This window comes from Coregonus clupeaformis, chromosome 25, assembly GCF_020615455.1.
Source record: "Coregonus clupeaformis isolate EN_2021a chromosome 25, ASM2061545v1, whole genome shotgun sequence".
NCBI classification, from domain to species: Eukaryota; Metazoa; Chordata; class Actinopteri; order Salmoniformes; family Salmonidae; genus Coregonus; species Coregonus clupeaformis.
This window is the reverse complement of record NC_059216.1, coordinates 20,199,360-20,271,448: the sequence shown is the minus strand read 5'-3', so window position 1 is coordinate 20,271,448 and position 72,089 is coordinate 20,199,360. Positions and strand designations below refer to the sequence as shown.

Below are 72,089 nucleotides of genomic sequence, written 5' to 3'. Positions count from 1 at the left end.
GGAGGGGGAGGGGGAGGGGGGGGGGAGGGGGAGGGGGAGAGAGAGGGAGAGAGACAAGGACATGGGTTAGACAGATAGGAGGAAAAACCCTGGAAGTAGAGTGGTCAGGGAGCAGCACTACAGATCTCTTTAGTGGGATGGAGGGTATTTTAGTGGGATGGAGGGTATTTCAGTGGGATGGAGGGTATTTTAGTGGGATGGAGGGTATTTTAGTGGGATGGAGGGTATTTTTAGTGCGGATGGAGGGTATTTTAGTGGGATGGAGGGTATTTTAGTGACGGAGGGTATTCAGTGGGACGGAGGTATCTTAGTGGGACGGAGGGTATTTTAGTGGATGGATGGTATTTCAGTGGGAGGATGGGTATTTTAGTGGGATGGAGGGTATTTTAGTGGGATGGAGGGTATTTTAGTGGGATGGAGGGTATTTTAGTGGGATGGAGGGTATTTTAGTGGGATGGAGGGTATTTTAGTGGGATGGAGGGTATTTTAGTGGGATGGAGGGTATTTTACAGTAAACACCCATGAAAGGGTAGAAAATGATCTAGATGTAAATATTGTATGATTGTATGTGAGATATTCTCAGCACTGATGGACAAGAGCATGGGTAGAAAAAGAAACCATGAACCCTAGATAGATAGATAGATAGATAGATAGATAGATAGATAGATAGATAGATAGATAGATAGATAGATAGATAGATAGATAGATAGATAGATAGATAGATAGATAGATAGATAGATAGATAGATAGATAGATAGATAGATAGATAGATAGATACTAGATAGATACTAGACCTAGGGGGAAAGATAGATACTAGACCTAGGGGGAAAGATAGATACTAGATAGATACTAGACCTAGGGAGAAAGATAGATACTAGATAGATACTAGACCTAGGGGGAAAGATAGATACTAGACCTAGGGGGAAAGATAGATACTAGATAGATACTAGACCTAGGGGGAAAGATAGATACTAGACCTAGGGGGAAAGATAGATACTAGACCTAGGGGGAAAGATAGATACTAGACCTAGGGGGAAAGATAGATACTAGACCTAGGGGGAAAGATAGATACTAGATAGATACTAGACCTAGGGGGACAGATAGATACTAGACCTAGGGGGAAAGATAGATACTAGACCTAGGGGGAAAGATGGATACTAGACCTATGGGGGGAAGATAGATACTAGACCCTAGGGGGAAAGATAGATACTAGACCTAGGGGGAAAGATAGATACTAGATAGATACTAGACCTAGGGGGAAAGATAGATACTAGATAGATACTAGACCTAGGGGGAAAGATGGATACTAGACCTATGGGGGGAAGATAGATACTAGACCTAGGGGGAAAGATGGATACTAGACCTAGGGGAAAGATAGATACTAGACCTATAGGGAAAGATAGATACTAGATAGATACTAAGATACTAGACCTAGGGGGAAAGATAGATACTAAGATACTAGACCTAGGGGGAAATATATATACTAGACCTAGGGGAAAGATAGATACTAGACCCTAGGGGGAAATATATATACTAGACCTAGGGGGAAAGATAGATACTAGACCTAGGGGGAAAGATGGATACTAGACCTAGGGGGAAAGATGGATACTAGACCTAGGGGAAAGATGGATACTAGACCCTAGGGGAAAGATGGATACTAGACCTATAAGGAAAGATAGATACTAGATAGATACTAGACCTAGGGGGAAAGATAGATACTAGACCTAGGGGAAAGATAGATACTAGACCTAGGGGGAAAGATAGATATTAGATAGATACTAGACCTAGGGGAAAGATAGATACTAGACCTAGGGGAAAGATAGATATTAGATAGATACTAGACCTATAGGGAAAGATAGATACTAGATAGATACTAGACCTAGGGGAAAGATAGATACTAGACCTCTAGGGAAAGATAGATACTAGATAGATACTAGACCTAGGGGGAAAGATAGATACTAGACCTAGGGGGAAAGATGGATACTAGACCTAGGGGGAAAGATAGATACTAGACCTAGGGGGAAAGATAGATACTAGACCCATAGGAAAGATAGATACTAGACCTAGGGGGAAAGATAGATACTAGACCTAGGGGGAAAGATGGATACCTGACCTAGGGAGAAAGATATATACTAGACCTAGGGAGAAAGATAGATACTAGACCTAGGGGGAAAGATAGATACTAGATAGATACTAGACCTAGGGGAAAGATAGATACTAGACCTAGGGGAAAGATAGATACTAGATAGATACTAGACCTAGGGGAAAGATAGATACTAGACCTAGGGGAAAGATAGATACTAGATAGATACTAGACCTAGGGGAAAGATAGATACTAGACCTAGGGGGAAAGATAGATACTAGACCTAGGGGGAAAGATAGATACTAGACCTAGGGGGAAAGATGGATACTAGATAGATACTAGACCTAGGGGGAAAGATAGATACTAGACCTATAGGGAAAGATAGATACTAGACCTATAGGGAAAGATAGATACTAGATAGATACTAGACCTAGGGGGAAAGATAGATACTAGACCTAGGGGGAAAGATATACACTAGACCTAGGGGGAAAGATAGATACTAGACCTAGGGGGAAAGATAAATACTAGACCTAGGGGAAAGATATACACTAGACCTATAGGGAAAGATAGATACTAGACCTAGGGGGAAAGATAGATACTAGACCTAGGGGGGAAAGATAGATACTAGACCTAGGGGGAAAGATAAATACTAGACCTAGGGGAAAGATATACACTAGACCTAGGGGAAAGATAGATACTAGACCTAGGGGGAAAGATAAATACTAGACCTAGGGGAAAGATATACACTAGACCTAGGGGAAAGATAAATACTAGACCTAGGGGAAAGATAAATACTAGACCTAGGGGGAAAGATAGATACTAGACCTAGGGGGAAAGATAGATACTAGACCTAGGGGGAAAGATGGATACTAGACCTAGGGAGAAAGATAGATACTAGACCTAGGGGGAAAGATAGATACTAGACCTAGGGGGAAAGATAGATACTAGATAGATACTAGACCTAGGGGGAAAGATAGATACTAGACCTAGGGGGAAAGATAGATACTAGACCTAGGGGGAAAGATGGATACTAGACCTGGGGGAAAGATAGATACTAGACCTAGGGGAAGATAGATACTAGACCTAGGGGGAAAGATAGATACTAGATAGATACTAGACCTAGGGGGAAAGATAGATACTAGACCTAGGGGGAAGATAGATACTAGACCTAGGGGGAAAGATAGATACTAGATAGATACTAGACCTAGGGGGAAAGATAGATACTAGACCTAGGGGGAAAGATGGATACTAGACCTAGGGAGAAAGATAGATACTAGACCTAGGGGGAAAGATGGATACTAGACCTGGGGGGAAAGATAGATACTAGACCTAGGGGGAAGATAGATACTAGACCTAGGGGGAAAGATAGATACTAGATAGATACTAGACCTAGGGGGAAAGATAGATACTAGACCTAGGGGGAAAGATAGATACTAGACCTATGGGGGGAAGATAGATACTAGACCTAGGGGGAAATATAGATACTAGATAGATACTAGACCTAGGGGGAAAGATAGATACTAGACCTATGGGGGAAAGATAGATACTAGACCTAGGGGGAAAGATGGATACTAGACCTAGGGAGAAAGATAGATACTAGATCTAGGGGAAAAGATGGATACTAGACCTGGGGGGAAAGATAGATACTAGACCTAGGGGGAAAGATGGATACTAGACCTAGGGAGAAAGATAGATACTAGACCTAGGGGGAAAGATGGATACTAGACCTGGGGGGAAAGATAGATACTAGACCTAGGGGGAAGATAGATACTAGACCTAGGGGGAAAGATAGATACTAGATAGATACTAGACCTAGGGGGAAAGATAGATACTAGACCTAGGGGGAAGATAGATACTAGACCTAGGGGGAAAGATAGATACTAGATAGATACTAGACCTAGGGGGAAAGATAGATACTAGACCTAGGGGGAAAGATGGATACTAGACCTAGGGAGAAAGATAGATACTAGACCTAGGGGGAAAGATGGATACTAGACCTGGGGGGAAAGATAGATACTAGACCTAGGGGGAAGATAGATACTAGACCTAGGGGGAAAGATAGATACTAGATAGATACTAGACCTAGGGGGAAAGATAGATACTAGACCTAGGGGGAAGATAGATACTAGACCTAGGGGGAAAGATAGATACTAGATAGATACTAGACCTAGGGGGAAAGATAGATACTAGACCTAGGGGGAAAGATAGATACTAGACCCATGGGGAAGATAGATACTAGACCTAGGGGGAAATATAGATACTAGACCTAGGGGGAAAGATAGATACTAGACCTAGGGGAAAGATAGATACTAGACCTAGGGGGAAAGATAGATACTAGACCTAGGGGGAAAGATAGATACTAGACCTAGGGGGAAAGATAGATACTAGACCTAGGGGGAAAGATAGATACTAGACCTAGGGGGAAAGATAGATACTAGACCTAGGGGGAAAGATAGATACTAGATAGATACTAGACCTAGGGGGACAGATAGATACTAGACCTAGGGGGAAAGATAGATACTAGACCTAGGGGAAAGATAGATACTAGACCCTAGGGGAAAGATAGACACTAGACCCAGGGGAAAGATAGATACTAGATAGATACTAGACCTAGGGGGACAGATAGATACTAGACCTAGGGGGAAAGATAGATACTAGACCTAGGGGGAAAGATGGATACTAGACCTATGGGGGGAAGATAGATACTAGACCTAGGGGGAAAGATAGATACTAGACCTAGGGGGAAAGATAGATACTAGATAGATACTAGACCTAGGGGGAAAGATAGATACTAGATAGATACTAGACCTAGGGGGAAAGATGGATACTAGACCTATGGGGGGAAGATAGATACTAGACCTAGGGGGAAAGATGGATACTAGACCTAGGGGGAAAGATAGATACTAGACCTATAGGGAAAGATAGATACTAGATAGATACTAAGATACTAGACCTAGGGGGAAAGATAGATACTAAGATACTAGACCTAGGGGGAAATATATATACTAGACCTAGGGGGAAAGATAGATACTAGACCTAGGGGGAAATATATATACTAGACCTAGGGGGAAAGATAGATACTAGACCTAGGGGGAAAGATGGATACTAGACCTAGGGGGAAAGATGGATACTAGACCTAGGGGGAAAGATGGATACTAGACCTAGGGGGAAAGATGGATACTAGACCTATAGGGAAAGATAGATACTAGATAGATACTAGACCTAGGGGGAAAGATAGATACTAGACCTAGGGGGAAAGATAGATACTAGACCTAGGGGGAAAGATAGATATTAGATAGATACTAGACCTAGGGGGAAAGATAGATACTAGACCTAGGGGGAAAGATAGATATTAGATAGATACTAGACCTATAGGGAAAGATAGATACTAGATAGATACTAGACCTAGGGGGAAAGATAGATACTAGACCTATAGGGAAAGATAGATACTAGATAGATACTAGACCTAGGGGGAAAGATAGATACTAGACCTAGGGGGAAAGATGGATACTAGACCTAGGGGGAAAGATAGATACTAGACCTAGGGGGAAAGATAGATACTAGACCTATAGGGAAAGATAGATACTAGACCTAGGGGGAAAGATAGATACTAGACCTAGGGGGAAAGATGGATACCTGACCTAGGGAGAAAGATATATACTAGACCTAGGGAGAAAGATAGATACTAGACCTAGGGGGAAAGATAGATACTAGATAGATACTAGACCTAGGGGGAAAGATAGATACTAGACCTAGGGGGAAAGATAGATACTAGATAGATACTAGACCTAGGGGGAAAGATAGATACTAGACCTAGGGGGAAAGATAGATACTAGATAGATACTAGACCTAGGGGGAAAGATAGATACTAGACCTAGGGGGAAAGATAGATACTAGACCTAGGGGGAAAGATAGATACTAGACCTAGGGGGAAAGATGGATACTAGATAGATACTAGACCTAGGGGGAAAGATAGATACTAGACCTATAGGGAAAGATAGATACTAGACCTATAGGGAAAGATAGATACTAGATAGATACTAGACCTAGGGGGAAAGATAGATACTAGACCTAGGGGGAAAGATATACACTAGACCTAGGGGGAAAGATAGATACTAGACCTAGGGGGAAAGATAAATACTAGACCTAGGGGGAAAGATATACACTAGACCTATAGGGAAAGATAGATACTAGACCTAGGGGGAAAGATAGATACTAGACCTAGGGGGAAAGATAGATACTAGACCTAGGGGGAAAGATAAATACTAGACCTAGGGGGAAAGATATACACTAGACCTAGGGGGAAAGATAGATACTAGACCTAGGGGGAAAGATAAATACTAGACCTAGGGGGAAAGATATACACTAGACCTAGGGGGAAAGATAAATACTAGACCTAGGGGGAAAGATAAATACTAGACCTAGGGGGAAAGATAGATACTAGACCTAGGGGGAAAGATAGATACTAGACCTAGGGGGAAAGATGGATACTAGACCTAGGGGGAAAGATAGATACTAGACCTAGGGGGAAAGATAGATACTAGATAGATACTAGACCTAGGGGGAAAGATAAATACTAGACCTAGGGGGAAAGATATACACTAGACCTAGGGGGAAAGATAGATACTAGACCTAGGGGGAAAGATAAATACTAGACCTAGGGGGAAAGATATACACTAGACCTAGGGGGAAAGATAGATACTAGACCTAGGGGGAAAGATAAATACTAGACCTAGGGGGAAAGATATACACTAGACCTAGGGGGAAAGATAAATACTAGACCTAGGGGGAAAGATATACACTAGACCTAGGGGGTATTTGAGAAGCTCTGAAGATCTCCTCAGTGGGGTTTTCTCAGAGCCTTACATGACTGATAACCTAGGAGATTTAGGAAGAGTAGAAGGCATGTGTGAACTGACTTTCACTACTTATTACAGTAGGGTTCCCCAACTGGCAACCCACATGCTTTTAATACAGCAGGTTTCCCCAACTGGCAACCCACATGCTTTTAATACAGCAGGGTTCCCCAACTGGCAACCCACATGCTTTTAATACAGCAGGGATTCCCCAACTGGCAACCCACATGCTTTTAATACAGCAGGGTTCCCCAACTGGCAACCCACATGCTTTTAATACAGCAGGGTTCCCCAACTGGCAACCCACATGCTTTTAATACAGCAGGGTTCCCCAACTGGCAGCCCACATGCTTTTAATACGCAGGTTTCCCCAACTGGCAACCCACATGCTTTTAATACAGCAGGGTTCCCCAACTGGCAACCCACATGCTTTTAATACAGCAGGGTTCCCCAACTGGCAGCCCACATGCTTTTAATACGCAGGTTTCCCCAACTGGCAACCCACATGCTTTTAATACAGCAGGGTTCCCCAACTGGCAGCCCACATGCTTTTAATACGCAGGTTTCCCCAACTGGCAACCCACATGCTTTTAATACAGCAGGGTTCTCCAACTGGCAGCCCACATGCTTTTAATACAGCAGGGTTCTCCAACTGGCAGCCCACATGCTTTTAATACAGCAGGGTTACCCAACTGGCAACCCACATGCTTTTAATACAGCAGGGTTACCCAACTGGCAACCCACATGCTTTTAATACGCAGGTTTCCCCAACTGGCAACCCACATGCTTTTAATACAGCAGGGTTCCCCAACTGGCAACCCACATGCTTTTAATACGCAGGTTTCCCCAACTGGCAGCCCACATGCTTTTAATACAGCAGGGTTCCCCAACTGGCAACCCACATGCTTTTAATACAGCAGGGTTCTCCAACTGGCAGCCCACATGCTTTTAATACGCAGGTTTCCCCAACTGGCAACCCACATGCTTTTAATACGCAGGGTTCCCCAACTGGCAACCCACATGCTTTTAATACAGCAGGGTTTACCAACTGGCAGCCCACATGCTTTTAATACGCAGGTTTCCCCAACTGGCAACCCACATGCTTTTAATACGCAGGGTTCCCCAACTGGCAACCCACATGCTTTTAATACAGCAGGGTTCCCCAACTGGCAACCCACATGCTTTTAATACAGCAGGGTTCCCCAACTGGCATCCCACATGCTTTTAATACAGCAGGGTTCCCCAACTGGCAGCCCACATGCTTTTAATACAGCAGGGTTTCCCAACTGGCAACCCACATGCTTTTAATACAGCAGGGTTCCCCAACTGGCAACCCACATGCTTTTAATACAGCAGGGTTTCCCAACTGGCAGCCCACATGCTTTTAATACAGCAGGGTTTCCCAACTGGCAACCCACATGCTTTTAATACAGCAGGGTTCCCCAACTGGCAACCCACATGCTTTTAATACAGCAGGGTTCCCCAACTGGCAGCCCACATGCTTTTAATACAGCAGGGTTTCCCAACTGGCATCCCACATGCTTTTAATACAGCAGGGTTTCCCAACTGGCAACCCACATGCTTTTAATACAGCAGGGTTCCCCAACTGGCAGCCCACATGCTTTTAATACAGCAGGGTTCCCCAACTGGCAACCCACATGCTTTTAATACAGCAGGGTTACCCAACTGGCAACCCACATGCTTTTAATACAGCAGGGTTCCCCAACTGGCAGCCCACATGCTTTTAATACAGCAGGGTTCCCCAACTGGCAGCCCACATGCTTTTATTTGAGCAAAACATTTTGATTTGATTTATTTTTTTGTGAATTTCTATTGTTGGACATAAAAGACTGTAAAAACAGCAGGAAATCAGCTCCAAGTGATTTACATTTTGGAAATCTGTTCCCAAGTATTCCCACACATAATAGAGAGACTGAAGTCATGGTGAAACTGTAGTCATGGTGAAACTGAAGTCATGGTGAAACTGTAGTCATGGTGAAACTGTAGTCATGGTGAAACTGTAGTCATGGTGAAACTGAAGTCATGGTGAAACTGAAGTCATGGTGAAACTGAAGTCATGGTGAAACTGAAGTTATGGTGAAACTGAAGTTATGGTGAAACTGAAGTCATGGTGAAACTGAAGTTATGGTGAAACTGAAGTTATGGTGAAACTGAAGTTATGGTGAAACTGTAGTCATGGTGAAACTGTAGTCATGGTGAAACTGTAGTCATGGTGAAACTGTAGTCATGGTGAAACTGAAGTCATGGTGAAACTTAAATCATGTTGAAACTGAAGTCATGGTGAAACTTAAATCATGTTGAAACTGAAGTCATGGTGAAACTTAAATCATGTTGAAACTGAAGTTATGATGAAATTGAAGTCATGGTGAAACTGTATTTATGGTGAAACTAAAGTTATGGTGAAACTGAAGTCATAGTGATAATGTCTGTTGATAAATTCCATTCACACTCCCCTTCAATAATCACAATGCACTTCTGTTATTAACCTTAAGTGAAATCCTACCTTACAGACACCGTCCACACAGACACACAGACACACAGACACTAGTGCTGAGCGATTAACCAAAGTGTCGGTTATTTTTCGTTTTTTAAACAACTAATTGACTGACTTCGGTTCAATTATTTGAATTCCATTTAATGTTATTTATTTTCTGTGAGCCCAGTGCGCACTACGCACAGTTTCTCTAGAGATAAGTCAGATCCAGCCTGAACTGTGCGATGTAGTAGGAAGTTCTAAAAAAGTTTAGCGTGTAAAACGTGGTAATTAACTACAATGACGATAATCCATCTACTTGTCCAGTCTGTGTGTCTTTTACGCCTGCTACGGAAGAGAGAAGAATGTGCAATCGTGAGGTGATATAGAGACCAGCTGTAGCGAGGTATCTCTACCTGAAAATACATGATCTAAGTGATTGATAGTTGGTATTCAGCAGTCATTAAAGTATGCCTTATTTACTTTGAAGAACCACTAAAATAGTGATTTAGTCAGACAGCGTAGAAAGCATTAATAGTTTCATTCTGTGTCGTTAAAGCACTCAACCCACATACCACATAGTTAAAAATATTATTAAAAATAATAAATCAAAACCGAAAACCATAATTACTTTGAACCGAAACCTAACCGACCACACACACACACAAAGCCTACCTTACAGACGCCATCCACACACACGTCTTTCCTCCCGGGGTGGCAGGGTGTACCGTCAACCACAGCTGTCTTGTGACGGTAGAAGAAGTTCTCTCCCCTGGGTATACAGTTCAGCTCACAAGGGTTGTCCGCTGGTGGGGGTGAGAGACAGACACACAGGGTGAGAGACAGACACACAGGGTGAGAGACAGACACACAGGGTGAGAGACAGACACACAGGGTGAGAGACAGACACACACAGGGTGAGAGACAGACACACATGGTGAGAGACAGACACACAGGGTGAGAGACAGACACACAGGTTGAGAGACAGACACACACAGGGTGAGAGACAGACACACAGGGTGAGAGACAGACACACACAGGGTGAGAGACAGACAGACACACACAGGGTGAGAGACAGACACACACAGGGTAGAGAGACAGACACACACAGGGTGAGAGACAGACACACAGGGTGAGAGACAGACACACACAGGGTGAGAGACAGACATACACAGGGTGAGAGACAGACACACAGGAGTGAGAGACAGACACACAGGGTGAGAGACAGACACACACAGGGTGAGAGACAGACACACATGGTGAGAGACAGACACACAGGGTGAGAGACAGACACACAGGGTGAGAGACAGACACACACAGGGTGAGAGACAGACACACACAGGGTGAGAGACAGACACACACAGGGTGAGAGACAGACACACAGGGTGAGAGACAGACACACACAGGGTGAGAGACAGACATACACAGGGTGAGAGACAGACACACAGGGTGAGAGACAGACACACAGGGTGAGAGACAGACAGACACAGGGTGAGAGACAGACACACAGGGTGAGAGACAGACACACAGGGTGAGAGACAGACACACACAGGGTGAGAGACAGACACACACAGGGTGAGAGACAGACACACACAGGGTGAGAGACAGACACACAGGGTGAGAGACAGACACACAGGGTGAGAGACAGACACACACAGGGTGAGAGACAGACACACACAGGGTGAGAGACAGACACACACAGGGTGAGAGACAGACACACACAGGGTGAGAGACAGACACACAGGGTGAGAGACAGACACACAGGGTGAGAGACAGACACACAGGGTGAGAGACAGACACACAGGGTGAGAGACAGACACACACAGGGTGAGAGACAGACACACATGGTGAGAGACAGACACACAGGGTGAGAGACAGACACACAGGTTGAGAGACAGACACACACAGGGTGAGAGACAGACACACAGGGTGAGAGACAGACACACACAGGGTGAGAGACAGACACACACAGGGTGAGAGACAGACACACACAGGGTGAGAGACAGACACACACAGGGTGAGAGACAGACACACAGGGTGAGAGACAGACACACACAGGGTGAGAGACAGACATACACAGGGTGAGAGACAGACACACAGGGTGAGAGACAGACACACAGGGTGAGAGACAGACACACACAGGGTGAGAGACAGACACACATGGTGAGAGACAGACACACAGGGTGAGAGACAGACACACAGGTTGAGAGACAGACACACACAGGGTGAGAGACAGACACACAGGGTGAGAGACAGACACACACAGGGTGAGAGACAGACACACACAGGGTGAGAGACAGACACACACAGGGTGAGAGACAGACACACACAGGGTGAGAGACAGACACACAGGGTGAGAGACAGACACACACAGGGTGAGAGACAGACACACACAGGGTGAGAGACAGACACACACAGGGTGAGAGACAGACACACAGGGTGAGAGACAGACACACACAGGGTGAGAGACAGAACACACAGGGTGAGAGACAGACACACAGGGTGAGAGACAGACACACACAGGGTGAGAGACAGACACACACAGGGTGAGAGACAGACACACAGGGTGAGAGACAGACACACACAGGGTGAGAGACAGACACACAGGGTGAGAGACAGACACACACAGGGTGAGAGACAGACACACACAGGGTGAGAGACAGACACACAGGGTGAGAGACAGACACACACAGGGTGAGAGACAGACACACACAGGGTGAGAGACAGACACACAGGGTGAGAGACAGACACACACAGGGTGAGAGACAGACACACACAGGGTGAGAGACAGACACACACAGGGTGAGAGACAGACACACACAGGGTGAGAGACAGACACACACAGGGTGAGAGACAGACACACACAGGGTGAGAGACAGACACACACAGGGTGAGAGACAGACACACAGGGTGAGAGACAGACACACAGGGTGAGAGACAGACACACACAGGGTGAGAGACAGACACACATGGTGAGAGACAGACACACAGGGTGAGAGACAGACACACACAGGTTGAGAGACAGACACACACAGGGTGAGAGACAGACACACAGGGTGAGAGACAGACACACACAGGGTGAGAGACAGACACACACAGGGTGAGAGACAGACACACACAGGGTGAGAGACAGACACACACAGGGTGAGAGACAGACACACAGGGTGAGAGACAGACACACACAGGGTGAGAGACAGACACACACAGGGTGAGAGACAGACACACACAGGGTGAGAGACAGCACACACAGGGTGAGAGACAGACACACACAGGGTGAGAGACAGACACACACAGGGTGAGAGACAGCACACACAGGGTGAGAGAGACAGCACACACAGGGTGAGAGACAGCACACACAGGGTGAGAGACAGACACACACAGGGTGAGAGACAGACACACAGGGTGAGAGACAGACACACAGGGTGAGAGACAGACACACACAGGGTGAGAGACAGACACACAGGGTGAGAGACAGACACACACAGGGTGAGAGACAGACACACACAGGGTGAGAGACAGACACACAGGGTGAGAGACAGACACACAGGGTGAGAGACAGACACACACAGGGTGAGAGACAGACACACACAGGGTGAGAGACAGACACACAGGGTGAGAGACAGACACACACAGGGTGAGAGACAGACACACACAGGGTGAGAGACAGACACACACAGGGTGAGAGACAGACACACACAGGGTGAGAGACAGACACACACAGGGTGAGAGACAGACACACAGGGTGAGAGACAGACACACAGGGTGAGAGACAGACACACACAGGGTGAGAGACAGACACACAGGGTGAGAGACAGACACACACAGGGTGAGAGACAGACACACAGGGTGAGAGACAGACACACACAGGGTGAGAGACAGACACACACAGGGTGAGAGACAGACACACACAGGGTGAGAGACAGACACACAGGGTGAGAGACAGACACACACTGGTTGAGAGACAGACACACACAGGGTGAGAGACAGACACACAGGGTGAGAGACAGACACACACAGGGTGAGAGACAGACACACAGGGTGAGAGACAGACACACACAGGGTGAGAGACAGACACACACAGGGGGAGAGAGAGCACACACAGGGAGAGAGACAGACACACAGGGTGAGAGACAGACACACACAGGGTGAGAGACAGACACACACAGGGTGAGAGACAGACACACACAGGGTGAGAGACAGCACACACAGGGTGAGAGACAGACACACACAGGGTGAGAGACAGACACACACAGGGTGAGAGACAGACACACAGGGTGAGAGACAGACACACACAGGGTGAGAGACAGACACACAGGGTGAGAGACAGACACACAGGGTGAGAGACAGACACACACAGGGTGAGAGACAGACACACAGGGTGAGAGACAGACACACAGGGTGAGAGACAGACACACAGGGTGAGAGACAGACACACACAGGGTGAGAGACAGACACACAGGGTGAGAGACAGACACACAGGGTGAGAGACAGACACACACAGGGTGAGAGACAGACACACACAGGGTGAGAGACAGACACACAGGGTGAGAGACAGACACACACAGGGTGAGAGACAGACACACACAGGGTGAGAGACAGACACACAGGGTGAGAGACAGACACACAGGGTGAGAGACAGACACACACAGGGTGAGAGACAGACACACAGGGTGAGAGACAGACACACAGGGTGAGAGACAGACACACACAGGGTGAGAGACAGACACACAGGGTGAGAGACAGACACACAGGGTGAGAGACAGACACACAGGGTGAGAGACAGACACACACAGGGTGAGAGACAGACACACAGGGTGAGAGACAGACACACAGGGTGAGAGACAGACACACACAGGGTGAGAGACAGACACACACAGGGTGAGAGACAGACACACACAGGGTGAGAGACAGACACACAGGGTGAGAGACAGACACACACAGGGTGAGAGACAGACAGACACAGGGTGAGAGACAGACACACAGGGTGAGAGACAGACACACAGGGTGAGAGACAGACACACAGGGTGAGAGACAGACACACAGGGTGAGAGACAGACACACAGGGTGAGAGACAGACACACAGGGTGAGAGACAGACACATTTCTTTGACCTTTTCTCATCTGTAGTCATTCCTTTACCAGTAATATATTTAAATGGCCCACCTCTTTAAGGAATACCTGGGATAGTATAAAAGTCATCCTTCTACCCCCCCCCCCACAAAAAAATAAATAATATATATATATATATATATATATATATATATATATATATATATATATATATATATATATATAAAACAAATGAAAATAAAAATATACTATAAAATAAAATATATTAAAAAAAATAATTTTAAAGTGGTTGTCCCACTGGCTATCATAAGGTGAATGCACCAATTTGTAAGTCGCTCTGGATAAGAGCGTCTGCTAAATGACGTGAATGTAAATGTAATGTAAATGTCCGCTGAACATTGTTGTTCAGTTCACTGTATTCCAAGTCAACACACTTACAGTATACAGTCATTACCAAACCTTATACCCCTAATTACAGTATACAGTCATTACCAAACCTTCTACCCCTAATTACAGTATACAGTCATTACCAAACCTTATACCCCTAATTAGAGTATACAGTCATTACCAAACCTTATACCCCTAATTAGAGTATACAGTCATTACCAAACCTTATACCCCTAATGACTTGCCCCAATGCAACCTTGCCTCAGGCTCTCCTGTCTTGACTCACCTCCATAGTATGGAAGCCACTTGTAGCGTTTTCCCTGGAAGTCAGATCCATCAAACTGAGAACACTGTTCCTCTCTGAAGTCTCTGGATCCCTCTGGGCAGTCCTGTGTGATACACAATGAGAGGTATGGGGTCAGGGATTAGGGGTCAGAGGTCAGGGATTAGGGGTCAGGGATTAGGGGTCACAGGTCAGGGGTTAGGGGTCACAGGTCAGGGGTTAGGGTCAGGGGCTAGGGGTCAGGGATTAGGGGTCAGGGATTAGGGGTCACAGGTCAGGGGTTAGGGTCAGGGCATGGGCAGAAAGACAGCGCACTATTGTACAACACCTTGTTTTTGTTGGTTCTTTCCCATCAATGTCTTGGTATGAACTGAACATAGAAAATATGGTTGATTCCCAAAGATTAACAACTGATCTGACAGCTGTGAGAGAGTTACACCAACAGTAGGTCTGTGTGATTTAAGACATAAATCAGATATATTATATGTATCAGAGAGGATGACGTAGAGACAGGAGGAACTCCACAGGTGTATAGCTATCATCAATCAAATCAAATCAAATCAAATGTTATTGGCCACATGCGCCGAATACAACAGGTGCAGACATTACAGTGAAATGCTTACTTACAGCCCTTAACCAACAGTGCATTTATTTTTAACAAAAAAAGTAAAAATAAAACAACAACAAAAAAAGAGCAGAAGTAAAATAAAATAACAGTAGGGAGGCTATATATACAGGGGGGTACCGGTGCAGAGTCAATGTGCGGGGGCACCGGCTAGTTGAGGTAGTTGCAGTCACGGTGAGAAGAGGGTTTTATGGGTGAATCACAAGAATTTACCTGACATCAAGATCAAATACTAAAGCAATAAGGCATGAGAACCCGTGGGTTATAGTGGATAACACCATTAAGGGATGTACTTAGGCACGTCACCAAGAATGTTGTTTACCTGGATGTTACATGAGCGGTAGGACTTGTCTGGTCCCACACAGCTGTTCCCTCCATCAGTCCTACCAACCAAGAAACAGAGAAAATAAAGAAGTTATTCATTGATTAACCCAAACAGAAAGATGGGAGGTTTTTTCATGAGAAGCCATTCAATGTAGCCTGGTCCCAGTTCTGTGCTGTCTTGCCACTACATGTTTGGCATGACAATGACCTAGGAGTTGGCAAGACAGCACAAACAGATCTGGGACCAGGCTATATTCAGTGAGCTCCAGGGTGAAGTTCATCCTAGGTACAGATCGAGGACTAGCCTCCTTCTCTTCCTCCTCCTCATCTTCCTCCTCCTCCTCCTCCTCTCCCCCCTCCTCCTCATCTTCCTCCTCCTCCTCATCTTCCTCCTCCCCCCCCCCTCCTCCTCCTCCCCCTCCTCCTCATCTTCCTCCTCCTCCTCTTCCTCTTCCTCCTCCTCCTCATCTTCCTCTTCCTCCTCCTCCTCATCTTCCTCCTCCTCCTTGGGCTTGTCATGCCCAAGGCTCAATACCAGACATGTTCCACCTTTTATGAGTCCATGAGTAAGAGGCTGAAGCAGGAACATGTAAGGGAGGGGAGTGTTATTTCTCCATGATTTAAAGCCTGGAGCTAAGGGAGGGCAATGGGAAAGTAATGTTATTATTGAATGAGTCCATGAGTATATTGGGTAAACGCCTGAAGCTACGGTGTTATTCACTTCATCCAGGCTCAGACTCCTCCTCCTCCTTTTCACACCGTTCTGTTTGAACAACATGGCAACATCTGTGAAGGGAATGGCTGTTTCCCAAATGGCTTCCTATTCCCTTTATAGTGTACTACTATTGACCAGAGCCCTTTACAGAAGAGCACTACATAAGGGAAAAAATAGTGTCATTTGGGACTTATTGACTTATTGTAAAGTGGAGTTGAAGTCAACAGAGTGATGGGGTCTAATAGTGGAAAGCAGGGGTGTGGCTGGTGACTAATGTTCCTGATGAGACACAACACAACACACCAGACAGGAGCCAGGTAGCCATGAGGTTGGGCTGGCTTCCCAGAGCTACTTGCCTCTCATTCATAGTTCACCCCGAGGGCAGGCTGACTGTGTAGGTGGAGCCGTGGCAGCATTAATGATAAAGGTGTTTAACCGTAGCCATGGCGACAGGGCGTGGCTGGAGATAAAGGCACAATAGATCTCTCTCTCTCTCTCTCTCTGTGTCTCTGTGCTCTCTCTCTCTCTCTCTCTCTCTCTCTCTCTCTCTCTCTCTCTCTCTCTCTCTCTCTGTGTCTCTGTGTCTCTCTCTCTCTCTGTGTCTCTCTCTCTCTCTCTCTCTGTGTCTCTGTGTCTCTCTCTCTGTCTCTCTCTCTGTCTCTCCCTCTCTCTCTCTGTGTCTCTCTCTCTGTGTCTCTCTCTCTGTGTGTCACTCTCTCTCTATCTCTCTCTCTCTCTGTGTCTCTCTCTCTGTGTGTCTCTCTCTCTCTCTCTCTCTCTCTCTCTCTCTCTGTGTCTCTCTCTGTGTCTCTCTCTCTGTGTCTCTCTCTGTGTGTGTGTCTCTCTCTCTCTCTCTCTCTCTCTATCTCTGTGTCTCTCTCTGTGTCTCTCTCTCTGTGTCTCTCTCTCTCTCTCTCTCTCTCTCTCTCTCTCTCTCTCTCTCTCTGTGTCTCTCTCTCTCTGTGTCTCTCTCTCTCTGTGTCTCTATCTCTGTCTCTCTCTCTGTCTCTCTCTCTCTCTCTCTCTCTCTCTCTCTCACTCTCTATCTCTGTGTCTCTCTCTGTGTCTCTCTCTGTGTCTCTCTCTCTGTGTGTGTGTCTCTCTCTCTCTCTCTCTCTCTCTCTCTCTCTCTCTCTCTCTCTCTCTCTCTCTCTATCTCTGTGTCTCTCTATGTGTCTCTCTCTCTGTGTGGGTCTCTCTCTCTCTCTCTGTGTCTCTCTCTCTCTGTGTCTCTCTCTCTCTCTGTCTCTCTCTCTCTCTCTCTCTCTCTCTCTGTGTCTCTCTCTCTCTCTCTCTCTCTCTCTCTGTCTCTCCCTCTCTCTCTCTACTATATATATATAAAAGTATGTGAACACCCCTTCAAATTAGTGGATTCGGCTATTTCAGCCACACCCGTTGCTGACAGGTGTATAAAATCGAGCACACAGCCATGCAAACTCAGCACAAGAACTGTTCGTCGGGAGCTTCGTGAAATGGGTTTCCACAGCCAACCAGCTACACTCAAGATCACCATGGACAACGCCAAGCGTCGGCTGGAGTGGTATAAACCTCGCCGCCATTGGACTCTGGAGCAGTGGAAACGCGTTCCGCAGTCCGACGGAAAAATCTGGGTTTGGCGGATGCCAGGAGAACGCTACCTGCCACAATGCATAGTGCCAACTGTAAAGTTTGGCGGAGGAGGAATAATGGTTCGGGCTAGGCCCCTTAGTTCCAGTGAAGGGAAATCTTAATGCTACAGCATGCAATGACATTCTAGACGATTCTGTGCTTCCAGTTTGGGGAAGGCCCGTTCCTGTTTCAGCATGACAATGCCCCTGTGCACAAAGTGAGGTCCATACAGAAATGGTTTGTCGAGATCGGTGTGGAAGAACTTGACTGGCCTGCACAGAGCCCTGACCTCAACCCCATCGAACACCTTTGGGATGAATTGGAACGCCGACTGCGAGCCAGGCCTAATCGCCCAACATCAGTGACCTACCTCACTAATGCTCTTGTGGCTGAATGGAAGCAAGTCCCCCGCAGCAATGTTCCAACATCTAGTGGAAAGCCTTCCCAGAAGAGTGGAGGCTGTTATAGCAGCAAAGGGGGGACCAACTCCATATTAATGCCCATGATTTTGGAATGAGATGTTGGACAAGCAGGTGTCCACATACTTTTGGTCATGTAGTGTATTTTATTACGATATTTCCATGTCCCTTCAACTGACAATCATTTTAATTGATTTGACTCAGAAATAATTTCTGATCCAAAATACAAGAACCTACATGTGAAATGAACCATGACATCAGTGAGCTGTGCTTCGGCACGTCTAGGAAGCTGTCTCTGTTTGAATAAACTCACTGAGATCTACGCATCACCAGCCCTCAGCACAGAGGCCGCAGGCCCAGCCCTGGAAAAGCACTTTCAGCTTAGAGGTTGTTCCTTTAACACAACACTAAATCCTGACTCACCCTTGCCATCACTCTGGTTACGTCCCAAATGGCAGCCTATTCCCTATGTAGCGCACTACTTTTGACCAGGGCCCATAGGGTTGTGGGCTAAAGTAGTACAGTATGTAGTGAATAGGGTTCCATTTGGGACGTAACCCTCAATCAGACAGAGATAGCTGCTGACTAACGACGGTTTTGCGATCCCCATCATAATCCGCTGGTTTATCTTTTGGGCAGCATTGATCACAGCTACAAGAGGAAGAATAGAGTCCCTCATATAATAATAATAATAATAATAATATGCCATTTAGCAGAGGCTTTTATCCAAAGCGACTTACAGTCGTGCGTGCATACATTTTTTGTGTATGGGTGGTCCCGGGGATCGAACCCACTACCCTGGGCGTTACAAGCGCCGTGCTCTACCAGCTGAGCTACAGAGGACCACCATATATACAAGCAAGCACCTCAGGAAGGTGTAGGTGAAGTAACCCCCGGAGGGATGTTTTGGAGAAACAGGGTCTTACTGGGGAACACTGAAAGGTTATAGACTATGAAGAATAAAGTTGAAGTCCCTCATACACCTCTTTAAGGAACACCTGGGATAGGATAAAGTAATCCTTCTACCCCCCCTTACCCCACCCCACCCCCCTAAAAAAATAAAAAAAATACATATTGTAAAGTGGTTATCCCACTGGCTATAAGGTGAATGCACCAATTTGTAAGTCGCTCTGGATAAGAGCGTCTGCTAAATGACGAAAATGTAAATGTAAAATATACAAGCAAGCAGGAAGGGTTTGAGGTGTAGTGACCCCAATGACCCCCTGAGGCTTTTTTTGGGAAGCACATACTGTACTTCACATTCCCCTCTCTCTCCATACAGTACACTAAGATCACATTATAACCAGGTGCAAGAGGGAACATGCAGGCTGGATTCCAGCTATATGATTTATGGACAACGCTGGTACTGTGTACCAAGCTGGCAGAACAGGCTGGATATGACCTCTCTCTCTCTCTCTCTCTCTCTCTCTCTCTCTCTCTCTCTCTCTCTCTCTCTCTCTCTCTCTCTCTCTCTCTCTCTCTCTCTCTCTCTCTCTCTCTCTCTCTCTCTCTCTCTCTCTCTCTCTCTCTCTCTCTCTCTCTCTCTCTCTCTCTCTCTCTCTCTCTCTCTCTCTCTCTCTCTCTCTCTCTCTCTCTCTCTCTCTCTCTCTCTCTCTCTCTTCTCTCCCTCTTCTCTCTCTCTCTCTCTCTCTCTCTCTCGCTCTCTCTCTCTCTCTCTCTCTCTCTCTCTCACAACCACCGTTCCGTGAAAATGGCAGAACTGGCAATAACGTGTTTCTTGCCCTGTCCCAACCGAACACACAGTTAACTAGTTCCCTTCTCATCTTCTGCTGGTTTCACGGCACGCTATCAGTGCAGAAGACAACACCCAACTTAAAGATAGATCCCGTTCAAAGTTAAAGAGCCACTCCCTGTGATCTTGCCTGGACATAGTACAATCATAACCACATCCATAACTCCATGGTGTTTCTTTATAACATGATATCATCATAACCACATCCATAACTCCATGGTGTTTCTTTATAACATGATATCATCATAACCACATCCATAACTCCATGGTGTTTCTTTATAACATGATATCATCATAACCACATCCATAACTCCATGGTGTTTCTTTATAACATGATATCATCATAACCACATCCATAACTCCATGGTGTTTCTTTATAACATGATATCATCATAACCACATTCATAACTCCATGGTGTTTCTTTATAACATGATATCATCATAACCACATCCATAACTCCAGGGTGTTTCTTTATAACATTGGCAATCTCACTATGTGGCTTTGTGTCAACCTAAACATGATGTACCTTGTAAAACACAGCTACACTCTGTTGGAAAGAGTCATGTCACGTCCAACAAAGAAAGAAAGAAAGAAAGAAAGAAAGAAAGAAAGAAAGAAAGAAAGAAAGAAAGAAAGAAAGAAAGAAAGAAAGAAAGAAAGAAAGAAAGAAAGAAAGAAAGAAAGAAGGAAAGAAAGAAAGAAAGAAGGAAAGAAGGAAAGAAAGAAAGAAAGAAGGAAAGAAAGAAAGAAAGAAAGAAAGAAGGAAAGAAAGAAGGAAAGAAAGAAAGAAGGAAAGAAGGAAAGAAGGAAAGAAAGAAAGAAGGAAAGAAGGAAAGAAAGAAAGAAAGAAGGAAAGAAAGAAAGAAAGAAAGAAGGAAAGAAAGAAAGAAGGAAAGAAAGAAAGAAAGAAAGAAGGAAAGAAAGAAAGAAGGAAAGAAGGAAAGAAAGAAAGAAAGAAAGAAAGAAAGAAAGAAAGAAAGAAAGAAGGAAAGAAAGAAAGAAGGAAAGAAGGAAAGAAGGAAAGAAAGAAAGAAAGAAGGAAAGAAAGAAAGAAAGAAAGAAAGAAGGAAAGAAGGAAAGAAAGAAAGAAAGAAAGAAAGAAAGAAAGAAGGAAAGAAGGAAAGAAGGAAAGAAGGAAAGAAGGAAAGAAAGAAAGAAAGAAAGAAAGAAAGAAAGAAAGAAAGAAAGAAAGAAAGAAAGAAAGAAAGAAAGAAAGAAGGAAAGAAAGAAAGAAGTAATCTCTTACCTCTGGGTAAGACATCTCCTGGTTCTCATGGTAACCCCACTCCCACAGCTCCGGCTACATTCACCATAGGGACTCCATTCCTCCCAGTATTCCCCATTGGGCAGCTGGACATATACAACAACACATTATGGTCTCCGTCCCAAATAGCACCCTATTCCCTATGTAGTGCACTACTTTAGACCAGGGTCCACAGGGCTCTATAGGACTAGGTTGCCATGTGCCGCACTCTGGTGTAGTGGTCAAAGCTTCTGACTCCAGACCACATATAATCCCCCCCTATATAACACAGTACTGTAACACATTCACTGCAAGGCCAAAAGTATGTGGACACCTGCTTGTCCAACATCTCATTCCAAAATCATGGACATTAATATGGAGTTGGTCCCCCCCCTTTGCTGCTATAACAGCCTCCACTCTTCTGGGAAGGCTTTCCACTAGATGTTGGAACATTGCTGCGGGGACTTGCTTCCATTCAGCCACAAGAGCATTAGTGAGGTTGGGGACTGATGTTGGGCGATTAGGCCTGGCTCGCAGTCGGCGTTCCAATTCATCCCAAAGGTATTCAATGGGGTTGAGGTCAGGGCTCTGTGCAAGCCAGTCAAGTTCTTCCACATCAATTTCGACAAACAATTTCTGTATGGACCTCACATTGTGCACGGGGGCATTGTCATGCTGAAACAGGAAAGGGCCTTCCCCAAACTGTTGCCACAAAGTTGGAGGCACAGAATCGTCTAGAATGTAATTGTATGCTGTAGCGTTAAGATTTCCTGAGCCCGGACCATGAAAAACAGCCCCAGACCATTATTCCTCCTCCACTAAACTTTACAGTTGGCACTATGCATTGGGGCAGGTAGCATTTTCCTGGCATCCGCCAAACCCAGATTTGTCCGTAGGACTGCCAGATGGTGAAGCGTGATTCATCACTCCAGAGAACGCGTTTCCACTGCTCCAGAGTCCAATGGCGGCAAGCTTTACAACCCTCCAGCCGACGCTTGGCATTGCACATGGTGATCTTAGGCTTGTGTGCGGCTGCTCGGCCATGGAAACCCATTTCATGAAGCTCCAGACGAACAGCTATTGTGCTGACGTTGCTTCCAGAGGCAGTTTGTAACTCGGTAGTGAGTGTTGCAACCGAGGGCAGATTTTTAAGCAGGGCAGAAATTTGACGAACTGACTTGTTGGAAAGGTGGCATCCTATGACGGTGCCACGTTGAAAGTCACTGAGCTCTTCAGTAAAACCATTCTACTGCCAATGTTTGTCTATGGAGATTGCATGGCGGTGTGATCGATTTTATGCACCTGTCAGCAATGGGTGTGGCTGAAATAGCTGAATCCACCAATTTGAAGTGGTGTCCACATACTTTTTTTCCCCCTCGTAACAATTTGTATTCACTGAATACAATAACAATGTAATACAACACTATTGAGATGTACATCATGTCTTCTTACCAGGAGAGCTGGAACCAAGAACAGCTGCAGGACAGCCAGACACCACAGCATCTTCGTTTTTTCACTGGTGGAGACGACCTGGTCTTAACAATGAGATTATAACAACTGGTTTTACTAACATTTACAAATGCGAGAGTAATGATTAATAAACGGTGGGCAAACGGTTTGTAAATGCCTTTTCAAATGGTTTATTACCGAACGTTAAAAGTGTTCGCTTCCAGTTGTTCTACAGTCATTATTATGAAATGATTTTCAAGTTCTACATGTCATGTGAGATGTCTATGGTGAAAATAAAATCAGAAAACAGAAAGAATTAGGATTTTCGTTTACCTACCTTGGCTTTTTCTTGTTCCACAATTCACCAAGACCATTGCATGGAGACCTTATAGTCTGTGAAAAACAGAGAACATGGCTCAAACGTCAACATCAATAGTGATGCTATACTAAGCAGTGTGGGAGCTACCCAGCAAGCACATTTTGTTTTTGGTTTCCCATTGGTTCAACATTCTGAGAACGGAGGTGTTCTGTTCTGTGAACGTACATTTTTAGGTTGCAGGGAGGTTCTGAGAACGTTTTACTATGGTTCCCTGAAAGTTTTCCTGTGAGGTTTTATTAACGTTACGTTTATTAAATTATAGGTTATTTGAAGGTACTCAAAATAACTTTCAGAGAAAAAATTTCAATAAGACTTTTAATAACACTGGTAGCTTAGTTTGGGTTAACTGTTTTGAAGGTGCAAGCACAGATCTAAATGTTTACTTCGAAGCAAGCAACACTGAACCACGAGGGAGAGCACCAGCTGTTCCAGACGACTGTGTGATCTCGCTCTCCGTAGATGATGTGAGTAAGACCCTTAAACAGGTCAACATTCACAAGGCCGCAGGGCCAGACGGATCACAAGGCCGCAGGGCCAGACGGATCACAAGGCCGCAGGGCCAGACGGATTACCAGGACGTGTACTCAGAGCATGCGCTGACCAGATGAAAAGTGTCTTCACTGATATTTTCAACCTCTGCCTGACCCAGTCTGTAATACCTACATGTTTCAAGCAGACCACCATAGTCCCTGTGCCAACGCCAAGGTAACCTGTATAAATGACTATCGCCCCGTAGCAGAGCGAGGCAGAACAGCAGGCAGCGGACCCTCTGGTCTGGAGTGATCTGACTGTCCGTAATTGCCCTCACTTGAAGGTTGTTAATGGAGTCAGCGGCTCTATGAGCCTATTGTTATCAGCTTATTACTGTTACTGTCAGAGTTAGAGGAGTTCAGGGCAGAGACCCAGTCACAGGATTCAACTTTCACTAACACCATCAATAGACTGATCAGCACAAACTCTGCACTCAGAGTCCCATTCCTTGACCACATGCACAAACACACGTGCATCCACATCTACTGTATATACACACTAACACACACTCTACACACACTGTACACACAAACAAATACACACTGTACACACAAACAAATACACACTGTACACACAAACTAACACACACTGTACACACACTGTATACACACTGTGAAGGAATAAGCCGTTCAATAAAGTAATGCATATTTTAATAATAACTTCTTTATTCAATGCTGTGCTAACAGAATAAAGTAAGTACAGTCATGTGTTTCTGTGTGTATCCTCAACATTAACTATTCATTTCATAGAAAATAATAGAAAATAAAATAATCTAATAGAATGGAATGGAATATAATAGAATAACAGGGAATTCTTTGGAGTGAAATAAAGTGACTCTGTCCCCACACTGCCATGCTGCTGTAGTCTCACAACCTCAAACCCTGTTAGGGAAAAAACTACAGGTAGCCTCGGTCTATCGTCAGTTTGCTCTGTGAGGGTAGCCTCGGTCTATCGTCAGTTGGCTCTGTGAGGGTAGCCTCGGTCTATCGTCAGTTGGCTCTGTGAGGGTAGCCTCGGTCTATCGTCAGTTGGCTCTGTGAGGGTAGCCTCGGTCTATCGTCAGTTGGCTCTGTGAGGGTAGCCTCGGTCTATCGTCAGTTGGCTCTGTGAGGGTAGCCTCGGTCTATCGTCAGTTGGCTCTGTGAGGGTAGCCTCGGTACATGGAAGGTGACAGAAGATGGTGTCACTCGGTGATGGAAAAAGTACCCAATTGTCATACTTGAGTAAAAGTAAAGATACCTTAATAGAAAATTACTAAAGTAAAAGTGAAAGTCACCCAGTAAAATACTACTTGAGTAAACGTCTAAAAGTATTTGGTTTTACATATACTTAAGTATCAAAAGTAAAAGTAAAAGTATAAATCATTTCACATTTTTATTAAGCAAACCAGATGCCAGCCACTCCAACACATAGACATTCATTTACAAACCAAGCATTTACGTCCATTATTTTCTTTAGGAATGTAGTGGAGTAGAAGTAAACGATTTCAAAAATATAAATAGTAAAGTACAGATACCCACAAAAACTACTTAAGTAGTACTTTAAAGTATTTTTACTTAAGTACTTTACACCACTGGTGTCACTAGCCTACAACTCCATATGAGCAGCAGCGGCTGATCAGGCAGGACCCACTGGGCACAGACGGCTGATCAGGCAGGACCCACTGGGCACAGACGTCAGTTCAACATCTAGTTTTGATTTACATTTGCTTGAGTTGTCAAGTAACATGAATTCAAGTTGAAATAAAAATGAAAATATTCACAATGTCATTGGATTTAGGTTAAAAATTGGATTTTAAAAAATATGAAATGTCCTTGTTGATCACTTTTTGCAAATCCAATCAGTTTCAACGTAATCACATTGATTTTTTTGTTGTTGTTGAAATTACGTGGGGAAAAGTTGATTTAATACGTTTTTGCCCAGTGGAGATGCGTTATCCTCTCCAACAGGAGAGGGTACGCTGTGTTCTGCTCTGTAAAACACTTAAGACTACTTTGGGAGAAAACATTTAGAATGACTTTTGCTGAACTGAAGGTAGCACACGTTAATGAAAAATAGGAATGAATAGTTTATTAGTAGCTGGTAGCCTGCCTACAGATCAGAAATATGTGAAAAGTAACTCCTTTAAAAGCTTAGTATTGTGCGCAAAAATCTTGCCTCGCGAAGCTATTTTTACTAATACATACAAAATCCCAGAAATCCTAATAAAAGTCGTTAGAACTTACCCGTTGAGCGTTTTCTGGTCCCTTCAACTATCCAAAACACCTGATGAATCCTTGCTGCGCTGTTCTGCTGTGTTGTGGTGCCTCCGCAGACGCCGTTCTAATGTTACCTGCTGCCTCCGTCTCTCTCTGCAGGGGAGTGTTTTAGTTGTGAGCCCTGTGCCCAACTCCTGACGATGTTATCTAGCTGCAAGACCCTTTTCCTTTCTCTTCCCAACAGGACATTGAAAAGAGGAGAAGCAGTCCAGTCGGTGTTAAAACCTCTGTGTGCGTCACTCGGCCTAACCGCATCGTGCCAGGAATCTGCGTGGTGGTGATTACAGTGTGCCAATGTACAGAACTCCCGACTGGGGAGAATTATTGCGAGGCTATAATTTCAGATTGTAAAAATAACTGTTAATGAACGCTTGTAGATTTTAAGATCCTTCTTATCAGAATGAATGTGCAGGATAAACTTTTTTATGAGTTATTCTCGTTTTTACATACCAGTGGCCCTCTAATCTTGGTTACCGAGAACTAAAATTCTTTCGCGCAAATGTGTCATTTCCTGTTGATGAGAATCTGTCCAGGAGAGATTAGTGGCTCACACACAGTACTGTTATTACAGCTTTACAGCATGGGCCATATGAGTTTAGCAGTGTCGGATTATTATAGTGTAATAATGAGTTATGATGTTTAATAACAGCTTCGTTAATACCAGGGTTTTACAAATATATTAATAGACCTATAATAGGGGTGACCACACGTCCCGGATTGATGAGAACTGACATGCCAAGGAACCAGTTGGAGGGGCCTTTGATTTCCATAGGTGGGTATGTTTCTTCAAGGGACCTCCTATGTGTGCACAGGCTTTATGGGTGTTATGGTAAAGACCTTAGATCGCCACGGTGGAGGTGTCATAATACCCATAAAACCTAGCAGTCAAACAGGGAAATGGTTCCAATCGTTTTTCCACCATTCATTTTTCCCATTGGGGATTTTAGAAACACTTACAATAAGGGCTGTCTTTCGTGTAGGCTTACCCTGGCGTGAGGTTTTGATAAGCATGTAAATCTCTCTCGGACAAGGTGACTTTTAGCAATATTTTCAGCCTTATTTACTCTCAGAATCGAAAATGCTAATTAGCATTGTCTTGTATTGATGTGACCTGCCGATATATGACGTTGCCACATCAGGAAAGGAATGTGGAGCTTGTTACACGGACAGTGATGGAGTAAAGACATGTTGAAGTTTACCTCTTGAGTCTGGTTGATTTAATTCAGTATCATATCTTAACTTAGCACAAGTTGTAAGTATAGGATTGAACAAGCATCAAAGTAGACATCATGCAAAACTACAAATCCCTGCAAGCTCCTGCACATCATCTTTTTTATTTTATTTTTTGTCATTTTTTAGCAGACGCTCTTATCCAGAGCGACTTACAGTTAGTGAGTGCATACATGATTGTATCTTCAGATATTTTAGATGCTTTTCCCTGACAGCCGCAACTCAATCAGCTAGGCCTATTGCCACACGTGCTGCCCAAATCGCTTCCTCAATAGGTATATGCCAACACACTTGGGATTTGAAACAATCCACAGCAATTTTTTTTATAAAGAAGCTAATGATCCTCTTTGGCTAAGTCATGTTCTCTGGTGAAGTATTTTGACAGGAGTAATTACAGTGAGGGAAAAAACTATTTGATCCCCTGCTGATTTTGTACGTTTGTCCACTGACAAAGACATGATCAGTCTATAATTTTAATGGTAGGTTTATTTGAACAGTGAGAGACAGAATAACAACAACAAAATCCAGAAAAACGCATGTCAGAAATGTTAGAAATTGATTTGCATTTTAATGAGGGAAATAAGTATTTGACCCCATCTCAATCAGAAATATTTCTGGCTCCCAGGTGTCTTTTATACAGGTAACGAGCTGAGATTAGGAGCACACTCTTAAAGGGAGTGCTCCTAATCTCAGTTTGTTACCTGTATAAAAGACACCTGTCCACAGAAGCAATCAATCAATCAGATTCCAAACTCTCCACCATGGCCAAGACCAAAGAGCTCTCCAAGGATGTCAGGGACAAGATTGTAGAGCTACACAAGGCTGGAATGGGCTACAAGACCATCGCCAAGCAGCTTGGTGAGAAGGTGACAACAGTTGGTGCGATTATTCGCAAATGGAAGAAACACAAAAGACCTGTCAATCTCCCTCGGCCTGGGACTCCATGCAAGATCTCACCTCGTGGAGTTGCAATGATCATGAGAACGGTGAGGAATCAGCCCAGAACTACACGGGAGGATCTTGTCAATGATCTCAAGGCAGCTGGGACCATAGTCACTAAGAAAACAATTGGTAACACACTACGCCGTGAAGGACTGAAATCCTGCAGCGCCTGCAAGGTCCCCCTAATCAAGAAAGCACATATACAGGCCCGTCTGAAGTTTGCCAATGAACATCTGAATGATTCAGAGGAGAACTGGGTGAAAGTGTTGTGGTCAGATGAGACCAAAATCGAGTTCTTTGGCATCAACTCAACTCGCCGTGTTTGGAGGAGGAGGAATGCTGCCTATGACCCCAAGAACACCATCCCCACCGTCAAACATGGAGGTGGAAACATTATGCTTTGGGGGTGTTTTTCTGCTAAGGGGACAGGACAACTTCACCGCATCAAAGGGACGATGGACGGGGCCATGTACTGTCAAATCTTGGGTGAGAACCTCCTTCCCTCAGCCAGGGCATTGAAAACGGGTCGTGGATGGGTATTCCAGCATGACAATGACCCAAAACACACGGCCAAGGCAACAAAGGAGTGGCTCAAGAAGAAGCACATTAAGGTCCTGGAGTCCAGTCTCCAGACCTTAATCCCATAGAAAATCTGTGGAGGGAGCTGAAGGTTCGAGTTGCCAAACGTCAGGCTCGAAACCTTAATGACTTGGAGAAGATCTGCAAAGAGGAGTGGGACAAAATCCCTCCTGAGATGTGTGCAAACCTGGTGGCCAACTACAAGAAACGTCTGACCTCTGTGATTGCCAACAAGGGTTTTGCCACCAAGTACTAAGTCATGTTTTGCAGAGGGGTCAAATACTTATTTCCCTCATTAAAATGCAAATCAATTTAGAACATTTTTGACATTCGTTTTTTCTGGATTTTTTTGTTGTTATTCTGTCTCTCACTGTTCAAATAAACCTACCATTAAGATTATAGACTGATCATGTCTTTGTCAGTGGGCAAACGTACAACATCAGCAGGGGATCAAATACTTTTTTCCCTCACTGTAAATAATTTTGGCAAAACGTAAATTTACTTGACGGGAAGCCAGCATCTGAACAGTGCAATCGCCAACACTCCTTTCCAATTCGCAAGAGGCTGAAACCAGATGATGAGATGCTCATGTCTCCGCCCTGACAATGGGAGTCGTTGTCCCAAAGGAGGGAAGGCAAGCTTAGGTCTGCATAATATTCCCAGATAAACGCTTTGGGCGTATTCTGGACAGATTTTGTCGAGAGTGAGCCGTCTCGCTTCGCTTCTTCCTCTCTGCTAAAACTATTACCGGAGAAAGCAACCGATCGAGCGAAACAGCGCCCCTCTGTCTTACTATGTGTAGCCCATGTATCTGATCCTGTATGGCCAGAAATAGTATGACATGCCATACTCTTTTTGTCCAGACAGTATAAGATAAATGGTCTACACATACTGAGACAGAGGGGGCGCTGTTTCGCTCGATCGGATGCTTTATCTGAGATTGATGCGTCTTTCTGTCGGCGCACGACTCGGTCAAATAAATGATCAATAAATGACCTGATTCCAACGCCGACCCTGATTCCAACGCCGACCCTGATTCCAACGCCGACCCTGATTCCAACCTGTCTCTTTTGCAGTCACGTTGCTCTTATGACAAGATATACAATGCATTCGGAAAGTATTCAGACCCCTTGACTTTTTCCACATTTTGTTACGTTACAGCCATATTCTAAAATTGATTAAATAGTTTTCCCCCCCTCATTCATCTACACACAATACCCCATAATGACGAAGCAAAAACAGGTTTTTAGAAATTTTAGCAAATCTATTACAAATAAAAAACTGAAATGTCACATTTACATGAACGGAGCAATATTTCAATATTTTATTTGAATTGAATTATAATTGGCCACTCCCCACTGGAAGTGGAATTTAATTTCAATTAAATTCAAATGGCAAATTTATTTTACACATCACTATACAAATGTTTATTTTGACATATGGTGACCAATACTGTGTAAAACATATGGTTGAAACATATGCTTTTTACATACTAGTTATCTTTAAACAAATTTTACATAATTATAGTAGTCTGGAAATATTCTAAGATATTTTTGTAGGTTGTCTATAATCATTCATAATTCACTGACATGTTATTAAATATGAAAGAAAATACATTTCTTAGAATGCATCAAACACTCCAGAATGGAATGGAAAAATAAAAAACAAAATGGGTTTATCTTTGACTTGTAATCAAGCTAATATTTGAAATGTTATCTGTATTCTTTGCAGCAACAAATGACTGATGATTTTTGTAAAAACGTTTTTTCAAATGAATGAGACTTTCATGCTTCATGTCTCAGTTGAATTTCTTTGAATTGCTTTGAATTAAATTCTACTTCATTTCATTCCAATTCAATTCACATTCTGCTTCCTGTGGGGTGTGTCCAATTCAAATTCAGATTTCAATTCAAGGCTTAAATTGAATTAAATTCAGAAATTCCTAATTGACCCCAACCCTGCTGAATGGGGTGTCATCAGCCTTAATCACAAATGGCTTCAAGACAGAAGTCATAATCCGAAACACTTGGTTGTGTTTTCTACATTTTGGAGAATTGAATTGAAGGAATGAAAGATACAAATAAAATAAACCAGTAAAGGAACTAAATATAAAACAAATAAAGACCTTATAAATGATTATTTTAGAGGTGTGAGATTGTATAATGTTTTGTTCCTATGGCCATTGATCTCTACCAATGTAAATCTAGCTAAACCTTCACATGAGAACTACAGAGATGATCAGTTAGCAAACAGAGTGGTTATGTTGGGTTTAAAAACAGGGAAACCGCCACAGCTGCACTATGGTTAGGTAACTACCACCATGTGTTTCCAGAACTGGCTCCCCTCCTCCTCCTCCTCCTCCTCCTCCTCCCCACCTCTCCTCCTCCTCCACCTCCCTCCTCCTCCTTCCTCCTCCTCCTCCTCCTCCTCCTCCCCCCTCCTCCTCCTCCCTCCTCCTCCTCCTCCCTCCTCCTCCTCCCCTCCTCCTCCTCCTCCTCCTCCCTCCTCCTCCTCCTCCCTCCCTCCTCCTCCTTCCTCCTCCTCCCTCCTCCTCCTCCCTCCTCCTCCTCCTCCTCCTCCTTCTCCTCCTCCTCCACCTCCCTCCTCCTCCTCCTCCTCCTCCTCCTTCCTCCTCCTCCTCCTCCTCCCCCCTCCTCCTCCTCCTCCCCCCTCCTCCTCTGGGTGGAATCTTGATGATGTGGTCCTCACTCCTTCTAGTCCATCTCTATGGTCCTCACTCTCTCTAGTCCATCTCTATGGTCCTCACTCCCTCTAGTCCATCTCTATGGTACAGGTCCTCACTCTCTCTAGTCCATCTCTATGGTCCTCACTCCCTCTAGTCCATCTCTATGGTCCTCACTCCCTCTAGTCCATCTCTATGGTCCTCACTCCCTCTAGTCCATCTCTATGGTCCTCACTTCCTCTAGTCCATCTCTATGGTCCTCACTTCCTCTAGTCCATCTCTATGGTCCTCACTCCCTCTAGTCCATCTCTATGGTCCTCACTCCTTCTAGTCCATCTCTACGGTCCTCACTCTCTCTAGTCCATCTCTATGGTCCTCACTCCCTCTAGTCCATCTCTATGGTCCTCACTCCCTCTAGTCCATCTCTATGGTCCTCACTCCCTCTAGTCCATCTCTACGGTCCTCACTTCCTCTAGTCCATCTCTATGGTCCTCACTCCCTCTAGTCCATCTCTATGGTCCTCACTCCCTCTAGTCCATCTCTATGGTCCTCACTCCCTCTAGTCCATCTCTATGGTCCTCACTCCCTCTAATCCATCTCTATGGTCCTCACTTCCTCTAGTCCATCTCTATGGTCCTCACTCCCTCTAGTCCATCCCTATGGTCCTCACTCCCTCTAGTCCATCTCTATGGTCCTCACTCCCTCTAGTCCATCTCTATGGTCCTCACTCCCTCTAGTCCATCTCTATGGTCCTCACTTCCTCTAGTCCATCTCTATGGTCCTCACTCCCTCTAGTCCATCTCTATGGTCCTCACTCCCTCTAGTCCATCTCTATGGTCCTCACTCCCTCTAGTCCATCTCTATGGTCCTCACTCCCTCTAGTCCATTCCTTTTAAATGTCTCCATTACAGTACACCCCATATAACCCATACTAGCCATGATGACGTCCCCCAATCTGCTAGAATCCACAGTCCCCACATCCTCCCCTCACAGAAATCCCCAATCTGTTGTCTTGGTCATTACATCTAAATACAGCTTTAAAGTACACACTAAGCCACAGCATTTAAGTTCACATTGGAATTACTTCACTTTACATTAATCCGATCCTCGTTACTGGTTAAAATGTACACACACATACACATACACTCGCACCACTCAGACATAAATAAATACAGTCTATACATTTAGAAAAACAAATCACACCACCTCAGCAACTCAACCCCTGCCCTATTCCCTCTCAACTACTCAACCCCTGCCCTATTCCCTCTCAACTACTCAACCCCTGCCCTATTCCCTCTCAACAACTCAACCCCTGCCCTATTCCCTCTCAACAACTCAACCCCTGCCCTATTCCCTCTCAACAACTCAACCCCTGCCCTATTCCCTCTCAACAACTCAACCCCTGCCCTATTCCCGCTCAACAAAACAGGCCTTTTCTTCCTACATACTGTACATCCAATCCAGCCACCCTTATTTTCCCACCCAGTTCCCTTCTGCTCCTCTTCCTCCTCTTCCTCCTCCTCCCCAGACCCTCAGAGCCCATCCCACTGTGCACAGATATATATCGTTTTGATTTATATTTGATTGAGTTGTCAAATAACATTAATTCAAAGTGAAATAAACAAAAATGTTAACCGCATCACTGGATTTAGTTTCAAAGTTGACTGAAAAAAAGGCCAAAATTCCAGAATTTCCTTTATGTTGATGACTTTATGCAAATCCAATCAGTTTTCCCCACACACATTCATTCAACGTCACCAGGTTGAATATTTTTGTTGAAATGACGTGGAAACAACATTGATTCAACCAGTTTGTGACCAGTGGGTTCTCCCTCAGATCCTGAGCCCGTTTCACCCACTCTCCCTGGATTCCTCTCACAGCTGCTTGCTGAGTTTGCGGGCTTGCCTCTCCTTGGCGTCGAAGGCGTACTTGGTGTCCTGTAGTTGTTCTATGATCTCCTTGGCTTCCTTCATATCTGCAGCCAGCTGGTTGTATTTCTCCAGCAGTTCCTGGTTCTCCCTGCGCAGGTCCACCACCAGCAGGCTGAGCTCCTCGCTCTGCTTCCCACAGTGGAGCTTCAGAGCATCCATCTCAGTCAGGGTCACCTCCATACGCTTCACCAGACCCTCCAGCTTATCCTTCGACGACATCTTGCTCTTAGTCAGGTTGAGCTTCTTGTCGAGCTTCTTTTACCCGTCGACTAACGCTCGTCTTTAGCTAGGTCGAGTTGAGCTTCTTGTCGAGCTTCTTTTACCCGTCGACTAACGCTCGTCTTCAGCTAGGTCGAGTTGAGCTTCTTGTCGAGCTTCTTGTACTCGGTGTGCAGATCGAGATATTTCTACAAGTGGTTGTCTTCCTCACTGTGTGGCTTGGTTTGGATTGTCTGAGAGAAAGATGTCAACGGAAGCTGCTATCCCAGATGGTGTGTTACGCGTCTCGTTTTCCCCTCTCTGATCAGAAAACGTCTGTTGCTTAGTTACCTGTTAGTTGTCCTGTTCCGTGTGACTATTTAAAACCTAATCTCCTAGTCCATGCATGTCTCAAATGGGCCACTCCCTCCTCCTCTAATCCCGTTAGTGGAGAGCTATCTTTCACTCTACTGAGGATGAGCCTGTCACACCCCCATCACACCCATTTACATTTAAGTCATTTAGCAGACGCTCTTATCCAGAGCGACTTACAGGAGCAATTAGGGTTAAGTGCCTTGCTCAAGGGCACATCAACAGATTTTTCACCTAGTCGGCTTGGGGATTAGAACCAGCAACCTTTCGGTTACTGGCGCAACGTTCTTAACCACTAAGCTACCTGCTACACCCCCTCCCACGTCACCCCCCCCCCGTCACATCTCCTCCAACACCCCCGTCACCCCCTCCCACGTCACCCCCCGTCCCCCCCGTCACATCTCCTCCAACACCCCGTCACCCCTCCCACGTCACCCCCCCCCGTCACATCTCCTCCAACACCCCCGTCACCCCCTCTTCTACCTACAGAGGATGAGAGTGAATGACAGCTTGCTTCTCCTTCTAGTGTCCTCCTAAACCAGATGATACCGTTACTAAGGGATGGACGGGGCAGAGGGCGTTACTAAGGGAAGGACGGGGCAGAGGGCGTTACTAAGGGAAGGACGGGGCAGAGGGCGTTACTAAGGGAAGGACGGGGCAGAGGGCGTTACTAAGGGAAGGACGGGGCAGAGGGCGTTACTAAGGGAAGGACGGGGCAGAGGGCGTTACTAAGGGAAGGACGGGGCAGAGGGCGTTACTAAGGGATGGACGGGGCAGAGGGCGTTACTAAGGGATGGGACGGGGCAGAGGGCGTTACTAAGGGATGGACGGGGCAGAGGGCGTTACTAAGGGAAGGACGGGGCAGAGGGCGTTACTAAGGGATGGACGGGGCAGAGGGCGTTACTAAGGGATGGACGGGGCAGAGGGCGTTACTAAGGGATGGACGGGGCAGAGGGCGTTACTAAGGGAAGGACGGGGCAGAGGGCGTTACTAAGGGATGGACGGGGCAGAGGGCGTTACTAAGGGATGGACGGGGCAGAGGGCGTTACTAAGGGATGGACGGGGCAGAGGGCGTTACTAAGGGATGGACGGGGCAGAGGGCGTTACTAAGGGATGGACGGGGCAGAGGGCGTTACTAAGGGATGGACGGGGCAGAGGGCGTTACTAAGGGATGGACGGGGCAGAGGGCGTTACTAAGGGATGGACGGGGCAGAGGGCGTTACTAAGGGATGGACGGGGCAGAGGGCGTTACTAAGGGATGGACGGGGCAGAGGGCGTTACTAAGGGATGGACGGGGCAGAGGGCGTTACTAAGGGATGGACGGGGCAGAGGGCGTTACTAAGGGAAGGACGGGGCAGAGGGCGTTACTAAGGGATGGACGGGGCAGAGGGCGTTACTAAGGGATGGACGGGGCAGAGGGCGTTCGAGTGAGTAAAAAATGAAGCTATGACAGCCAAGTGTAAATCTAAATGTTATAGGAACCCTCCCGTTTAGATCCAGGACGGAGAAAAACCTCAACTAGAAAACACTTTCAGAAATATATTTAGGTTTCAAGTCCCATGTACTACCATCTGTAGAATTGATCTAGAGGTGTCATGAGTACTTCTAGAGGTGTCATGAGTACTTCTAGAGGTGTCATGAGTACATCTAGAGGTGTCATGAGTACTTCTAGAGGTGTCATGAGTACATCTAGAGGTGTCATGAGTACATCTAGGGGTGTCATGAGTACATCTAGGGGTGTCATGAGTACATCTAGAGGTGTCATGAGTACATCTAGGGGTGTCATGAGTACATCTAGGGGTGTCATGAGTACATATAGAGGTATCATGAGTACTTCTAGGGGTGTCATGAGTACATTTAGAGGTGTCATGAGTACATCTAGATGTGTCATAAGTACATCTAGAGGTGTCACAAGTACATCTAGAGGTGTCACGAGTACATATAGAGGTGTCATGAGTACATCTAGAGGTGTCATGAGTACATCTAGGGGTGTCATGAGTACATCTAGGGCATCTAGAGGTGTCATGAGTACATCTAGAGGTGTCATGAGTACATCTAGAGGTGTCATGAGTACATCTAGGGGTGTCATGAGTACATCTAGGGGTGTCATGAGTACATCTAGAGGTGTCATTAGTACATCTAGAGGTGTCATGAGTACATCTAGAGGTGTCATGAGTACATCTAGAGGTGTCATGAGTACATCTAGGGGTGTCATGAGAACATCTAGAGGTGTCATGAGTACATATAGAGGTATCATGAGTACTTCTAGAGGTGTCATGAGTACATCTAGAGGTGTCATGAGTACATCTAGGGGTGTCATGAGTACATCTAGAGGTGTCATGAGTACATCTAGAGGTGTCATGAGTACTTCTAGAGGTGTCATGAGTACATCTAGAGGTGTCATGAGTACATCTAGGGGTGTCATGAGTACATATAGAGGTGTCATGAGTACATCTAGAGGTGTCATGAGTACATCTAGAGGTGTCATGAGTACATCTAGGGGTGTCATGAGTACATCTAGGGGTGTCATGAGTACATCTAGAGGTGTCATGAGTACATCTAGAGGTGTCATGAGTACATCTAGAGGTGTCATGAGTACATCTAGAGGTGTCATGAGTACATCTAGAGGTGTCATGAGTACATCTAGAGGGTGTCATGAGTACATCTAGGGGTGTCATGAGTACATCTAGAGGTGTCATGAGTACATCTAGGGGTGTCATGAGTACATCTAGGGGTGTCATGAGTACATCTAGGGGTGTCATGAGTACATCTAGGGGTGTCATGAGTACATCTAGGGGTGTCATGAGTACATCTAGAGGTGTCATGAGTACATCTAGAGGTGTCATGAGTACATCTAGAGGTGTCATGAGTACATATAGAGGTGTCATGAGTACATCTAGAGGTGTCATGAGTACATCTAGAGGTGTCATGAGTACATCTAGAGGTGTCATGAGTACATCTAGAGGTGTCATGAGTACATCTAGAGGTGTCACAAGTACATCTAGAGGTGTCACGAGTACATATAGAGGTGTCATGAGTACATCTAGAGGTGTCATGAGTACATCTAGAGGTGTCATGAGTACATTTAGAGGTGTCACGAGTACATATAGAGGTGTCATGAGTACATCTAGAGGTGTCATGAGTACATCTAGAGGTGTCATGAGTACATTTAGAGGTGTCATGAGTACATCTAGAGGTGTCATGAGTACATATAGAGGTGTCATGAGTACATGTAGAAATTAGCACTGAAAATCAGCAGGGACATTACCAAATCTGCATGCCCAGATCCACAGGCCCTGTTGGTTAAAGCACAGTGTGAAGCTAAACACTGGCTAAACTGCCACGGCATGGAGAACTGTGCCACTGTCCTGCCCTGTCCTTGCTCGCTATAGGTCAAGCCAAGACGTTCCCATGGTTACAGCTAAGGCCTCCACAGATCCAGGCACGGTGCCAGTCAGGCTGGCAGCCAATTGGCAGGGGGGGATCCACACAGAATGCCAGCGTACCAAATAGGACTTGGAATGCCCACCATGTTCCCACCATTCAGAGAGGTCTGTTGTGTCAAACCAGGGTAGGAATGGGTGGCTGGGGAGGCAGGGGTGGCTGGTGAGGTTGGGGGGGCTGGGGTTGGCAGGGGAGGCTGGTGAGCTCTAGCAGGGCAGAAACTTGACGAACTGACTTGTTGGAAAGGTGCCATCCAATGACAGTGTCGCGTTGAAAGTCACTGAGCTCTTCAGTAAGGCCATTCTACTGCCAATGTTTTTTTCTATGGAGATTGCACGGCTGAATGCACAATTCTATACACCTGTTAGCAACGGGTGTGGCTGAAATAGCCAAATGCACTAATTTGAAGGAGTGTCCACATACTTTTGTATACAGTATAGACGCAGCATAACTAAACCAAATCTCTCACCTTGGTAAAGCCATTTTGTTAGGAAAAACTAATTCTGATTGGCTGGGCCTGTCTCCCCAGTGGGTGGGCCTGGCTCCCGAGTGGGTGGCCCTATGCCCTCCCAGGCCCACCCATGGCTGAGCCCCTGCCCAGTCATGTCAAATCCATAGATTAGGGCCCAATGATTTTATTTAAATTGACTGATTTCCTTATATGAACTGTAACCCGGCAAAATCTTTGAAATTGTTGCGTTTATATTTTTGTTCAGTGTACATAACATCTGGATAGATAGTACTTATACATTATACATCGTGTTTTCAGTCATAACTATTATAGAACATGAGCTTTTGGACCCACCCCTCAGCTACTCTCATTCCATCCCACCTACAGTGCATTGCAAAAGTATTCATCTCCCTTTTTTTCCTATGTTGTTGCATTACAACCTGTAATTTAAATAGATTTTTATTTGGATTTCATGTAATGGACGTACACAAAACAGTCCAAATTGGTGAAGTGAAATGAAAAAAATAAATAACAGAAAAGTGGTGCGTGCATATGTATTCACCCCCTTTGTTATGAAGCCCCTAAATAAGATCTGGTGCAACCAATTACCATCAGAAGTCACATAATTAGTAGCAGGACAATGACCCTAAACATACTGCTAAAGCAACACTCGAGTGGTTTAAGGGGAAACATTTAAATGTCTTGGAATGGCCTAGTCAAAGCCCAGACCTCAATCCAATTGAGAATCTGTGGTATGACTTAAAGATTGCTGTACACCAGTGGAACCTATCCATCTTGAAGGAGCTGGAGCAGTTTTGCCTTGAAGAATGAGCAAAAAACCCAGTGGCTAGATGTGCCAAGCTTATAGAGACATACCCCAAGAGACTTGCAGCTGTAATTGCTGCAAAAGGTGGCTCTACAAAGTATTGACTTTGGGGGGGTGAATAGTTATGCACGCTCAAGTTCTCTGTTTTAGTCTTATTTCTTGTTTGTTTCAGAAAAAAATATATTTTGTATCTTCAAAGTGGTAGGCATGTTGTGTAAATCAAATTATACAAACCCTCAAAAAATCAATTTTATTTCCAGGTTGTAAGGCAACAAAATAGGAAAAATGCCAAGGGGGGTGAATAGTTTCGCAAGCCACTATATACATATATGTTTGTTAATGTGATGCTGCAGACATGTTTTGGTACCCTTCCCCCGATCTGTGCCTCGACACAATCCTGTCTCGGAGCTCTAAGGACAATTCCTTCAAACGCATGGCTTGGTTTTTGCTCTGACATGCAAAGTATTCAGATCCCTTGACTGGTTTCACATTTTGTTACGTTACAGCCTTATTGTAAAATGGATTAAATACATACAAATCCTCAATCTACACCCAATACTTCATAATGACAAAGTGAAAACAGGTTTTTAGACATTTTTGCTAATTTATTAAAAATAAAACACAGAAATACCTTATTTATGTAAGTATTCAGACCCGTTGCTATGAGACTCGAAATGGAGCTCAGGTGCATCCTGTTTCCATTGATCATCCTTGAGATATTTCTACAACTTGGGAGTTCAACTGTTGTAAATTAAATTGATTGGACATGATTTGGAAAGGCACACACCTGTCTATATAAGGTCCCACAGTTGACAGTATGTCAGAGCAACAACCAAGCCATGAGGTTGAAGGAATTGTCCGTAGAGCTCCGAGATAGGATTGTGTCGAGGCACAGATCTGGGGAAAGGTACCAAAAAATTCCTGCAGCGTTAAAGGTCCCCAAGAAGTTTGGAACCACCAAGACTCTTCCTAGAGCTGGCCGCCCGACCAAACTGAGCAATGGGGGGAGAAGGACCTTGGTGAGGGAGGTGACCAAGAACCCGATGGTCACTCTGACAGAGCTCCAGAGTTCCTCTCTGGAGATGGAAGAAGTACAGAGAGATCCTTGATGAAAACCTGCTCCAGAGCGCACAGAACCTCAGACTGGGGTGAAGGTTCACCTTCCAACAGGACAACAATCCTAAACACACAGCCAAGACAATGCAGGAGTGGCTTCGGGACAAGTCTCAAAGTCCTTGAGTGGCCCAGCCAGAGCCCGGAATTGAACCCGATCTAACATCTCTGGAGAGACCTGAAAATAGCTGTGCAGCAACGCTCCCCATCCAACCTGACAGAGCTTGAGAGGATCTGCAGAGGAGAATGGGAGAAACTCCCCAAATACAGGTGTGCCAAGCTTGTAGCGTCATACCAAACAAGACTCGAGGCTGTAATCGCTGCCAAAGGTGCTTCAACAAAGTACTGAGGAAAGGGTCTGAATACTTATGTAAATTTTATTTCCGTTCTTTTTTCTTTTTTTTAAAGTATTGATAAAAACCTGTTTTTGCTTTGTCATTATGGGGTATTGTGTGTAGATTGATGAGGGAAAAAAAACTATTTAATCAATTTCAGAATAAGGCTGTAACGTAACAAAATTTGAAAGTCAAGGGGTCTGAATACTTTCCGAATTCACAGTATGCCGATAGTGGACAACTTTGTTTTACTCCTCTTGATATTTTATTACTTTCTGAGAATTAGCCATTATTTACTATTTTACAAGTAGGGTTATTATACATAACTTTAACCCATTGTATAAGAGATTCTCCAAAATGAAAATAGTCCAGGAATTTATATATAAATTCTAGTCGTACTTTATCAAAGGCCTTTTCAAAGTCAGCAATGAATATCAGGCCTGGTTTCCCAGATTTTTTCATAGTGTTCTATTGTTTCCAGTACTTGCCTTATATTATCTCCAAAGTATCGTCCATGTAAAAAACCTGTCTGATTAGGATGAATAATATCCGACAATACCTTTTTAATTCTATGTATTTTGGTCCGTTTTTTTTGCATCACGACACTAAAGTTTAAGGGGCCGCCAGGTTTTTAGTATGATAGTAATATGAACTATTTTGACCGAAATTGTTTTTGTTTTAAAGTTAAGTATTGAATTGCATTGCCTCTAAGGGCACATTTAAGTGTCCCATACAATAAGGGGATCTGCTGTATCCATTTTATGCAAGAAAAGTAAGTTATAAAATCCTGTGTCTTGGTTAGAAACAAGTTGTCATCCAACAGGCTTTGAATCAATTTCCAATATCCACGTGGAAATTCTGTAAGAGTAATGTGGATGCCAACTATTTGATGGTCCGACCGCATTCTGCCGCCTATCAATACTTTGTAACTTTTGGTGCGCGAAGGACACAAGGAAGTAGTCGAGTCTACTAGCTTTATTAAGTATATCTCACTAGGTCGTCATATATCCACTAGTTCTAATGTGTCCATGATATTTGCACGAGGGTGATAGTTTGTAATATGATTTCCTTTACGATCCATTAGAGTACTTAAGACTATTATAATCTCCCACCATATTAAGTCATTTGTTACTTGTGAGTTCGATAGATTTGTATATACATTTTAAAAGAAGTGTGGATCGTCATTATTTGGACCATATAGATTAATTAACCAAATCTGTTTATCGTCCAATCGCATTTTTTTTTTTTTAAATGATCCACCTTCCTATCGGATGATTTCCCTTTTAATTCACGTTAGTTGACAACTCAAATCAAAACTAGACCGTTTTCCCCCCCCCCCAGTGGCACAGCTTTTACACTCCAGTCTACAGTATATAGGACCTGCTAACCTCACCAGAACAAGCCTTGACATATCACCAGAACGAGCACCAAGCAATCAACATCATCAGATATTAAAATATGTTAAAACATATTCCACATGATTTGTTAAGTGTTGAATCTTCCAGCTGACTTTTGTTGACAGGCTGCTGTTTCTGTTGTAACAAAATGCTAAACTTAACACTAAAAAATGGACAACAATGTTGTAACTAAGGGAAAGGGTTCCCACATTTATTTATGAATCTACTGAAACATTTTCAAGAAATTACTGATATGCTACCTTTGTTTATTTCTTGATTCATTTATTTAAAAAAAGGAAATGAACAACCTTGCATAATGCACGTGGAGAGAAAAGACAGTTACCCAACATAATCTTTACAAAGTAAGAAATCACCACAATGACCTCGTCACTTCATGTCATTATGACCTCATCATTTCATGTCATTATGACCTCATCATTTCATGTCATTATGCCCTCATCATTTCATGTCATTATGACCTCATCATTTCATGTCATTATGACCTCATCATTTCATGTCATTATGCCCTCATCATTTCATGTCATTATGACCTCATCATTTCATGTCATTATGACCTCATCATTTCATGTCATTATGACCTCATCATTTCATGTCATTATGACCTCATGTGCAGGTCACTCTGCAGCAAAGAGTTTAACTGGAGTGCAACGCTAGGGCCCGTTTCCTAGACACTGATTAAGCAAAGCCCTGGACTAAAATATGATTTCAATGGGTATTTTTAGTTCTAGGACTAAGCCTAATATGTGTCCATGAAAACCAGCCCTTAAAGAACTAGGTGGGCCTAACAGTTCGACGCCACACATGATCAACTTTTTTGCTCGTCATGAAAGCAGAATAGGACAGAGGAAGCCTGGTCCCAGATCTGTTTGTGCTATCATGTCAACTCCTTGTCAATTTAATTGTCATGACGTCATGCCAAAAGATTCTGTTTGTTTCCATGAGGAGAAACAGACTGTTGGACAGAACCAGGCCACAACAGCAGAGACACTGATGATTCTAGTGTGGATCAATCAACATCACCTGGTCCCAGATCTGTTTGTGCTAACATGTCAACTCCCTGTCACTCACTCATCACGGTTGGGGTCAATTCCATTCCATTCCAAATCCAGTCAATACAGAGAGTAAAACAAATTCCAATTCCACATTTTCCTCATTGAAAAGCATTGGAGATATATGGAATTGGAATTTCAGTGTACTTCCTGAACCGACTGGAATTTAAAATGGAATTGACCCCAACCCTGCCATTGTCATGACAAACACTGGAATCAGGCTAGAATCAACAACACGTATAGATTTAGACACGGTCAACCAAACCGTGGTGTTTTATGATGCAGGGTGGTGGTGGTGACAGAACTCAAAGCTGCTATAGGCGTTGATCCAATTGCTACAGTTTCAAACCACCCTGTTCAGTAAAAAGAAGCGTTGTGGGCCAGCAAACACTGTGTAAAACTCACAGGCCCTTTGGTTTCACGGTCTGAACGTCTGACTGAAAAACAATAAACAAAACATGGAAATGAATCCTGGAATGCAGGACGAATGGCACCCTTTTCCCTATTTAGTGCACTACTTATGATCAAGGCCCTGGGCACCATAGAGGGAATAGGGTACCATTTGGGATACAACCTTGGGAGTTGTGATGGATGGACAAAGCAAAAGGTCTGGCTATTGACAGTTCAATTCAAGAAGAACAATCAAACTAGAATTATTCAAAAACATTTACCACTCATCATCATCAGTTAAATCATCGTGAGTGTTAAAAGGACCAAACCACCAGTTGGGTTTTATTAAAAGTCCCCTCTGAAGTACTTTTCTCAGGAGGCCAGCCAGTCAGGATTCTTCTTCTTTATTTTTGTGGTGGGGGGTGTGACGCCAAAACAACATTAGAATCATCAACTCATTCTAGCTCTGTGGTAGTACCCACTGCAGTTCAACTCACCGTGACCTCTAACCTTAGAAGGCAAATCAATCACTTTTTAAAACGAGGCCAGTATAAACAAATCAAAAGTCATCATGGTTAGGACTGGGGGGAACCCCCCCCCTCCAAGCCCAGGCAGAATGAAAACTAAAATAAAGTCCAGTCCAGTCATGAGACAGGAGACGCCCCCCGCATTGCCCCTGGTCCCTTGTTAGGGGGTTGAGCTCTGGCACAGGGTGTATTCACTAGGAAACCAAACCGAACAAAAACAGGATGAAAACGGGGTGAGGGACCTACCTGATTTGGTAAAAAAAAAAAAAAAAAAGATTTCCATTTCAAAAACGTTTCGCTACGCTGTGCACTAATGAATACACCCCTGGCGAAGACGATGGGAGCTCCCGTGGGGTGTGGCGAGGGCAGGGGGGACGTCCTGCTAAATGTAGAACTGGTGCAGAGCCAGCTGGTCCATAAAGGGTCTGACCAGGTTGTCTGTCGCGAAGTAGAACACCAAGCCAAAGAAGATGGAGATGGGGAGAGCAGGGAGGGCCTTCTTAAAGATGGCCAGGAGAAGAAGAGTCAAACACAGGCCCTGGAGAGAGGAGAGGAGAGGAGAGACAGAGAGAGAGAGAGAGAGAGAGACAGAGAGAGAGAGAGAGAGAGAGAGAGAGGAGAAAGAGACAGAGAGAGAGAGAGAGAGGAGAAAGAGAGAGAGGGGAGAGAGAGAGAGAGAGAGAGAGAGAGAGAGAGAGAGAGAGAGAGAGAGAGAGAGAGAGACAGAGAGAGAGAGAGAGAGAGAGAGAGAGAGAGAGAGAGAGAGAGAGAGAGAGGGAGAGAGAGAGAGAGAGAGAGAGAGAGAGAGAGAGAGAGAGAGAGAGAGAGAGAGAGAGAGAGAGAGAGAGAGAGAGAGAGAGAGAGAGAGAGAGAGAGAGAGAGAGAGAGAGAGAGAGAGAGAGGAGAAAGAGAGAGAGAGAGAGAGAGAGAGAGAGAAAGAGACAGAGAGAGAGGGAGAGAGAGAGAGAGAGAGAGAGAGAGAGAGAGAGAGAGAGAGAGAGAGAGAGAGGAGAAAGAGACAGAGAGAGACAGAGAGAGAGAGAGAGAGAGAGAGAGAGAGAGAGAGAGAGAGAGAGAGAGAGAGAGAGAGAGAGAGAGAGAGAGAGAGAGAGAGAGAGAGAGAGAGAGAGAGAGAGAGAGAGAGAGAGAGAGAGGGGAGAGAGAGAGAGAGAGAGAGAGAGAGAGAGAGAGGAGAAAGAGACAGAGAGAGAGAGGAGAAAGAGAGAGAGGGAGAGAGAGAGAGAGAGAGAGAGAGAGAGAGAGAGAGAGAGAGAGAGAGAGGAGAAAGAGACAGAGAGAGAGAGAGGAGAAGAGAAAGAGAGAGAGAGAGGAGAGAGAGAGAGAGAGAGAGAGAGAGAGAGAGAGAGAGAGAGAGAGAGAGAGAGAGAGAGAGAGAGAGAGAGAGAGAGAGAGAGAGAGAGAGAGAGAGAGAGAGAGAGAGAGAGAGGAGAGAGAGAGAGAGAGAGAGAGAGAGAGAGAGAGAGAGAGAGAGGAGAAAGAGACAGAGAGAGAGAGAGAGAGGAGAAAGAGACAGAGAGAGGAGAAAGAGACAGAGAGAGAGACACAGAGAGAGAGAGAGAGAGAGAGAGAGAGAGAGAGAGAGAGAGAGAGAGAGAGGAGAGACAGAGAGAGAGAGAGAGAGGAGAAAGAGAGAGAGGGAGAGAGAGAGAGAGAGAGAGAGAGAGGAGAAAGAGAGAGAGAGAGAGAGAGAGAGAGGGGAGAGAGAGAGAGAGAGAGAGAGAGAGAGAGAGAGAGAGAGAGAGAGAGAGAGAGAGAGAGAGAGAGAGAGAGAGAGAGAGAGAGAGAGAGAGAGAGAGAGAGGAGAAAGAGACAGAGAGAGAGAGAGAGAGAGAGAGGAGAGAGAGAGAGAGGAGAAAGAGACAGAGAGAGAGACAGAGAGAGAGAGAGAGAGAGAGAGAGAGAGAGAGAGAGAGAGAGAGAGAGAGAGAGAGAGAGAGCTTTGTTTATTATCTACACAGGCCCTGGAGGGGAGGAAGACAAATAATCATGGAAATACAACCCATTTTTATGTCGATTTATTTTCCCTTTTTGTACTTTAACTATTTGCACATCGTTACAACACTGTATATAGACATAATATGACATTTAAATTTTTTTGAGAGTGTGATGTTAACTGTTAATTTTTGTATTGTTTATTTCACTTTTGTTTATCATCTATTTCACTTCCTTTGGCAACGTAAAGATACGTTTCCCATGGCGATAAATCCCCTTGAACTGACAGAGAGAGAGAGAACAGTCTGACAAGCATTAAAACACAGAAGCGATGGAGAGCAAAACAGACCCATCATGAAGAACTATTATAATGACTCACGATGAGTATGGCTACGAAGCTGGCCAGAGTGGTGTTCCAGTCTCCACTAGCCGCAGCTGAGGCCTTCCCCACCAGCATGCTGTAGAAGATGAAGTCTCCTAGACCCAGCTTCACTCCCCCTGGGAAACACACACAGAACACCGTTACAACACATTCGCAGGACCCCAGTACATGTAAGACATGCTTTTAAAGTTATGTACCCAGTAGGTCCCTCAGGTCCTCTGGCACTGGCCTTTTAACTACCCCAAAGCCTTGGACCAGGAGGCATGGAGAGGCAGCCTTTAGTTACTATGCCCCCAGCCTCTGGAATAGCCAGAGAACCTGAGGGGGGCTGAAACTGGACCAAGAGGCATGGAGAGGCAGCCTTTAGTTACTATGCCCCCAGCCTCTGGAATAGCCAGAGAACCTGATGGGGGCTGAAACTGGGGACATATTTAAAAGAGATCTTAAAACATATTTTTAGCTTTGCTTTTCCTCAGGAGGCTTTTTAGTCGTTCAGTTTGTCATTCTTTTGTTTTTAACTTATGTTTGTAGTAAATATTTCAGATTTTATTTTCATTGTTTTTTTCCTGTAAAGCACATTGTGTTGCATTCCATGTCTGAAATGTGCTGTGTAAATAAAGCTTGATTTGATTTGTAACCCTAACCCTGTAACCCTGTTACCCTAACCCCAACCCTGTTACCCTAACCCCATACCCTAATTCCAATTCCTAACCCTGTAACCCTAATAACAAACCCTAACTCTGTAACCATAACCCCGTTACCCTAACCCCAACCCCGTTACCCTAACCCTAATTCCAAACCCTAACCCTGTTACTAGGGCAACAAAACAAAAAATCTTCGTAGACCGAAAGTCGTCTGTTCTTTCCACCAATTGATTGGTCGACGTGTATTTTTCCATATGTAGACGACACGCCCCATGTGTTTTAATAAAATCCACTATAGGCATCGAGCTTGTCTGATGCTTTTAAGCTTGATGAAATAAGACAAAAATCAGGTGCGTGTCCTTACTCAACTTTGACAGGAGCGCTCCAAACAAAAGACAACGACTAAATTGACAGAACTCATAAATGGAATGAAATAAACAAGACTGGAATAATAATAATGAATGCAGTAACAGAAATTACCATAAACAAAGTAACAAACGTTGTAGATTTGGCCTCTGCTCTGCAATAGCATCACACCCTCCATATGGTGCCTCCGACCACACTTTCAGATCAAGCATAAATTGGCTTTTAGTCTAGGCCTCCACAATGGATTAGTTCACTGAGATGGGTGCAATATATATATATATATATATATATATATATATATATATATATATATATATATACAGTACCAGTCAAAAGTCTGGACACACCTACTCATTCCAGGGTTTATCTTTATTTGGACTATTTTCTCCATTGTAGAATAATAGTGAAGACATCAGAACTATGAAATAACACATATGCAATCATGTAGTAACCAATCAAATCAAAATATATTTTATATTTGAGATTCTTCAAAGTAGCCACCCTTTGCCTTGATGACAGCTTTGCAGACTCTTGGCATTCTCTCAACCAGCTTCATGAGGTAGTCACCTGGAATGCATTTCAATTAACAGGTGTGCCTTGTTAAAAGTTAATTTGTGGAATTTATTTCCTCCTTAATGCGTTTGAGCCAATCAGTTGTGTTGTGACAAGGTAGAGGGGTGGTATACAGAAGATAGCCCTATTTGGTAAAAGACCAAGTCCATATTATGGCAAGAACAGCTCAAATAAGCAAAGAGAAATGACAGTCCATCATTACTTTAAGACATGAAGGTCAGTCAATACGGAACATTTCAAGAACTTTGAAAGTGTCTTCAAGTGTAGTCGCAAAAACCATCAAGCGCTATGATGAAACTGCTCTCATGAGGACTGCCACAGGAAAGGATGACCCAGAGTTACCTCTGCTGCAGAGGATAAGTTCATTAGAGTTACCAGCCTCAGAAATTGCAGCCCAAATAAATTAGTAACAGGCTACCGAGTGGCGTAGCGGTCTAAGGCACTGTATCTCAGTGCTTGAGGCGTCACTACAGACCCCCTGGTGATTCCAGGCTGTATCACAACCGGCCGTGATTGGGAGTCCCATAGGGCGGCGCACAATTGGCCCAGCGTCGTCCGGGTTTGGCCGGTGTAGGCCGTCATTGTAAATAAGAATTTGTTCTTAACTGACTTGCCTAGTTAAATAAAGGTAAAAGAAAAAATAAAATAAAACAGACAACTCAACATCAACTGTTAAGAGGAGACTGCGTGAATCAGGCCTTCATGGTCGAATTGCTGCAAAGAAACCACTACTAAAGGACACCAATAATAAGAAGAGACCTGCTTGGGCCAAGAAACACAAGCAATGGCCATTACACCGGTGGAAATCTGTCCTTTGGTCCAAATTGGAGAATTTTCATTCCAACTGCCGTGTCTTTGTGAGACGCAGAGTAGGTGAACGGATTATCTCCGCATGTGGTTCCCACCGTGAAGCATGGAGGAGGAGGTGTGATGGTGTGGGGGTGCTTTGCTGGTGACACTGTCTGTGATTTATTTAGAATTCAAGGCACACTTAACCAGTATGGCTACCACAGCATTCTGCAGCGATACGCCAACCCATCTGGTTTGTGCTTAGTGGGATTATAATTTGTTTTTCAACAGGACAATGACCCAACACACACCTCCAGGCTGTGTAAGGGCTATTTGACCAAGGAGAGTGATGGAGTGCTTCATCAGATGACCTGGCCTCCACAAACACCCGACCTCAACCTAATTGAGATGGTTTGGGATGAGTTGGACCGCAGAGTGAAGGAAAAGCAGCCAACAAATGAATTCAAAATGAAAAGCTGAAATGTCTTGAATCAATAAGTGTTCAACCCCTTTGTTATGGCAAGCCTAAATAAGTTCAGGAGTAACATTTTGCAAGTTGCATGGACTCACTCTGTGTGCAATAATCTCTGTACCCCACACATACAATTATCTGTAAGATCCCCAAGTCCAGCAATTAATGTCAAACACAGATTCAACCACAAAGACCAGGGAGGTTTTCCAATGCCTCGCAAAGAATGGCACCTATTGGTAAATGTTTTTTTTTTTAAAGGCAGACATTGAATATCCCTTTGAGCATGGTGAAGTTATTAATTACACTTGGGATGGTGTATCAATACACCCAGTCACTACAAAGATACAGGCGTCCTTCCTAACTCAGTTGCAGGAGAGGAAGGAAACCGCTCAGGGATTTTACCATGAGGCCAATGGTGACTTAAAAACAGTTACAGAGTTTAATGGCTGTGATAGGAGAAAACTGAGGATGGATCAACAACATTGTAGTTACTCCACAATACTAACCTAAATGACAGAGTGAAAAGAAGGAAGACTTTAAAGAACAAAAATATTCCAAAACATGCAACCTGTTTGCAACAAGGCACCAAAATAATACTGCAAAAAATGTGGCAAAGCAATTAACTTTCTGTCCTGAATACAAAGTGTTATGTCTCCATATTTTCAAGCCTAGTGGTGGCTGCAACATGTTATGGGTATCCTTGTAATTGTTAAGGACTGGGGAGTTTTTCAGGATAAAAAATAAACGGAATGGAGCTAAGCACAGGGAAAATCCTAGAGGAAAACCTGGTTCAGTCTGCTTTTCACCAGACACTGGAAGATAAATTCACCTTTCAGCAGGACAATAACCTAAAACACAAGGCCAAATCTACACTGGAGTTGGTTACCAAGAAGACAGTAAAATGTTCCTGAGTGGCCGAGTTCCAGTTTTGACTTAAATCTGCTTGGAAATCTATGGCAAGACCTGAAAATTGCTGTCTAGCAATGATCCCCAACATCTTGACAGAGCTTGAAGAATCTTTAAAAGAATAATGGGCAAATGTTTCACAATCCAGGTGTGGAAAGCTCTTAGAGACTCACCCAGAAAGACTCACAGCTGTAATTGCTGCCAAAGGTGATTCTAAAATGTATTGACTAAGAGGCTTGAATACTTATGTAAATCAAGATATATTAGTGTTTTATTTTTCATTATTATCTTTACAAAATGTTAGAATTTTTCTTCCACTTTGATATGAGTATTTTGTGTAGATCGTTGACAACAAATTACAATTAAATCCATTTTAATCCCACTTTATAACAACAGAATGTTGAAAAAGTCCAGGGGTGTGAATACTTTCTGAAGGCGCTGTATGTGAGAATGCTGTTCATCGACTACAGCTCAGCGTTCAACACCATAGTGCCCTCCAAGCTCATCACTAAGCTCAGGGCCCTGAACACCTCCCTCTGCAAATGGATCCTGGACTTTAACGGGCTGCCCCCAGGTGGTGAGGGTAGGCAACAACACATTCACCACACTGATCTTCAACACGCGCTTAGTCCCCTCCTGTACTCCCTGTTCACCCACGACAGTGGCCACGCACGACTCCAACACCACCATTACGTTTTGCTGACGACACGACGGTGGTTGGCCTGATCACCGACGACGATGAGACAGCCTATAGGGAGGAGGTCAGAGAGCTGGCAGTGTGTTGCCAGGACAACAACCTCTCCCTCAACGTCGGCAAGACAAAGAGCTGATCGTGGTCGAGAGCTTCAAATTCCTAGGTGTCCACATCACTAAGGAATTATCATGGTCCAAACACACCAACACAGTCGTGAAGAGAGTACAGTAACACCTCTTCTCCCTCAGGAGGCTGGACACATTTGGCATGGGGCCCTCAGGTCCTCAAAACGTTCTACAGCTGCACCATCGAGAGCACCTTGACTGGCTGCATCACCGCCTGGTACGGCAGCTGCTCGGCATCCGACCGCAAGGCGCTACAGAGGGTAGTGCGTACGGCCCAGTACATCACTGGGGCCGAGCTCCCTGCCATCCAGGTGTCAGAGGAAGGCCCTAAAAATGGTCAAAGACTCCAGTCACCAAAGTCATAGTGTTCTCTCTGCTACCGCACGGCAAGCGGTACCGGAGCGCCAAGTCTGGAACCAAAAGGACCCTGAACAGCTTCTACCCCCAAGCCATAAGACTGTTAAATAGTTAACCTACTATCTGCATTGACCCTTTTTGTATATATATATATATATATATATATATATCTACCTCCATTACCTGGTACCGATGCACATCGACTCGGTACTGGTATTGTGTATTTATTCCTCGTGTTATAATTAGTTCTATATTTTTCTCCGCATTGGAAGTAAACATTTTACTGTGTGCCATAGACTAAACATTTTTCACCAAACTACACGGCTTTCAAAATCCTAACATCACCGAGTCTCTCATTTATCGACCGTCTTTCATGTAGTTTTTTTGTCTTGCCAACGTAGTGGTGGGCTAAACGATCTGGCACAGACGGGGGTCACAGACGGGGGTCACAGACTACGAGATTCTGATGTGATTAGATTTAACGTCGCTAGAACGGCCTGTAGCTCAAAACAGCCTCAAAAGTTTTCAGTCAGACATTCACGCTTTGCCATTGAGTATACATTTTTCGCCAACATTTTTAATTGACTAACATTGCTTGTGAACTTCAGAGCTGTAACGATTTGACCGTTCGGTTTAAAGGCAAATACAAAACACATACTAGTCTCCTGCTCCAGTCTACACATTCTGGGACTCGTCTCCTGCTCCAGTCTACACATTCTGGGACTAGTCTCCTGCTCCCGTCTACACATTCTGGGACTAGTCTCCTGCTCCCGTCTACACATTCTGGGACTAGTCTCCTGCTCCCGTCTACACATTCTGGGACTAGTCTCCTGCTCCAGTCTACACATTCTGGGACTAGTCTCCTGCTCCAGTCTACACATTCTGGGACTAGTCTCCTGCTCCAGTCTACACATTCTGGGACTAGTCTCCTGCTCCAGTCTACACATTCTGGGACTAGTCTCCTGCTCCCGTCTACACATTCTGGGACTAGTCTCCTGCTCCAGTCTACACATTCTGGGAGACGCGAAACAGCGTCATCTCACTGGCTTCTTCTCTGGCAACGTGTCGTTGCACATCTCACACTACAGCAGCATTGCAGACTTTGTGCCAATCTTTTTTTTATATCGGGACATCTGGGACTGCCCAAAGACGGGATCGGTAGTCCTCAGATCGCGTCTCTGGCCCGCTCACATTAAACGAGCGTCGGTGACGGCCGCGCGCCCCGATTTGAAAAACGACATGGGGATTGTTTACAAATACAGTTGTGTTTATTGTTACTGTTCAGTTCTGTACTCACGCTCCTCATCGTCCTCATCGTCCATTACGGGTGGTCTGGCAGAGGGGAGCTGTTGGATCTCCCGTCGGGTCTCGTCTGTGGACTGGAGGGGTCCCAGCTGATGCTCTTGATGCCCCATCCAGTTAGGGGTGAACCCTCCGTCATCCTCTGGGGGGCTGAGAGGGGCCGGGCCCAGCGCCAGGGCTGAAGGTTGGGGGGGGTGGAAGTAAAATATTAAAACACACGAGGGCTGCTGCAGGGGAGGGAGAGAATAATTCAGATATTTTTAAAAATACTGGAGATGCCATAAAAAGAGTCATGTTTTGTGGTGCAACTGTGGCCAGCGATGGAGGGGCTGCTGATGGGAGGGTAGAAAATCATTACGATATTACTAAAACACTTAAGAAAATAGTCATATTTTGGGGTGCAAGTGAGGCCAGGACTAGGGGGGGGGGCTGAAGAGGAGGGTAGGGAGGAATTTAAATAATAAACCTAGCTCCAGACTCACCTAGACTCTCAGCCTGAGTGATGGGGGCCTCTGTTGAGTTCTTCCTGGTCATTGGTCTGTGTCCGAGGCCAGTGTCTGCCATGTTGACCAGCCACACCATGGTCGCTGGGAATGGAGGGATAGATTGGTACAGTCGATGTTACTCGGCAGCTATGGGCATTCAATGTTTGAGACAAACAACATCAGACAGCCACAATATCTTAACTGTGCGACAGATTCACTGACTGCCTGAAAGCATGTGCTAGCTTGTGAAAACATATAGCATAGATAATAACAAATCAGTTTCCATCAATGAGATGTAACATATCCAACAATGATATGTAACAATACCATATCCATCAATGATATGTAACAATACCATATCCATCAATGATATGTAACAATACCATATCCATCAATGATATGTAACAATACCATATCCATCAATGATATGTAACAATACCATATCCATCAATGATATGTAACAATACCATATCCATCAATGATATGTAACAATACCATATCCATCAATGATATGTAACAATACCATATCCATCAATGACCTGCCACTGGCATTAAACAAAGCATGTGTGTCCATGTATGCTGATGATTCAACCATATACGCATCAGCAAACACAGCTAATGAAGTCACTGAAACCCTTAACAAAGAGTTGCAGTCTGTTATGTAATGGGTGGCCAGGAATAAACTGGTCCTGAACATCTCTAAAACTAAGAGCATTGTATTTGGTACAAATCATTCCCTAAGCTTTAGACCTCAGCTGAATCTGGTAATGAATGGTGTGGCTGTTGAACAAGTTGAGGAGACTAAATTACTTGGTGTTACCTTAGATTGTAAACTGTCATGGTCAAAACATTTAGATTCAATGGTTGTAATGATGGGGAGAGGTCTGTCCATAATAAAGAGATGCTCTGCTTTTCTGACACCACACTCCACAAAGCAAGTCCTGCAGGCTCTAGTTTTGTCTAATCTTGATTATTGTCCAGTCGTGTGGTCCAGTGCTGCAATGGAGGACCTAGTTAAGCTGCAGCTGGCCCAGAACAGAGCAGCACGTCTTGCTCTTCATTGTAATCAGAGGGCAGATATTAATACTATGCATGCCAGTCTCTCTTGGCTAAGAGTTCAGGAGAGACTGACTGTATTACATTTACATTTTAGTCATTTAGCAGACGCTCTTATCCAGAGCGACTTACAGTTAGTGAATACATCTTTTTTTTAAATTTTTATACTGGCCTCCCGTGGGAATCGAACCCACAACCCTGGCGTTGCAAATGCCATGCTCTATCAACTGAGCTACATCCCTGCCGGCCATTCCCTCCCCTACCCTGGACGACGCTGGGCCAATTGTGCGCCACCCCATGGGTCTCCCGGTCGCGGCCGGCTACGACAGAGCCTGAATTCTAACCAGGATCTCTAGTGGCACAGCTAGCACTGCGATGCAGTGCCTTAGACCACTGCGCCACCAGGGGTCTTTTCACAGTCCCCAAATCCAGAACAAATTCAAGAGAGCGTACAGTATTATATAGAGCCATTATTGCATGGAACTCCATTCCTCCTCATATTTCTCAAGCTAAACAATTTAAAGGCAATGCTACCAAATACTAATTGAGTGTATGTAAACTTCTGACCCACTGGGAATGTGATGAAATAAATAAAAGCTGAAATAAATCATTCTCTCTACTATTATTCTGACATTTCACATTCTTAAAATAAAGTGGTGATCCTAACTGACCTAAGACAGGGAATTTTTACTATGATTAAATGTCAGGAATTGTGAAAAACTGAGTTTAAATGTATTTGGCTAAGGTGTATGTAAACTTCAGACTTCAACTGTAAATAACATTCTATTGGTTAGAAGAATTTTGTATAATAATTTGAAATTGGAAAAGTATTTTTTTGTTTTGAATCTGGCGTCATTTTGCGTATCAGCTCATAAACCATTTGCCATGGAATCGGTATGTCAAAAATCTCTTCCCAACTATTTTGCAATCTATATGGGACGGCTGTCAATCCTTTGGTCCTTAAATGAAACCGATATAGTTTTTTATTTATAAACATTTTCTTTAACCAATTATGTTCTTTAATGCAAGGCCGACAGACAAGTTCCTTACTTTCTCCCCCTTCCACTTTCCTCTTCCATTTTTGTGGTAAGGCTGCAATTATTTGGTCGTAATTTTGGGTAGAGCAGACATTTCCATATGTTTTTGTTAGCTGCATGTGCGACAGAACTCCACCAGTCCTACCGATGATATCATTTACGAAGATTATACATTGTTAAACTTTTTTTATTTTTTTTAATGTTTTTTTATCAATTAGTATATTTGAGTTTAACCACAATATTTGTTGCATTATTTGTTCTGTGGTTTCTGGATGATTACATTGAAATTGCAACCAACTTTCTATGGCTTGTTTTAGAAATAGTGATATTTGGGAGATGATTTCCTTTTTAAATAACTGAAAGTGAGAGGTTGTAATCTGAATAAAGGGAAAAAGGCCATTCTTGAACACTGGGTGAGACAATCTTACTAATTTGCTAGAGAACCAGTTCGGATTTAAGTATAACTTTTGTATGACTGAAGCCTTTAGTGAGAGGTCTAATGCTTTAATATTTAATCATTTCTGCCCTCCGAATTCATATTCATTATATAAATAGGCCCGTTTAATTTTGTCTGGCTTGCCGTTCCAAATAAAATGGAATATTTTTCTCTCATATAATTTTTTTAAAAACTGTTCGCTAGGCGTAGGCAAGACCATAAGCAAATATGTAAACTGTGATAATACTAAAGAGTTAATCAGGGTGATCTTTCCACAAATTGACAGGTATTTACCTTTCCATGGTAGCAAGATCTTATCTATTTTGCTAACTTTCTATTAAAATGTATTGGAGTGAGATCATTTATTTCATTTGGGATATGTATTCCGAGTATATCTACATCACCATCAGACCATTTTATTGGTAAACTACATGGTAATATACATTTTTTATTTTTTAGTGATCCAATATGTAATATAGTACATTTGTCATAATTTGGTTGTAATCCAGAGAGGTTAGAAAATGTATCTAGATCCTCTATGAGGCTGTGGAGGGATTCAAGTTGTGGATTTAAAAGAAAACATGAATCATCAGCGTACAATGACACCTTTATTTTTAAGCCCTGGATTTCTAATCCTCTGATATTATTGTTGGATCTGATTTTAATAGCTAACATCTCGATGGCAATAATAAATAGATATGCCGATAGTGGACAACCTTGTTTCACTCCTCTTGACAGTTTAAAACTTTCTGAGAAATAGCCATTATTTACTATTTTACACCTAGGGTAACTATACATGATTTTAACCCATTTTATGAGAGATTCTCCAAAATTGAAATGCTCCAGGCATTTACATATGAACTCCAGTCGTACTTTATCAAAAGCCTTTTCAAAGTCAGCTATGAATAGCAGGCCTGGTGTCTAATAATCTACTATTTACATAGGAGTGGTTAAAAACATGCTAATAACGGTCCTAATAATATATCAAAAAAGGTTTGGTGTACCTCGACTGGTATGCCATCCAACCCTGGAGTTTTCCCGGACTTAAAGTCTTTAATTGCGTCCAGAAGTTCCTCCTCTGTAATTTCACCTTCACATGAGTCTTTCTGTGTGGCTGTTAATTTTACATTATCAATAGAAAAATAATCCATACAATTAACTTCAGTTAGAGGAGATGGAGGCGACTGAAACGAAAACATCTGCACCATCGTGTTCGAGAGTCTGATCTTTCCATAATAGTTTGTAGGCTAAACCGCTCTAGCTCTGTCACCGCGGATGTGGCGGATTGAGATGCAGCCCATGCAACAAAAAAAAAACAGATATCGCTTAAACTGATGGATTTTGATGGGGATTTCTTTACGATGCTAATAACATTTATGCGGGGGCACGAACAAACACCTCTAGGTTAAAACCACTTCAAATCAGTGTAGATGAAGTGGAGGAGACGGGTTGAACAAGGATTTTTAAGCCTCGAGACAATGGAGACATGGATTGTGTATGTGTGCAATTCAGAGGGTGAACGGGCAAGACAAAATATTTAAGTGCCTTTGAACGGGGTATGGTAGTAGGTGCACAGGCGCACAGGTTTGTGTCAAGAACTGCAACGCTGCTGGGTTTTTTCACACTCAACAGTTTCCCGTGTGTATCAAGAACGGTCCACCACCCAAATGACATCCAGCCAACTTGACACAATCATAGCTTTCACCTGGTCAGTCTGTGTCATGGAAAGAGCAGGTGTTCCTAATGTTTTGTATACATGTAATACAGGTGTGTACAAGCGTTGAGGTGGGAAGCGTAATGTGTGCCTTACAGGAGTAGATGAGAGCAGGGAAGATGGGTTCGTTCCTCTCCTGAGCAGTCTCCACTAGGATACGTAGAGGACCTTTGGGACAGAGCACTGCTAGCAGATCTATGGAGGGAGAAACAGGGTCAAATTCATTAGGGCACATCGTGGAAAAATGTTTTGCAACGGAAAATGAAAAACAGCCGTTTGTTATTGTACAGTTCAGATAACACACGGAAACAGGAAGAGGCTTTCTTCCATTTGGTGCCTAATGAATATGACTCATATAGAATAGTGTTGGAGCCAGAACAGAGGGCGCTTTGAGAGAGAGACCAAGTAGAAATATTTCATCTGAGTTAAAGATTGTCTGAGACTGACTGACTGGGTGTAAACTCTTTACCAACAGCAACTATAGGGAGAAAACAGAGATGGAATCAGGACAAATATTGTTCAAGACAAATAGTGTTGGAACCCAAAACACAGGGCTCTTTGAGAGACAGACCAAGTAAAAATATTTCATCTGATTTAAAGATTTGCTGAGACTGGGTGGGTGAAAACTCAACTCAACACCAGCTATTCCTGGCTTCTTTCTGCACTTCGCTCACATAATATCTGTGGTCAGCATTGGACTGCTACAGCAAACGGACCACCGGCACTGCTACCTCCAATAAACCAAACCTAAACCAACCACACTGCTACCACAAGCTAACCACTTTTAGGTTAAATAAATCTACAAATGACTACTCCCGTCCTGGCCGTTATTCTCAGACAGTGGCTGCGTCTCAAATGCCACCCTATTCCCTATATAGTGCACTACTTTAGACCAGAGAATGGCACCCTATTCCCTATATAGTGCACTACTTTTGACCAGAGCACTATGGGCCCTGTATCTATGGGCTCTGGACAAAAGTAGTGCGCTATATAGGGAATAGGGAGGCATTTGGGACGCACCCACCGCATGCGTAGCTACAGTCTCAGTGATAGACCTGTATATAACCCAAAGACTCACCATAGACAGATATAACAGCCAGGATCAGCCAGGAGGTCCACTCAGACAGGTACTCACCATAGACAGATATAATAACAGACAGGATCAGCCAGGAGGTCCACTCAGACAGGTACTCACCATAGACAGATATAATAACAGACAGGATCAGCCAGGAGGTCCACTCAGACAGGTACTCACCATAGACAGATATAACAGCCAGGATCAGCCAGGAGGTCCACTCAGACAGGTACTCACCATAGACAGATATAATAACAGACAGGATCAGCCAGGCGGTCCACTTAGACAGGTACTCACCATAGACAGATATAACAGCCAGGATCAGCCAGGCGGTCCACTCAGGCAGGTACTCACCATAGACAGATATAACAGCCAGGATCAGCCAGGCGGTCCACTCAGGCAGGTACTCACCATAGACAGATATAACAGCCAGGATCAGCCAGGCGGTCCACTCAGGCAGGTACTCACCATAGACAGATATAACAGCCAGGATCAGCCAGGAGGTCCACTCAGACAGGTACTCACCATAGACAGATATAACAGCCAGGATCAGCCAGGCGGTCCACTTAGACAGGTACTCACCATAGACAGATATAACAGCCAGGATCAGCCAGGCGGTCCACTCAGGCAGGTACTCACCATAGACAGATATAACAGCCAGGATCAGCCAGGCGGTCCACTCAGGCAGGTACTCACCATAGACAGATATAACAGCCAGGATCAGCCAGGCGGTCCACTCAGGCAGGTACTCACCATAGACAGATATAACAGCCAGGATCAGCCAGGAGGTCCACTCAGACAGGTACTCACCATAGACAGATATAACAGCCAGGATCAGCCAGGAGGTCCACTCAGGAAGGTACTCACCATAGACAGATATAACAGCCAGGATCAGCCAGGAGGTCCACTCAGACAGGTACTCACCATAGACAGATATAATAACAGACAGGATCAGCCAGGCGGTCCACTTAGACAGGTACTCACCATAGACAGATATAACAGCCAGGATCAGCCAGGCGGTCCACTCAGGCAGGTACTCACCATAGACAGATATAACAGCCAGGATCAGCCAGGCGGTCCACTCAGGCAGGTACTCACCATAGACAGATATAACAGCCAGGATCAGCCAGGCGGTCCACTCAGGCAGGTACTCACCATAGACAGATATAACAGCCAGGATCAGCCAGGAGGTCCACTCAGACAGGTACTCACCATAGACAGATATAACAGCCAGGATCAGCCAGGCGGTCCACTTGGACAGGTACTCACCATAGACAGATATAACAGCCAGGATCAGCCAGGCGGTCCACTCAGGCAGGTACTCACCATAGACAGATATAACAGCCAGGATCAGCCAGGCGGTCCACTCAGGCAGGTACTCACCATAGACAGATATAACAGCCAGGATCAGCCAGGCGGTCCACTCAGGCAGGTACTCACCATAGACAGATATAACAGCCAGGATCAGCCAGGAGGTCCACTCAGACAGGTACTCACCATAGACAGATATAACAGCCAGGATCAGCCAGGAGGTCCACTCAGGAAGGTACTCACCATAGACAGATATAACAGCCAGGATCAGCCAGGCGGTCCACTCAGGCAGGTACTCACCATAGACAGATATAACAGCCAGGATCAGCCAGGAGGTCCACTCAGACAGGTACTCACCATAGACAGATATAATAAAAGACAGGATCAGCCAGGAGGTCCACTCAGACAGGTACTCACCATAGACAGATATAATAACAGACAGGATCAGCCAGGAGGTCCACTCAGGCAGGTACTCACCATAGACAGATATAATAACAGACAGGATCAGTCAGGAGGTCCACTCAGGCAGGTACTCACCATAGACAGATATAATAACAGACAGGATCAGCCAGGAGGTCCACTCAGGCAGGTACTCACCATAGACAGATATAATAACAGACAGGATCAGCCAGGAGGTCCACTCAGGCAGGTACTCACCATAGACAGATATAATAACAGCCAGGATCAGCCAGGCGGTCCACTCAGACAGGTACTCACCATAGACAGATATAACAGCCAGGATGAGCCAGGCGGTCCACTCAGGCAGGTACTTGATGAAGACCAGAGCCATGAGAGCAGAGATCATGATGAGGTAGGCCTGCTGCAGACGGAGAGGACCCTTCCAGTGGATACAGATCATCCCTACCACCCCGAAGTTCCAGACGATCACAGCCAGGGTGATCCAGTCCATCGCCACATTGTACGTCTTGAAGACTTCTCTGGAGGACAGAGTGAGCAATGTTACACTTAAAGAGTACAGAAGGATCTGCCCAGTCACACACTTTACACAGCAGATCCACTGATGACTTGACTTATGTGATTGAAGAGAGACTAAGACTTGGAAGAATTAATGGACTCACTTGAGGTAGATGAAGGAGAAGAAGAACAGGAGGAGGAGAGAAGAGAGGAACAGCCAGCCTTGGATCACCTGCAGGGACACACACAGATCAATAACAGGAGGAGGAGAGGAACAGCCAGCCTTGGATCACCTGTAGGGACACACAGAGATCAATAACAGGAGGAGGAGAGGAACAGCCAGCCTTGGATCACCTGTAGGGACACACACAGACCAATAAGGCTAGGGCTGATTTCAAGGTGTTACTGCTAACCTACAAAGCATTACATGGGCTTGCTCCTACCTATCTCTCTGATTTGGTCCTGCTGTACATACCTAGACGTACGCTACGGTCACAAGACGCAGGCCTCCTTATTGGCCCTAGACTTTCTAAGCAAACAGCTGGAGGCAGGGCTTTCTCCTATAGTGCTCCATTTGTATGGAATGTTTTTTTTTTTTTAAATCAATGTGAGAGACGCAGACTCGGTCTCGACCTTTAAGTCTTTACTGAAGACTCATCTCTTCAGTAGGTCCTATGATTGAGTGTAGTCTGGCCCAGGGGTGGCGAAGGTGAACGGAAAGGCACTGGAGCGACGAACCGCTCTTGCTGTCTCTGCCTGGCCGGCTCCCCTCTGCCTCTGACCCTGTTACGGGGGCTGAGTCACTGGCTTACTGGTCCTTTCCATGCCGTCCCTAGGAGGGGTGCTTCACTTGAGTGGGTTGAGTCACTGACGTGATCTTCCTGTCAGGTTTGTCGCCCCCTTGGGGTCGTGCGGTGGAGGAGATCTTCGTGGGCTATACTCAGCCTTGTCTCAGGGTAGTAGGTTGGTGGGCTATACTCAGCCTTGTCTCAGGGTAGTAGGTTGGTGGGCTATACTCAGCCTTGTCTCAGGGTAGTAGGTTGGTGGGCTATACTCAGCCTTGTCTCAGGGTAGTAGGTTGGTGGGCTATACTCAGCCTTGTCCCAGGGTAGTAGGTTGGTGGGCTATACTCAGCCTTGTCCCAGGGTAGTAGGTTGGTGGGCTATACTCAGCCTTGTCCCAGGGTAGTAGGTTGGTGGTCTGTTGATTTCCCTCTGGTGGTGTGGGGGCTGGGCTTTGGCAAAGTGGGTGGGGTTATATCCTGCCTGGTTGGCCCTGTCTGGGGGTTTCGTCGGACGGGGCCACAGTGTCCACGGACCCACCCCTGTTTCAGCCTCCAGTATCTATGCTGCAATAGTCTATGTGCCGGGGGGGCTAGGGTCAGTCTGTTATATCTGGTGTTATTCTCCTGTCTTATCCGGTGTCCTGTGTGAATTTAAGTATGCTCCCTCTAATTCTCTCTCTCTCCCTTCCATCCCGGAGGACCTGAGCCCTAGGACCATGCCTCAGGACTACCTGGCCTGATGACTCCTGGCTGTCCCCAGTCCACCTGGTCCTCTCTCCCTCCCCTCCCGGAGGACCTGAGCCCTAGGACCATGCCTCAGGACTACCTGGCCTGATGACTCCTGGCTGTCCCCAGTCCACCTGGTCCTCTCTCCCTCCCCTCCCGGAGGACCTGAGCCCTAGGACCATGCCTCAGGACTACCTGGCCTGATGACTCCTGGCTGTCCCCAGTCCACCTGGTCCTCTCTCCCTCCCCTCCCCGGAGGACCTGAGCCCTAGGACCATGCCTCAGGACTACCTGGCCTGATGACTCCTGGCTGTCCCCAGTCCACCTGGTCCTCTCTCCCTCCCCTCCCGGAGGACCTGAGCCCTAGGACCATGCCTCAGGACTACCTGGCCTGATGACTCCTTACTGTCCCCAGTCCACCTGGTCCTCTCTCCCTCCCCTCCCGGAGGACCTGAGCCCTAGGACCATGCCTCAGGACTACCTGGCCTGATGACTCCTGGCTGTCCCCAGTCCACCTGGTCGTGCTGCTGCTCCAGTTTCCACTCTTCTGCCTGCGGCTATGGAACCCTGACCTGTTCACCGGACGTGCTACCTTGTCCCAGACCTGCTGTTTTCAACTCTCTCTCTCTACCGCACCGGCTATGAAAAGCAAAGTGACGGTTATTCCTGATGTACTGACCTGTTGCAACCTCTACAACCACTGTGATTATTATTTGACCCTGCTGGACATCTATGAACGTTTGAACATCTTGGAGAAAAATCTGGCCTTAATGGCCATGTACTGTTATAATCTCCACCCGGCACAGCCAGAAGGGGACTGGCCACCCCTCAGAGCCTGGTTCCTCTCTACCCAGTACAGCCAGAAGAGGACTGGCCACCCCTCAGAGCCTGGTTCCTCTCTACCCAGTACAGCCAGAAGAGGACTGGCCACCCCTCAGAGCCTGGTTCCTCTCTACCCAGTACAGCCAGAAGAGGACTGGCCACCCCTCAGAGCCTGGTTCCTCTCTACCCAGTACAGCCAGTAGAGGACTGGTCACCCCTCAGAGCCTGGTTCCTCTCTAGGTTTCTTCCTAGGTTCCTGCCTTTCTAGGGAGTTTTTCCCTAGCCATCGTGCTTCTACATTTGCATCGCTTGCTGTTTGGGGTTTTAGGCTGGATTTCTGTATAGCACTTTGTGACATCTGCTGATGTAAAAAGGGCTTTATAAATATAATTTGATAGATTTTTTATTTTACCTTTATTTAACTAGGCAAGTCAGTTAAGAACAAATTCTTATTTACAATGACGGCCTACCCCGGCCAAACCCGGACGACGCTGGGCCAATTGTGCGCCGCCCCTATGGGACTCCCAATCACGGCCGGTTGTGCTACAGCCTGGAATCGAACCGGGGGGTCTGTAGTGACGCTTCGAGCACTGAGATGCAGTGCCTTAGACCGCTGGGCCACTCTTGGAGCCCCATTGGGATTGATTGAACAGCAAACTGGCTGTATACATGTTTAGTATGTCACTGTATCTACACACACACAGAGCACTGAAACCTACTGTGATGAGTGACAACAGGGTTGTGTTCCTGAGGCACCAAGCGGAAGAAAACAGACTGAAAAACGGACGACTTCCTGGACTTGTCCATCAAGACCAGGAAGTAAAAATGTTATCATAATTTCGTTTTTTTCTGTTGCAAAATGATTTACTTTGTGTGCCCTAATGAATACAACCCTGACGGCATTGTCAGAGCAGCATATCTTACCCTGTAGAAGCGATACTTGTATAGCAGCATATCTCTTACCCTGTAGAAGCGGTACTTGTATAGCAGCATATCTCTTACCCTGTAGAAGCGATACTTATATAGCAGCATATCTCTTACCCTGTAGAAGCGGTACTTGTATAGCAGCATATCTCTTACCCTGTAGAAGCGGTACTTGTATAGCAGCATATATCTTACCCTGTAGAAGCGGTACTTGTATAGCAGCACCAGCACCATAGTCATCACTATGATGACGCTGATCATGATGGTGGCGTTGAGGACTGAGTTCAGGGCTCGCTGTCCTATTGTGTCTGTGTCCTCAGGGAACGGGGTGTAGATCCTGGACAACACATCACATATCAGACAGGTATCAAGATCCTGGACAACACATCACATATCAGACAGGTATCAAGATCCTGGACAACACATCACATATCAGACAGGTATCAAGATCCTGGACAACACATCACATATCAGACAGGTATCAAGATCCTGGACAACACATCACATCAGACAGGTATCAAGATCCTGGACAACACATCACATATCAGACAGGTATCAAGATCCTGGACAACACATCACATATCAGACAGGTATCAAGATCCTGGACAACACATCACATATCAGACAGGTATCAAGATCCTGGACAGCACATAACAGAAGATTAGACTCATCGCATTAGATAACATTACAGAAAATATTTAACATTACAGTGTCAGACAACCATCAGAAATACTCAAACACCATCCTATCATCATCATCATTATCTTCTCTGTGTTCCAATCTGGAGCCTTGTCTCAGGGTTAGGTTGCCAGAACGTCGTCGGTACTCACAGCCTCTGTCCATCGTTGTGGGTGTAGAAGCTGACGGACTTGATGGTTGCCACGACGACCACCATGCAGAGCGTGACAGGGACGAAGAGCATGATGACGTGTTTGGCCCCGTACTTCAGTGTCAGCTCCTCATCTTCATCTTCCTCACTCTCTACCACCTGGGGCGGGCGTCGTGGGGGAGCTGTGGAGGGGGGCTGTCCGTTCTGCTCCGCCCCGCCCCCTCCACCCCTGGACCGCACCCCCGTCACCCCAAGCTCAGGGTGCTGGTTCTGGGTTGGCACTGGAGCCTCAGTCGCCTGGAGAGGAACAGAGGGCCAGCCTTTCAGTACACGGAAATATTTACATTCTAGTCATTTTAGCAGATGCTCTTATCCAGAGCGACTTACAGGAGCAATTCGGGTTAAGTGCCTTGCTCAAGGGCACAGACAGGGCACAGACAGGTCACCTAGAAGGCTCGGGGATTTGAACCAGCGACCTTTCGGTTACTGGCCCAACGGACCCGCTAGGCTACCCGCCGCCAGAGTGTAATGCTTTAAAATTACAAAATAAACAAAAATAAGAGGTAAAAAAAAAACGACAGGGGAACAAATAAAAACACACTGATCAACATTTCTGTAATGTTTCATCTGCACACACACCTATGGGGACAGTTTGCTACGTATCGGGCGTTACAGAAGAACACGGTAGGTCTATAGACACAGGAGTTGGCAAGACAGTAATAACAGATCTGGGACCAGGCTACATCTCATTTCACTGAGTCAACAAAAACCCTCCCATTTATGAGGTAGGTAGTCACCAATGGTGACTCCAGTAACAACAACAGTATTACTGCGTCACACTTCACCAGTCCAGCCACCTTAGTGTGCGCAGAGCCACAGAATTAAATAGAACACTCTAGAGAGTTAGTTATATTGTATCTCTATGGGCCCGGGTTCCCAGGCGCAGATTAGTTCTGGAATACAAAGCGTCCTCCGTGAAGATTCTCCATCGAAAGTACTTTGAAGCCCGGACAGAGTGTTGCAGTCCCGAGGCTGTCAAGGAAGCCCGGACAGAGTGTTGCAGTCCCGAGGCTGTCAGGGAAGCCCGGACAGAGTGTTGCAGTCCCGAGGCTGTCAAGGAAGCCCGGACAGAGTGTTGCAGTCCCGAGGCTGTCAGGGAAGCCCGGACAGAGTGTTGCAGTCCCGAGGCTGTCAAGGAAGCCCGGACAGAGTGTTGCAGTCCCGAGGCTGTCAGGGAAGCCCGGACAGAGTGTTGCAGTCCCGAGGCTGTCAGGGAAGCCCGGACAGAGTGTTGCAGTCCCGAGGCTGTCAAGGAAGCCCGGACAGAGTGTTGCAGTCCCGAGGCTGTCAAGGAAGCCCGGACAGAGTGTTGCAGTCCCGAGGCTGTCAAGGAAGCCCGGACAGAGTGTTGCAGTCCCGAGGCTGTCAGGGAAGCCCGGACAGAGTGTTGCAGTCCCGAGGCTGTCAGGGAAGCCTGGACAGAGTGTTGCAGTCCCGAGGCTGTCAGGGAAGCCCGGACAGAGTGTTGAAGTCCCGAGGCTGTCAGGGAAGCCTGGACAGAGTGTTGCAGTCCCGAGGCTGTCAAGGAAGCCCGGACAGAGTGTTGCAGTCCCGAGGCTGTCAGGGAAGCCTGGACAGAGTGTTGCAGTCCCGAGGCTGTCAAGGAAGCCTGGACAGAGTGTTGCAGTCCCGAGGCTGTCAAGGAAGCCTGGACAGAGTGTTGCAGTCCCGAGGCTGTCAAGGAAGCCTGGACAGAGTGTTGCAGTCCCGAGGCTGTCAGGGAAGCCTGGACAGAGTGTTGCAGTCCCGATGCTGTCAGGGAAGCCTGGACAGAGTGTTGCAGTCCCGAGGCTGTCAAGGAAGCCTGGACAGAGTGTTGCAGTCCCGAGGCTGTCAAGGAACCCTGGACAGAGTGTTGCAGTCCCGAGGCTGTCAAGGAAGCCCGGACAGAGTGTTGCAGTCCCGAGGCTGTCAGGATAGTTCACACACGAGAGCCTTCACTTACTCCTGATTTTCTGAATAAAACAGGATCTGTGATTTCTAAAGGGGTTTCCTGGTTGAATAACTTCAATACCACAAGGAAGAATTGGCTCCACCGAACCGGTCACAGCCGCTATCCTTCACTGAAAATGTTTAAGAACTGAGGTTGAGAGGGAGAGAGGCTCTCCATCAGCTGAGAAGGTATGCACGTACCGCCTTTCATCAGCTGAGAAGGTATGCATGTACCGCCTTTCATCAGCTGAGAAGGTATGCATGTACCGCCTTTCATCAGCTGAGAAGGTATGCATGTACCGCCTTTCATCAGCTGAGAAGGTATGCATGTACCGCCTTTCATCAGCTGAGAAGGTATGCATGTACCGCCTTTTAATCAGCTGAGAAGGTATGCATGTACCGCCTTTCATCAGCTGAGAAGGTATGCATGTACCGCCTTTCATCAGCTGAGAAGGTATGCATGTACCGCCTTTCATCAGCTGAGAAGGTATGCATGTACCGCCTTTCATCAGCTGAGAAGGTATGCATGTACCGCCTTTCATCAGCTGAGAAGGTATGCACGTACGCCTTTCATCAGCTGAGAAGGTATGCATGTACCGCCTTTCATCAGCTGAGAAGGTATGCATGTACCGCCTTTCATCAGCTGAGAAGGTATGCATGTACCGCCTTTCATCAGCTGAGAAGGTATGCATGTACCGCCTTTCATCAGCTGAGGACAACAATGCAGTAAAAGCAACTGTTGTGATGACATGTTGGAGCAAGCTGCTTCATGTGGTTAAAAGGGTCAGGAGAGAAACAGCCGAGAAGGACTTTGCCTCCTGAACTGGCCAGGCCACACCCTCAAAGTCATCAGGAGCTAAACTAATGATATCATGAAAGAGTATGTAAAACATATTCTATAACATATGACCAATGATTTAACTTTTATTGCAAATGTCACCACCATGAATGTGACTTTACTATAGGTTACAATCTGCAAGTGACAAAAACACAGACAAGCTTTTATTTCCTTCTTCATAGTTCAAAATTACAGCAGAACTCACTCACCATGTTGTTCTCGATATCCTCCACACTGTCGGCCATGGTAGACAGAACAGACTCGCCCCTCACATATAATCCAAGTTGTCCTGCCTGGTAAACCAGAATCACGGTCAATACACGGCAGAAAACAACAGGATCATATAATGGTGGTATAAAGCATTTCAAATCAAAAGATATGAACTCAACAACAGCCATGCTGCAGGAATTTAACTCCAAACTACTGTTTAGTGTTCACATTTGTGGACATTGTGTAAAACCTCTTTCAAATCGACCTTAAGGACATTTACAGTAAACATCCTGTCAGTCCCGAGTCCCCAGCAAAAATCGGCTTTTCATTTATCTGACTTTCATTTATCTGTATGTCCAGCACTTATATTTAGCCTCACAATTAAGTGTTTTGCCATTTTATTTAGTAGAATACAAAACAATTTGACATAAAAAGAGTTGCATTTATGAGTTTTGACAAATGTCAATAAAATAATAAGGTCAGCCAAAGCAAAAACCTGATAAAAATGAATTTATATGAATGCTGTAAGTACAGAAATTGTTTGTGCACTGGGAAATGAACATCCAACTAGTCAGTGACAACTGTGTGGAGTTTGTGACAGCAACTATGAGCTTATTACAGTATTATAGACACTATGTCCTGGGGTTTCCTGGGATCTTCTATGTAGAAGAACCCCTTACCTTCTAATGACTCTTGAGTAGCCTGTGAGCGTCATGAGAGTCTCCACTTTTCATAGATGGCTTTTAATAGTTTGTAGCTCAAACCATTCGGACTCTACAGACGTTTTTGTATAAAAAAAGACCCAGCCCCCCGCCCCTTGGAGATCCGCCCTTGTCTCACAAACACCGCTCTAGCTCCGCCCCCGTCAATCACACAGACTAATGGCAAAGACAGTACAGTATGAAGACAGGCTAAAACTGCTGCTCCAATAGAAATCCCCGATCACACTTGTAGGTGATGTCAGGGCGACGGTGGCTAGCTAAGCTCATGCGTAGAAACACGTCATCGGGTCTATTTCACTCCTCTGCATCAACCACTGTTTGAGAAGCATGCAGCCTCTCGCTGAGCAACAGGTGATATTCCGCCCAAACTCTGTATGCCATGGGCTCTCCAACCCTGTTCCTCCAGCTACCCAGTACTCTGTATGCCATGGGCTCTCCAACCCTGTTCCTGCAGCTACCCAGTACTCTGTATGCCATGGGCTCTCCAACCCTGTTCCTGCAGCTACCCAGTACTCTGTATGCCATGGGCTCTCCAACCCTGTTCCCTCCAGCTACCCAGTACTCTGTATGCCATGGGCTCACCAACCCTGTTCCTCCAGCTACCCAGTACTCTGTATGCCATGGGCTCTCCAACCCTGTTCCTGCAGCTACCCAGTACTCTGTATGCCATGGGCTCTCCAACCCTGTTCCTCCAGCTACCCAGTACTCTGTATGCCATGGGCTCTCCAACCCTGTTCCTCCAGCTACCCAGTACTCTGTATGCCATGGGCTCTCCAACCCTGTTCCTGCAGCTACCCAGTACTCTGTATGCCATGGGCTCTCCAACCCTGTTCCTCCAGTATCCAGTACTCTGTATGCCATGGGCTCTCCAACCCTGTTCCTCCAGCTACCCAGTACTCTGTATGCCATGGGCTCTCCAACCCTGTTCCTGCAGCTACCCAGTACTCTGTATGCCATGGGCTCTCCAACCCTGTTCCCTCCAGCTACCCAGTACTCTGTATGCCATGGGCTCTCCAACCCTGTTCCTGCAGCTACCCAGTACTCTGTATGCCATGGGCTCTCCAACCATGTTCCCCCAGCTACCCAGTACTCTGTATGCCATTGGCTCTCCAACCCTGTTACTGCAGCTACCCAGTACTCTGTATGCCATGGGCTCTCCAACCCTGTTCCTCCAGCTACCCAGTACTCTGTATGCCATGGGCTCTCCAACCCTGTTCCTTCAGCTACCCAGTACTCTGTATGCCATGGGCTCTCCAACCCTGTTCCTCCAGCTACCCAGTACTCTGTATGCCATGGGCTCTCCAACCCTGTTCCTCCTCCAGCTACCCAGTGCTCTGTATGCCATGGGCTCTCCAACCCTGTTCCTCCAGCTACCCAGTACTCTGTATGCCATGGGCTCTCCAACCCGGTTCCTCCAGCTACCCAGTACTCTGTATGCCATGGGCTCTCCAACCCTGTTCCTCCAGCTACCCAGTACTCTGTATGCCATGGGCTCTCCAACCCGGTTCCTCCAGCTACCCAGTACTCCGTATGCCATGGGCTCTCCAACCCTGTTCCTCCAGCTACCCAGTACTCTGTATGCCGTGGGCTCTCCAACCCTGTTCCTCCAGCTACCCAGTACTCTGTATGCCATGGGCTCTCCAACCCTGTTCCTCCAGCTACCCAGTACTCTGTATGCCATGGGCTCTCCAACCCTGTTCCTCCAGCTACCCAGTACTCTGTATGCCATGGGCTCTCCAACCCTGTTCCTCCAGCTACCCAGTACTCTGTATGCCATGGGCTCTCCAACCCTGTTCCTCCAGCTACCCAGTACTCCGTATGCCATGGGCCTCCAACCCTGTTCCTCCAGCTACCCAGTACTCTGTATGCCGTGGGCTCTCCAACCCTGTTCCTCCAGCTACCCAGTACTCTGTATGCCATGGGCTCTCCAACCCTGTTCCTCCAGCTACCCAGTACTCTGTATGCCATGGGCTCTCCAACCCTGTTCCTCCAGCTACCCAGTACTCTGTATGCCATGGGCTCTCCAACCCTGTTCCTCCAGCTACCCAGTACTCTGTATGCCATGGGCTCTCCAACCCTGTTCCTTCAGCTACCCAGTGCTTTAGTTGGAAAACCAAGTGAAATCTATTCGGGAACATTGATAGTAACATGTTTTCGGTGCTTTAGGTGCCAAGGATTCGGACATGTTGCAGCATTGTGTAGAAATGAGATCCCACGATGTGTGAAATGTGCAGGAGGGCATAATCAGAAGGATAGTTGGGCTAGAGAAAGCACTGTGTGTCAACTGTGAGGTGCCCATGCAGCTGGGGCATAAAATGTCCTATGCTGAGGCAGTGAAGAAAGTAGATGCTGGGCCATGGGTGAGTGAGTTTAAAAAGTGAGTAGGCCTGATGAGAGCCAGCCAGAGAGGATGAGTTTAGTAAGGTTGGATTTGTTGCGTTTATAGCCATGGTGATCAACTGCAGTGCACTGCAGGAGCAGAAAATCACAGAAGATATATGAGTTAGTTGCAACAGCAGAGAAATATTGGGGTGTGAGATATTTTAGTCCAGAAGATCTACAGTAGGTTGAGAGAAGGGGTGCCATCCTCCCTGGCCGACCACTCCCAGGCCCACGGCCTGGTGTAGGATTGTTTAAGTCCAAGTAGTGGGATGGGGTGATGTTTTTTGGGGGAATAGTGTATAAGTACAGGATTAGATGGTGGTGCAATTTTCTTTCCCCATTCCGATCTGAGAAAGGCAGCAATACGCCAAAAACGGTCTAGTCGGAAATTCACAGTCCCTCCTGTCACTAGGTAGCCAGCTAGTATTAGGCGTTAGCTAGCCAGTTAGCGAATTAGCTAGTAACTAGCATAATAATGCATGGTACAACATACAATAGCTATATTAGCCACAAAGCTAGATATGGGACACAAAATACCAAAATCGGCATTGAATTATAGAATTGCCTTTCCATAACAAACGCGTGGTCAGGAGCTAACGTTACTATTAGCTAGCTAGCTAAATCACTTTTCCCCTTCCGATTCACCGCTATTTTAGCTTCGCTTGACTAACGTCCGATCTGCTTTGTTTAGAGAATGTCGAGTTTTCTGACAGGCACATTTTGCTATCGCTTCTTACCTATTATCAACAGGCGGTACTTGCTTGCTTCTATGATTGAAATTTCACAGAAAATGTTGAATGTGTTGAAATTCTGCGTTGAAACCCCGGCAATTCTCTTCCTTATTGTTCCTTTCTGCGTTCAAGACACCATCAGGCTGCCATACCTCCCCTCTGGTCAGCGCTATCTGGGATGTTTGGGAATGCCACACTTCTTCTTCGACGAGGTTTAACGGCGGTTGGCATCCAATTACTGTTGCATTACCGCCACCTACTGGACTGGAGTATAACTCCCTTATACTTTGCTTGAAAAAACAAATAAACAAATACCCTACCATCTAACACTACACTCACAAAATGTATATAACACCACCCTACACTATTTAAATCTATTTAGTCCTACCTCATTCCAACAGCCTGAAAGGATGGGACACCACCACTCAACACTCCCTGTAACTCTTCTGAGGTCAAGTCTCGCACACCCAAATACCTCTCTGCAGCTGCCACCACAAACTCTATTTTCTGCGACTTACATTCCATCCCTGCAGTTGATTACCATTGCTATGAACGCTAAATAGACAATCTTA

General features: G+C 45.4%; 2 protein-coding genes across 2 annotated transcripts in view; both read right to left on the bottom strand.

Annotated features, from left to right (window-relative positions):
• The window catches only part of paplna (papilin a, proteoglycan-like sulfated glycoprotein), a 126,826-nt gene extending 99,977 nt beyond the window's left edge, over window positions 1-26,849 (bottom strand). The window contains exons 1-7 of the mRNA XM_041847385.2: window positions 26,445-26,849; window positions 23,647-23,702; window positions 23,313-23,395; window positions 21,864-21,967; window positions 16,120-16,180; window positions 15,176-15,278; window positions 10,109-10,239 (exon numbers count right to left, since the gene is read on the bottom strand). Of these exons, the coding sequence (XP_041703319.2) occupies window positions 10,109-10,239; window positions 15,176-15,278; window positions 16,120-16,180; window positions 21,864-21,967; window positions 23,313-23,395; window positions 23,647-23,683 (519 nt within the window). The 5' untranslated portion in view covers window positions 23,684-23,702; window positions 26,445-26,849. The remainder of the gene's footprint in view (window positions 1-10,108; window positions 10,240-15,175; window positions 15,279-16,119; window positions 16,181-21,863; window positions 21,968-23,312; window positions 23,396-23,646; window positions 23,703-26,444) is intronic.
• A 15,312-nt stretch (window positions 26,850-42,161) lies between these two features.
• Window positions 42,162-71,689, bottom strand: LOC121539124 (presenilin-1). Its single transcript, XM_041847386.2, has 11 exons — window positions 71,524-71,689; window positions 67,682-67,765; window positions 64,644-64,939; window positions 64,009-64,150; window positions 60,722-60,789; window positions 60,360-60,580; window positions 57,353-57,451; window positions 53,011-53,115; window positions 52,524-52,706; window positions 46,298-46,416; window positions 42,162-44,503 (listed from the first exon to the last, which is right to left on the bottom strand). Exons 2-11 carry the CDS (start codon window positions 67,715-67,717, stop codon window positions 44,348-44,350), a joined length of 1,425 nt encoding a protein of 474 aa, XP_041703320.1. The 5' UTR covers window positions 67,718-67,765; window positions 71,524-71,689; the 3' UTR covers window positions 42,162-44,347.
• Window positions 71,690-72,089: the final 400 nt, after the last annotated feature.

Excerpts from the sequence above, each read along its gene's own strand:
- LOC121539124 (XM_041847386.2), bottom strand. The coding sequence starts at position 67,717 with ATGGCCGACAGTGTGGAGGATATCGAGAACAACATG. Across the intron at positions 57,452-60,359 it reads GGCTGTTATATCTGTCTATG|ATCTGCTAGCAGTGCTCTGT; the intron begins GTGAGTACCTGT and ends CTCCCTCCATAG. Across the intron at positions 44,504-46,297 it reads GCTTCGTAGCCATACTCATC|GGCCTGTGTTTGACTCTTCT; the intron begins GTGAGTCATTAT and ends TCCTCTCTCCAG.